Raw genomic sequence first — 72,089 nt, forward strand, 5'->3', positions numbered from 1 at the left:
GGTTCATTCCAAATTACGCCGAACTTGCTAAAGGTTATATACGTCTTTTGAAAAAGGAAGTACCCTTCGTCTGGGATCAGGTTGTGCAAGCTTCCTTTGATGCTTTAAAACAATCCCTAATGAAAGCATCATTAATGTACGCTCCAGATTATCAAAAAAGACTTTAACCTGTATCTGGCTACAGTGGATACAACCATCGCAATGGTTTTAGTTCAAGAAGACAACGGAATTGAACATCCTATATATTATTTAAGTAAGAACTTAAATGATACAGAAAGCAAATATTCTTATGTTGAAAAGCTAGCGCTCGCAGCTGTTCAAGCAATACAGAGATTTCGACACTATGTCCTCTTTCGAAAAGCTACCATTCTGTCAGATTGCAACCCCATGACTTATATATTGTTGCGACAATTGTTGGGGGGAAATATTAAAAATGGATAGCAATTCTACAAGAGTTTGATCTGGAATTTATAAAATCCAAGTCAAAGAAAGCTCTGGTTTTCGCAGAATTATTATGCGATCTCCCATCGTCGTCCAACGATGAAACATCCGAAGAAATGATCGTGGACGAAAATTTGTTTTTGATATCTTCAAGCAATCTGTGGTATGGGGATATAATCATTTATCTCCAAACCCAAAAATATACGCCAAATACCTCTCGCTCCGAACAAAAACGTATTCGATACCAAGCAAAAGACTACATGATCGTCGGTGATACACTTTACTGTCGTGGTGTCGATACAGTTTTGAGAAGGTGCCTCACCCATGAGGAGGCTGAAAAAGTCTTGAATGATTGCCATTCAGGCGCATGTGGGGGACATCAATCTGGTTATGCTACAACGCAAATTTTTTTACGAGCAGGATACTTCTGGCCAACAATGTTCAAAGATTGCATAACCGCAGTCAGAAGTTGCCATGCTTGTCAAATTTTCGATAGCAAAACCAGAAGACCACCCGCACCTCTGCAGCCAATAGTTGCTGTTGGGCCATTCGCCAAATGGGGCATCGATTTCATGACATGTAACCCCACCTCGACCGGGGGGCATGGGTATATCATAGTCGCAGTTGACTATTTTACCAAATGGGCCAAGGCGATGCCTACATTAGATAATACTGGTGAAACAGCTGCCCTTTTCTTTTTCAATCATGTAGTCGCTAGATTCAGAATCCCACAAGATATAGTCACAGATCATGGATCGCATTTCCTCAATCACATGATGGTCGAATTAGCTGCCAAATTAGGGTTGTCTCATGACAGCTCTACTCCATATTAACCGCAAGCCAATGGACAAGTTGAAGCAATCAAGAAAGTCCTGAAGCGCATGCTGCAAAGGATGATTGGAGTTCACAAAAGGAGTTGGCACCTAATCATGTACTCAACCTTGTGGGCTTACCGAACATCGGTAAGGAATGCAACCGGGTTTACACCTTTCCAACTGGTATATGGCCTGGAAGTAGTCTTATCAATCCAGTGTGAAATCTCATCCCTCAAACTCGCAATTGACCTTATCCCCGGGACTTCATAAGAGGAGGCTTGTTTCTTGGAACTAATCCAATTGGATGAAACCCATCGTGAGGCCTCTTTGGCTAACGAAGCCCATAAGAAACGAGTCAAGTCGCAGTTCGACAAGAATGTCAAACCCCGTGTTTTCTCAGAAGGTGACTTGGTCTTGCTTTATGACCAAGAATCCGATAAATTGGGGGCAGGTAAATTCAAGTCTTTATGGATGGGCCCCTATGTTGTTAAGCGAGTGTTAGCAAAAGGAGCCTATGAGTTAATGGATTATGATGGGATTCCACTGGCACAACCTCGTAATGGGTTGTACCTCAAGCATTACTATGTGTGATTCAGTATAGTAACCTATATGCTTTTGTTATGTTTTTGTTTTCGCTAAAGTATTTGTTTTGGTCAAGTAATCCACTTTTTACATTTATTGCAGATGTCAAACCTATTGGATTCATGTGTTGGATATGCCGATGAAGCAAGTCGTAGCTCACGGAACCTATCTTCCGTGGCCTGGGCCATTTTTTATCCAAGCGGCAAGTTAGTAAGTTTCAGAGGGGTATGTATTGGTCGATCAACGAATAACATCGCTGAATATAGCGCATTGATACAACTTCTCTCTGATGCCATCACACATGGTATACGCTGACTGATTGTCAGGCTAGACTCACAACTCGTCATACTACAACTCACTGGTATCTATTCTGTCCGAAATCCAGCTATTTATCGCATGTTCCTAAGGGTTAAGATTTTGGAAAGGAAATTTGATTTATTCAATATCAGCATATTTCCATAAACTTAAACACATTAACTGACTCATTGGCAAATTATGTGTTAGATAGACATTTACAACATTTATCAAAAGAAGCATTCCATCAATATTTGCGTTTGGATCATGTAACTTAACCAAAATAAACTCCAAAAATAAAAAATATATATAACTGTTTATGGTTTACACATAATGTTCTGTAACCAAGATAAAATTGGTCAAATGACCCAAAACTCAAAACGCTAGGGGGCACCCTAGTCTAATGATGCTCGTGATAGCAATTCACAACCTGTGCGATCATGCGTAAGAGCCTAGTCCATCGCCTTGGCACACCAGTAGTATGCCGCTGCAACCTCAAGGGCAGCTCGTTAGTCCTCACCTCTGGAATACTGAGAGTGAGGCCCTCGACCGAGTCCTGTAATGCTGTGAGAGTCTCGGCCACATCGAGGTCGCGAAGGATAGCCCTTCCAACAGCCTCTCCTACTGGGGCGGCAGCTGGCACTCTCAGGTGTACTACTAGCTGAACGGGACCGACATCTGCATGAACACATGAGTTTGATTAGTCTTGATAGAATAAAGCACAAGAACATTATAAAACAAAAACGATAAATAGGAATATGGTCAAAGAATTTACCAATGGCACCCCACTGTTCACCAGCTAGCAGTACTAAATCTGGGTCACCCCGAAAGTCCATACCAGCATATGGATACTCGGAATAAACCATCTCCTGGCGATCGAACCACCCAAAGAAGGTATCAGAGAAGGAAATCTGAGACTGACCAGCATGCCTAGACATATGGTCGACCCACCTCTGCATACGTGGTTCAGTCAGTGAAGGTAAATCGAGTGCAATATACTGCAACTGCACCAGTGGTATCTTTTCCAAGGCAAAGGTGGTCAAAATAGAACCATACCCAAATTTCTTCAACCTCCCACTCTTCACCTTGGTCAACTGTTCTTTCATCACAAGAAGTACTGCATCGCACCAGTTGAACACCTTCGGTTGGAGACATTCCAAGGCATACTGCATATAAGATCAGTTGGCTACATGAAGAGCTGCACCACCAGCCATCCTACCAAAAGTGAACAGAATAGTCCTGAGGGACCTGTCAGTGACATCACGGATGATGATCTTTCCGTCTTTACTTGGCTGAGATCCCTCTCTGCAATACCGGCGAACATAATCTCTCACAGATTCACCTCCTCGGGCCGAACCTGATAAAGAGATGGGGGCACCCCGCCTCGACAAGCTAGTCAAGAAATATATGTCCACTATAGTCAAGGGGATGGATTTTCCCCTAATCTGGAACACCTGAATGGTAGGATCCCAAGCATCGAGCAAATACTGCAGCAAGTTGATTTGTTGTCTCATGCTAGAATGCAGAAAAACTTCAGCAAGCCACAGTTCTGCAATGCGTTTACTATAACCGGATCATGTAAAGCAAGCATGTCCTCTTCTTCATGCTCACATTCTCGCCATGTAATAGTCATCTTGCTCCAAAAATCTCTGAAAACAAACAAGAGAAGAGTTAGATCCTGATTTTGGTAAGAGACAGGCAAAATTTCCATCAAAAATTGTGCATAAACTTCCTTCCTTGCGCCCATCGCACCTACAATAGTGTTCGGGGTGCGTTGCATGTTAGTTAGCTAGTAGACATGCTAACATCCAACGCACCTTTCGATGCACAAGGGGTACGCTGAAGCCAAGGTGAGTTTTTCAAACCCCAGAGGCTCAGAAAAACCAGGAATCATGCTCAGAATGCAAAATGGAAAGCATGAAATGAAAGAGCTCAAGTTTAGCTCCTACCTAATCCAGACGGCGTCGAGAATCGTCCACAAAATCTCCCAGAATTAGCTGATGAGAATCAAGGGGGAAAAGCACCTCCAAAGCTCCAACAAACCAAAGTTCAAATGAAATGGTAAAGTGAGAGGTAAAAGCACTTTTACATTACTTTTTACATAATTCGAGTAAAATATTAGTGTTCTAACTCATTTTTCAAACATATATTGTTCATTTCTAACTAGTTCGATGAAGCAATTGAAAATGCAGTACAATCTTTGAAAGAACAAAGCTATTTATGGTAAAGTCAGGAAATGACCGTTGATCAAGCAGTTTTAGCACATAGTTCAAGCTCGTTAAAAAATAAACATAAGTCATGAGCAAATGTTTCCCCCCACGTTTAAGCTCATTAAAAAATGAACTATTTCCCGGTAAATAACCATCGTGAATGTAGTACTTCAGCCTTTAAAGCCTTGGTCGTGTTCTCATCATCACCTCCACTCTGTATTGGCCAATCATTCACCTCCATTTGATTGTTTACCCCTTTTTAGGAACATCTACGAAGAGTGATCCCACTAGCCATCCTTGTAACACTGCCGTGATTGGAAAATTCCAAACCTTACCTGGAATCAGCTGCTACCCAATTTTATGACTCGATCCTCAAAAGACGAGTCTCCTTTAAGCTCTTTTCAACTGACTCATAAAATATGAAAAGATTGCTGAGCCATTGGCCCCTCCAGCTCGTTAAAGGGACCGGAAGTGCTATCCCTCCTTTAGATTTTAATCTTTTTGGACCTGAGGGATTATTACACAAAAAGATCGAGCGCTTGTTTTGTTCGGCTCGTTAAAAGTATCGAAAATTCATCCCTTCTGTATTGTTTTATACTTTTTCGGACTTAAGGGATTAGATGATGAAAAAGGAATTTTGGAGTTTCCTTTACATTCCTTTTCAGACTCTCTAAAATTGAAAAGGACCGAGTTATCTTTGTCGTTAAACTCGTTAAAACTTAATAGCGACAAACTTGTCCATAGCAGACAAGAACGAGTTTCACTATCGCTAGGCTCGTTAAAACATAGCGATGGGTTTCCTCGAAGGGAAAATTATAGAACAAGCATATGTTATCCTCCTCAAGCTTGACAAAAATAAAGAGGTACTGGTCAGCAATGACTGGGGAAAAATTGGGAAGAAAACTTGAAGAAACTTTGTTGGTAGCAAGTTGCTCTTGAACATGACACTTTCACTCCGCATCCAAGTCGGGTTGGGTTGTTTCATTCACCGGTCACATCACCATGGTCCCATCACACCATCTACATTTGGGGTTAATGCTACCAATCCATCACGTCAGTGTCGCCGATATGTTCAAGAGAAGTCATTCAGATAATTCACTTGTGTCTCACCCTCTACAATACATTTACACTCCATTCTTTCATGACCACCACCCTAAACCTTATGTCATCAGATCATTTTCACCTCCATTAAAATCATTTGCTCCGTTCCATGTCATTGATTTGGGATTCATTAAGGCCCTCCTGTGACGGTTCGCTTCTTGTCGACATCAGCTCATTATCTGAGAAGTCGATCTAGGAACACCCCGTTCAGTACTTTGAAGTTTGCATGCCTCAATGGCAAGTTTCTCACTTCCGGCGACAGGTTTACATAAATGGCCTTTGACCGAAAGATTTTGCATGGTGTTCGACGCCAAGTCCTTTATTCACACCACGTGAATTGTACTGCAGTACCTTGAGGGTCATTATCATTATCAGTGATCCCTCTCGCGCCTGTTAACAGGTTACATCATTGGCTGGTAATCATGCAATGTCTTTCCATGTTCGACTTCAGAACATCTCTCACATGGATAGACTTGCACATCGAGTGAAGATCAAATGAGATTGAAGACCCCGAATCTAGTTTGATCCATCCAGGCTGCGATATATATTCAGGGAAATAAAGACATCAAATGTACATTATTGCTGCACAGATAATCATCCAATCAAAGGGATGATGACTCTACCAGAATCATCAGTCTACACTCAGACAATTGTTTGTCCTATGTACATGAAAATGAATTTATAAAGCTGAGCATGGGAATGCCCGCCTCAGCTAGATCATGAAAATATTATGAAGATAATGTATTGTATTGTATCTTATTACAGGTCTCCTCCCAGCTTGAAAGAACTTCGGATCCTCATAATAAATCATTTCACTCGACATCAAAAGAAAATATTAACGACCTCATGCTTTAGGGGGCAACTGTTATAGACATTTTTGGGCACTGCAACCCCAAGCATGAAATTTCCATAAACCAAGGGCTCCTAAGTCCCTAAAAGTGTTGTTCTAACCCCTAAAGGAACAAGGTCAACTGATTACAACTTCTCCCAGAAGTTCTCCATGAAAAACTGCTCAAAACTGGTCAAAACAGTATCATTTCAGCTACTCCATAGGCAAAGTGTGTTGCATCTCACCTAAGTACACTCTGTGGGTGCATTGCATTTCAGAAAGCCCTTCTATGGGGTGCGATGGGCGAGAAGTGACAAATGGCAGTGTCATTCGACGAGGTGGAGAGGCATGGAATCTTCCAGAAACTTCTCCTATGACACTTGCCTCTCTGAATTCGAACAAGGATGAGTAAGATATCATCAATATCCAAGTGGAAGCAAGAACTATCAGAGGGAAGACACTAATCAAATCACAAGATGACTCATCTCCCTTACAGATATCTATATATGGATCCCTCATCCCAGAGATCCAGAGGCTGGAATTTTGCATCTTGTAAGGAATTGTTGTTGGTTTCTTGAGACAACGTCATAGTGTTGCGTGATCTAAGCTTTATATGAGGTGAAGAAGGGCTTACTTGCTGAGAGGATGATGCTGGGTCAGAACAACTGGTTGTAACTCCCTTGGCTCTTTCTTGTTTATCAATAAAATCTATTCAAGTTTTCCTCCATACTCTTGTGTCATTTATGTTTTATGCATTTGTATGGTCCATTTACATCTGATCCTAGATTGTTTATGATTATAGATCCATGTTCTTGTATAGTGTTATGCTACTGTGATCCTACAGGTAGTCTGTGAAGCTAGGCGTACAAGGGAGCAAGTAGCGAAAGACTATCAAGAGAGAGAGGAATCGAACTAGGAGATTAGCGCAAGACAGAGGTTGGTCTTCTTTGTTCTTCTCTCATCTATATTTCATAAAGGAAAAATGAAAGTAGCTTTACTTTGTTTGTTTCTAAGGTAGCTACCACACCTTAGTGGGATAAGCAGTTCTGTGTAGACACTTTTCCCTATAACACTGGGTGAATGCAGAGAGGCAAGTGTCATAGGAGAAGTTTCTGGAAGATTCCATGATCCTCCACCTTGCGGATTGACCCTACCATTTGTCCACTCTCACCCATCGCACTCCATAGAAGGGCTTTTCAACATGCATCGCACCTACTGTGTGTATTTAGGTGGGATGCAACGCACTTTGACCATGGAGCAGGTGAAATGGTCTAGTTTTGACCAATTCTGAGTAGTTTTTCATGGAGAACTTCTAGGAGATGCTGTAATCAGTTGACCTGGTTCTTTTCGGAGTTGGAACAACACTTTTAGGGACTTAGGAGCCCTTTGTTTATGGACATTTATGATTGGGGTTGCAGTGCCCAAAAATGTCTATAACACCCCCGACTCTAACTAGGGTGATGACGAATGACTTGAGGGTCCTTGCAGTCTGCCTATTATATTGTTCCCAACATTATACATATGGTTTTCTGAATAATAGTTTCCTCGAGGAAGAGTCATATAGTGTGGTTATCCATATGGACTTTTAGGCTGGGAGATATAAGCTTGATTTCCCCTAGGATAATAATTCCCCCCTTGACTCAATTGATTTTGAGAATGGAGTGCCCAAATGGATTGAGCGAGATCGGGTTGAGGGATCCCTCCCGCCATGTAGTTGGCTATCAGAACTTGATTGACATATGGAGGATTGATGTCAATCAATGACTGTCCATCTTGTCCTATAAGCAGAGGAGGAACTGTAATGCCCCCTATCGGTATGTGCATGTTGGAAATAATGCTCCCTGGAATTTAAACCTAGGGGTTTGAACTAAACAAAGGATTCCAACCCAAGGGATCACTAAAGGGATTCATGCTAACAATGCTATTTGGAGCACTAACCGAAGGTCTAGGAGTAGAAACAAAAGGGGAAGAAATTGGTATGTACTAGGCTCCGCTCATGTTAGGTGTAACTAAGTTGCTCAAACTTGGCACAATTTGGATAAAGAGGTTTCTGATCAGTGGTGTATTAATGAATGTCGATTGGGGAAGTGAGGGTGGAACAAAGTTGTCCACAAAATCCCACGGCCCATTAGTCACCGACAGAATGGTGGATGTAGGTACAGTGGAAGACATGGTAGGTATAGGTGCAACTTCAATCAATAGCGGTCCCAAAGGATCAGTTGTAGGAGGATTATAAGGAGGTACAAAAGCTTCAGTGAAAAACTCTTCCAGCAGTATTGAGTCTTGGGATGTATTGATTGATTCGATGTTAGATACTGGAGACTAATTACCTAAAGATGGGTAATCTAGTTCACTGAGGCTCGGCGGATCCTCCACAATCAGTGGAGGAAGACCTTTCTGTTGTCGATATTGATGAAGAGGAATGTATGTAGCCACGGTGACCGATATATTTTATCAAAAAAATTATAGTGATATTGATTATAGTCTCAGTGATAACAAACTAGCACCTAAAAAGTAAAAAATACAATAGAGTAGACAACACAAATGCATGTCTATATTATTAATAGGAAAGGATGATTACAACCATCTCGTGAATCAAGCTTCCTTAATCCTCCAACTCCTCTCTCTCTCTCTTTTTACCCTCTTGGTAAAACACTATGTTTCATACAAGGTTTTGACAATAATTTGGCAATCCTTCAACCTTCTGACCTCTTTCACAATCCCCCAAGCCTCCAATATATAGAATGAGAGGTTAATCCTTGCCAACTCTCTAATGAGTTCCCTTTTGCAAAAGCTAGGATGTTTCTTTGCTTTATTTCTCTTTCCCTTTCTATTAGACTCCGTTTTAAATAGAAATATCCTCAACGGGTCGAAGATGGATGTTTCCTACTTTTCAAGCTAACATATGAGTAAAAAGTGGGATATTATTCAGTCAACCTACTCCTTTGACCTCTGGAACCTCACAAAATTTGACTAACGTTACCCTTAAGGAAACCCGAAGAGTTACCCTAGGGACTAATTCCCATAGCTCATGCATGGGGAGCATTACCCTATAAAATAAGACTGTGAACTTGGTTGAAATTTCAGTCAAACTATCTTCCTCCCCTGAGCTGATGAGGAGGTCATTTTCTTGTATAACAAAGAGTATGGCTCAGTGTTGTCAATCAGGGGTGCCCCTTATTAGGAGGGGTCACATCCATTAGTCCATGCTTCTCTCTGAAGAGCAATATCTTCCCTTTTGGAAAATTCCTGGTGAAAATATCTGCAATTTGGTCATCTATCAATATGTGATGGAGTCAAACGACTCCTCTCTATTCCATATCATGAATGAAGTGGTCTAAAATATCTATGTTCTTGGAATTGTCGTGGAATATGGGATTCTTTGCGAGATGTATTCCACTATTGTTGTCAAAATATATCACTGTAGTGTCTAGGACCTTCTCAAATAGCTCTCCAAAGAGCTTCCTCAACCAAACTGCTTCACAACTAGCCATGCTAGCAACAATATACTCTACCTTGGCCATACTGAATGCTAGATAATTTTTCTTCCAACTAATCCAAGATATCGTGGCATATCCAAGACTAAAATAACATCCTCATGTACTCTTCCTGTCGATAACATTTCCCGCCCAGTCAGCATCGGTGTATTCATGAAGTTGAATATCTCTAGTAGAGTATCTCATACCAAGTGTAATTGTCCCCTGCAAATGTCTCAAAACTTGTTTGGCAGTGGTTCAATGTGCATGGATAGGATTAGACATGAATTTCTCAATGTGTTCACTACATCACATATGGATGGGTGTTCACAAGGAACGTTAGAGCCCCAATCAAATATGTATATTCGAATGGATTTTCCAAATCGGGTCTTGCAGCTTCTCCACATAAATTCTTGAATTTCATTTCCATCGGTGAGGGTAGGGACTTGCATTCTATCATTCCAAATCTTTCCAACAGCTTCACAACATATTTTCCTTGTGAAAGGAAAATCTCACCAAGGCTTTGCCACACCTCAAGGCCTAGAAAATAGTGCATGATTTCAAGGTCCTTCATCTTGAATGCAGAGGATATGTCCCTCTTACACTCAATCATCAGAGGCTCACTACCTATCAAGAATATATTGTCAACATATAAAACCAAAAATTAGTGGCATAGCTTGCACTACCTTGAAGTAGAGGTTGAGATCGAAATTTCTTCTGGTTAATCCTAACATCACCAAATAACTATCTATGCAAGCATGCCATGATCTTGAGGCTTGCTTCAAACCATATAATGGCTTATTCAATCTACAAACGTGTGTTTTTTGATCCTTTACTTCAAATCCTTGAGGTTGTTCAATATATACTTCTTCTTGTAGCATGCCATGGAGGAATCAGTCTTTACGTCCATTTGATGAAGGGTCCATCCTTGACTTTGGAAAGGGAAACTATCAAACGAATGGTTGTATATCGAGCCACGTGTGTAAATATATCATCATAATCTTCTCCCTCTTTCTGGTAGGATCCTCGAGCCTTGAACCTCGCCTTGTATTTTTCAATGCTTCAATCAATTCCATGCTTGATCTTGAATATCCTCTTTGAATTTACCATGGATTTCCCCTTTGGTCTTGGCACAACATCCCATACATCATTCTTCATAATAGATTCATATTCCTCAGCCATAACATCTTTCCAAACTTGTTATTTTATGGCTTCTTCGAATGTGGAAGGCTTAGCTTGAATCATAAAGCTCATGGATTCAACATATCCTTGGTACCTACATGGATTCTTCCTTTCTCTAAATGATCTTTGGATGAGCACATCACTATTAACATCCTAAAGAGTGTTACAGAGCCAAAGTGGTCTCTTCCTAGTAGGAGGATTACTAGGAGGAGAATCTCGGGGATCCATGAGCTCCATGGGATCATCAACAATATCAGTCTCAGATTAGGGCATGGATGGGCCATCGAATATATTCATATCACCATTATTCTTGGGAGGAGGATAAGGAGGAAGCTCTCTTGGTTTTCCAGGAGAGACATCTACATCGAATGTAACATCCCTGCTAATTTCAACCTTCCTTTGACAAGGAATATAAATTCTAAATTCTTTAGAATTTTCACAATACCCAACAAACATACATTTTCCTCTTGTAGCTTCCAATTTATTCCTATTGTCCTTTGGAAAATGGAAATATATAGGACCTCCAAATATGTGAATATGACTAATGTCAGGCTTCACACCTGTAAATACTTTTTCAAGAGTCTTGTTTTCCAAATCTTGATGAGGCACCCTATTTTGAACATATACGGTAGCATGTGAAGCTTCGACCCAAAGAAAATTTAGGAAACTTTTGAGCATGAAGCATCGCTTGAGCGGCATCTACTATAGACCTATTATTCCTTTCAACTAGACCATTTTTTCGAGAGTATATGGAAAAACTACTTCCTTCTTGACACCTTCCTTTTTGCAAAAGTCAATGAATTCATTTTACATGTATTCTCCACCATTATCAGACCTGAATATTTTAATATTCTTCCCTCTTTGATTTTCAAGCAATGCTTTGAACTCCTTAAATGTTTTGAAGGCTTCATACTTATGGTTCAAATAGTATATCCATTTCTTCCTTGAAAATTCATCACTGAATGTGATGTATAAGAGATATCCACTAATAGGGTGCACATGCATCGGTCCACATATGTCAAAATGAATGATATGGAGGATGTCAGTGGTCTTGTTTTCACTAGACGGGAATGGTCCCCTAGTCATTTTTCCATTAGCACATCTTGAACATACTCCATTATGTTGAGCTTGAACCTTTTGAATCCCTGAGACATAATTCTCCAATTTTAGAAGAGGATCATAATGAATATGAGCCAACCTTTGGTGCCATAATTTGCTTAGATGATTTGTATTATGAACCAATGCTAGTAATTGTATTCCAGTGACCCTATAGAGTCTTTCATATCTTGTTCCCAAAGTGAATACATCTCTCATAAGTGATCCAATAGGCCAAGTAAGAACCTTTCCTTTGATGAAAGCAACCCTCATCCCTTTGTCTTCCAAAGTGGATATTGATACCAAATTCTTATTTAACCCAACAACATACATTACATCATGTAGTACAATAGATTCCCTAGAATTCAAATGAAATTTAATGAATCCAAAACCTTTAATGGGATGAGTGGAGTTGTCTCCAAGAATGATTTTCAAATTTGACTCCCTCTCTACCAAATTAGAGAGAACTTCCTTATAACTAGAGAAGTGATGACTAGCCCCACTATCAGCCAACGAGTTATCCCACGAATCCAGAGGAGATGAACTAGTAAGAGCGGAAATAAGAATGTATTCAAATTGATTCACAACATTACTTTCATACCTGGAGAATTTTGACTTCTTTTGTGGACGACAATCTTCCTCATGGTCACTTGGAGCATATTTTCTTCTTCTATCATTTATTCCATTGTGGTCATTCCTTTGATCATCTCTCCTTATTTAATCATTGAACCTGTTGTTGTTGCCTCTAGTATTATAACTTGGCCCCTTTTTCTTCTTGGGGCAATCTCGATCATAGTGCCATTTCTTATGACAATTGCAGCATTCAATGTTCACATATTCCTTTCTTCCACCATAATTGCAAGGAGGAATATTTCTTGAATTTGATGGACCTCTTTTCCCTTCTTCTTATTGTCATGAGCGATGTATGCAACGGGTTCTCCTTCTTCATTCTTTTGAATCCTTCCTCTTCCTATCATCCTTGAATCTTCTTAAGTGAGATTTCCAAAAATTTCATCAAACGAAGGGAGGACATTCGTGTTTCTTATAGTAATGATGATTTTTTCCCAATAGGAGGGAGACCTCTTAGATTCATGACCACCAGTTCCCTGTTAGGCACAACTTCTCTAACCCTTAGCAATCGGTCTCTAATATGAGAGATCCTAATTATGTAGGATTGTATGGACTCTTATTTGTTCATCTTGGTGTCTTTAAGTTGATATTTCAAGGTGAGGATTGCATTCAAATTGTTCACCTCATACATTTTGGCTACCTTATTATATATGTCTTTAGAACTTCTCAAGTTTCCAACATATGCAAGTAGATTATCTTGTAAACCATGAGCTATAATTTGTTTTTATTTCAACTTTCCTTTCCTGTGCTTGTTCTTGGAAGAAACAGATGCATTCTTTGGAGGTTCAAGTACCTTTCCTTGAATGTAGTCCAAAAAATCATTGTTATCAGCTATGATCTCCAACCTAGCTTTCCATGCAACAAAATTAGATGAGTCACCCAGCTTCTCATCACTCTTGAGTAAGGAATTCATCTTGAAGTTGACTAGATTGGTTATTTCAACTTTCCAAAGATGAGTGCTTCAATTCTTGTCTCCTTTTGAGCTTGTCATTCGACTTAGCTATGATCCCATGTCAATTTTCATATTTTTCTATATTGTATCAATTACTTTATCCCAATTGCAAAATTCAATTAGCAATATTTCAAATTAAAATTAGTATTTACATTCACCAATAGTAATTGAAAATAGAAAAATATATGTAATGACAAAGAAGAAAATCAATGCATCAACGAGAGACACCATATTTGGTCAAAGACCAGGAGAAAACCCCACTCGGGGGAAAGCCATTTGAAATTCTTCTTATATTAGATTGATCCAAATGGATCCAAGAATGCCCTCTAAGTCTTCATGAAACTTTTAAAAATCGTGCCCAAGGCCAATTTCCTTTGAAGGATCGAAAATATAGAAAGATGGACACCCTTATCCAGGTGGAGCAACACTATCGAGAGGCCCAAAACCTGTGAAAACAGAGTAATAGGAGCTATCAAAGGTGGAACAGTGGGACACACAGTAGCCGTCAGATCTGGTCGTTCAATGGTCCAGATCGGATTGGCAGATCGCTATCGGTAGTGGCCATCAACGCTATAGGCAGAGCTCACATAAGAGTTGCGACTGCGATCAGCGGGGAACTTATAAAGCGATGCGATAGTGATTGGAGGGGTCAACAAGGACCGTCAATCAAGCACGCAGATCGACGACCCACGTTGCATCGCCATATCATAATTGGTAGATCCACAAGATCATGGGTATGACTATGTACATATATGCGACCCGATGGATGGACCCGATGAGATTATGAGCTAGATTGAAGGGATTTTGAAGTCCACCAAACACCATGTTTTAATGTATTTTCGTAGTTTCGTTTGTTAAACGAAATGCCAAGGGGAGAGCATCGATGCAATACGCCAGACCCAAAAGGGTACCTTAAGGCTATTACATATGATTTCAAGTCCGGAGGAAGAGCCTTTTCCAATGCATTTTCACGATTTTAAATGTATTTACGAAACATAGGGACAAAGCCATTGCGATAAACAACATCGACTGATAGGCAGACCCAATAGGGGAATGAAGTGTATTGAAAGAATTTTGAAGTCTGAAATATCATGTTTTTGGCAAATTTATCTGTTGAAATGTATTTTCACTGTAAAAATAGAGCGCAGTCATTTCAGGCATTTTAGAGACCTGAGGCACTCTAGCGCTGTGGAATGGGTGGCCACCTCCTCTCCATGCGTTAAGCAATGATTGTATAATGCTGGAGAGGGATTCAAAGTGTTAAGAGGCCGGGGAGACTAAGAGCCAAGGACATGAAACGAACAAGCAGCACAGTTGGCTTTAAAAGCCACAGACAGAGAAGCAAACAGGGAGGCAGTATTGCAAGCAAATGCGAGACAGAGTTAGCACAGAGATTGAGAGCTGTGAGGGAGTCTGTGTACTCATAGAGAACTTGAGGGATTCAAGTGAAGCTCTTGTAATTGAATCTGTTGTGTGTGAGGCTCAAATTGAGCTCACTATTGTAAAAACTCTGCTTGAAGACTTAATAGAGAGGCCACCACTGAAGGCTGGACTAGGAGATGTAGCCCAGGAGTATTGGGTGAAATCCTTATCAAATCTATTGCGTTTTTATGTGTTTTGTCAATTATAGTCTTTAACTGCTTCAAAGACTATGTATTTCACAATCTGATCGATCCATTGCACAAAATAACATAGGCACATCCATGCACATGAATCTGAACTTATTAATTATCTTAGATCTCATTATCAAATCAAGTGGTATCAGAGCTTTAGGTTGCTAAGATTAGACAAGCTTGTGCTGGAGTATTTGTGAATACTAACTAGGTCAAAGCTTAAATTAGGAGAAGGAGAACTGGTTGAAACTAACCCATAAATTTGTAAAGTCTATCCTAAGAGGAAAATGACAAAACAAATTCTCTTGGAATCAGATTCTCAGTTCATGGATAGTTTCATGACCATGAGAGCCATGGTAGAAGAAATATATAGAGAATTTAAGAAAGATCGAAGTGAATATTCTTCAACTTCTAAACAAGACAAAGGAACAGAAGAATCTCTTATAGATGGCCATTCTGAAGGCAAAGGGAAAGGAAAAAAGGCTCCTTTATCCACACCTCTTGATAGCCCTGAAAGAACAAAGAAGAAGACATCTTTGATTAAATTAGATGTTAAATTTGATTTTCCAAAAGATGATGGAGAGTTAAATGCAGAGAAGCTAGATAACTAGATTAGACAGATTGATGTGTATTGCAGTGTGCAGAGCATTGATTCAGACATAAGTAAAATTCAGCTGGCCAGCCTACGCCTTGGAGGAACTACCTTGGTATGGTGGGAAGGCAGGACACAAGCTGACTTGAAGAAGCATGGTAAAATTCTTTCTGTCTGGAGTGAATTTGTTTTTGTAATTAAAAAACAATTCTATCCACTAGCTTATATGCAGTAAGCTATGATGAGTTGGCAAACTCTTCGCCAATTAAAAGGGCAAAGTGTACAAAGCTACACTCAAGAATTTAGAAAAAGAGCTTTGATTCTAGGCATTTATTTAGACTCACCTGAAACTTTGCTGAAGTATATAGGTGGTCTACATAATTATTTGAACCACACCATTCTCATGTTTAACTCTACTAGAATTGATGAGGTATCTATTCAGGCTACCCATCTAGAGGCTAGAGGCAAAAAGTGAACCCAAAGATTGGGGGATCATCAAAACCCACTGCAAGCAAGAACAAGGAAAAGAGGAAGCAAAAATAGAAAGAGAGGAAGGCAAATGCTGTATAAAAGGCCAACCTTCATGCACTCACTGCAAGAAGGATGGACATGATGATGAACATTGCTGGTCTTTGCATCCAGAGCTAAAACTCAAGATGTTCGATGGCAAGAAGAAGAAGGTTGTTGCTGCTATTCAGAGAGATTTGGGGTCAGAGTCAGGGGATGAAACAACCATCATAGCCACAGGTATACAAGGTAAAAATTCTTAAGCATCTACTAGTAATTCTGCCCAAACTATTAATATTGAAGAAAATGAGAGAAGAAGGCATGAGCTTTTTCATATTAGGGTTATTTCCAAGCATCAAAATATTAATACTTTGTTTGATAGTGGCTCACAAGTAAAATTAATTTTTGAAGCAATTGTAAAGAAACTGGGATTACTAACCACACCTCATAAGAAGCCATATCCATTGGGTTGGTTATGTGATAAAGCAAAGCTACAAGTGACTAGACAATGTAAACTTAGGTTTTCCATTGGTTCAACATTTGTAGATGAGGTTGAGTTGGATGTAATTCCCTTGGATATATGTGGAATTGTTTTAGGAAGTCCTTACTTGTATGATAGAAAAGCCATCTTCTATAGAGCTGAAAATAAGTATCAACTTGCTAAAGATGGAATAGAATATATTGTAAGAGCTCACAAACTAAAAAATAATTATACTGTCATAAACTCCAGGCAAATGAAAAGAATTGTAAATTCATGCAAGCAATTTTTACTGATGGTTGTAAAGGAAAAGAAACCTGAAAAGACCAATGTATTTGAGGGCTGTGATTCTAAACAGCAAGCTGATTTAGAAAAAGTTGTTTCAGAATATGATATATTATTTTAAGAACCTAAAGGTCTGCCACCAAAAAGGGAAATTGTACATGATATTAATTTGCAACAAGATGCTCCATTGCCTAACATCAGAATGTACAGGTTATCCGCTTTAGAGAATGCAGAAATCAAGAAGCAGGTACAGGAGCTACTCGAGAAAGGGTTCATAAGACCAAGCACATCACCATGCAGATCCCCAATAGTGTTGGTGAGAAAGAAGGATGGTTCATGGAGGATGTGCATTGATTACCGAGCACTAAATAAAATAACGATCAAGAATTTTTATCCCCTTCCTCACATTGATGATTTATTGGATCAGCTAAAAGAGGTTGTTTACTTTTCCAAGTTGGACCTACGTAGTGGTTACCATCAGGTCAGAGTAGCAGAGCAAGATGCATGGAAGACTGCTTTCAAAACGAAGCAAGGGCTATATGAATGGCTAGTTATTCCTTTTGGCTTAACTAATTCTCCTGCCACTTTCATGAGAGTAATGAATGATGTACTCAGGAATTTTAATGATGATTTTGTAATTGTATATTTGGATGACATTATTGTATTCAGTAAAACATTGGAAGAAAATTTAATGCATGTAAAGCAGACTCTAGATGTTTTGAAGCAAGAAAATATCTATGTTAAATTATCAAAATGTGAATTTGGTAAAACATCTTTGAATTAGCTGGGTCATATTGTAGGGGGTGGTGAACTGAAGATAGATCCCTCCAAGGTTGCAATCATTGTAAATTGGCCTAAACCCAAGTTTGCTACAGAAGTTAGAAGCTTCCTAGGGGCAGCACAATATTGGAGAAAATTTATTGCTAACTTTTCCTTAATTGCAGCTCCCTTACATGCTTTGACACAATTGAACAAGGTGTTTTAGTGGGGAGGCAAACAGCAGAAAGCCTTCGAAACCTTGAAAGAAAAAAATATTACAACACCAGTACTAGCATTTCCAAATCTTCAACAACCATTTGAGATCAAAACAGATTCCAATGATTATGCCATGGGAGCAATGTTGATTCAACATGGTAAACCCATATGCTACCATTCTGAGACTTTTAATTCTACGGTAGTTAATTATCCTACATATGATAAAGAATTGTATGCATTATTTTAGAGTGTGAAGAAGTGGAAACATTATTAATGGGAAAAGAAACAATAATACATACTAATCATCAGCCACTTCAGTGCTTGCACTCACAAACTAAATTGTAGCAATCAAGACACTATAGGTGGATGGGCTTCCTACAGCAGTTTCATTTAGTCATCAGGTATAAAAGGGGCATACACAATAAAGTTGTAGATATGTTGTCCAAACCAATCATAAATGCATCTACTATACTTAAGCATAACTCAGTAATGCATGAAAGCTACATTGAACAATATGCTCAAGATATAGACTTTAAAGATGTATATGCAACTTTAAGTAATGGAAAAAAGGTATAAGAATTAGATTACTACGTTAAGGACCAACTCTTGTATCATTTGGGAAAGCTATGCATTCCATAAATAGAGAGAATTAACATAATTAGGGAATCACATACTTCTCTAATATCCGGTCATTTTGGGGTAAGTAAAACAGTTGCACAGCTGCAAAGATACTCTTTTTAATTATCTATTGAGAAATAGGACCTATAACAACTAATCATTTGTGTTCATCATGGTTCTAAGCAGGCCAATATTGTGATCAATCGTACATAAATGTAACTCAGTATTCAAACGACTATTCAAAGTTCCTATAGCTCTTCGTAAAGCTTGGCGAGAAACTTGTTGTCGGATCTGGTCAAATGAAATAGTTTCTAGATATGTAAGAGGGTGTACCATTTGTGCTAAAAGCAAGCCCAACAATAGAAAAATAGGCTTGTACACTCCACTGCTAGTTCCTTCCCATCCTTGGGAAAGTGTTTCTATGGACTTTGTTGGGGGATTACCTAAATCTAGGAAGGGACATGACTATTTATATGTTATTGTGGACAAGTTCAACAAAATGTGTATTTTAATACCTTGTAATAAGCAGATTACAACTGAACAAATAGCAAAATTGTTCTTTCAGCATGTCTGGGTGCATTTTGGGTTACCCACTTCCATAGTATCTGATCGAGACTCCCAATTTGTTGGGAAGTTTTGGTCAAGTCTGTGGGAATTAATAGATACCAAACTGAAGAAAAGCACAACCTTTCATCCACAGATAGATGGCCAAACAGAGGTAGTCAACTGGACAGTGATCTAGTTGCTCAGGGGTTATTGCAGCAAGCATCCCAAGCTTTGGGATGAACACTTATGTTATGTGAAACATGCTTACAACCATGCTAAACATTCTTCTACACAGAGATCTCCTTTTGAAACCTGTTTTGGTTTCATACCAAGGTCTCCCTTGGATTTTGTCTTTGAAAAAGACATAGAATTTACTTGACACAGTGATGTGGACAAAGCAACCAGATTCATTGAACAGATCCAAGAAATTCACCAGGCAATGCATGAACAGCTGGAAAAGAGCCAAGCCAAATACAAGGCAAGGCATGATAAACACCAGGTGGAGCACAGCTTCCAAGTTGGTGATCAAGTCTGGCTGTATATCAGCAAGGACATAATGCAAGGTGAAGGAAAGAAGCTGAAGCCAATAAGGTATGGGAATTTTAAGGTACTTGAGAAAATTGGTGAGAATGCTTTTCACCTTGATCTGCCAGCATACATGCACATATATTCAGTAGTAAATGCAAAAAATTTAAGACTGTTTGAACCTTCATTAATTGAAGATCCTGAAGAGCAAAGTCAATTGCCTTCCATTGATGATCTATTTCCTGAATACCTCAATGAGCTGCAGGAAGATACAGTTCTAGATAGGAAGGAGAGGGCAATGTGCAGAGGATATGTTGAGTACCTAAGGATTGGACTCGAATGTTCAAAACCCAGCAGTGCAAAATGGATAGAGATTGGACAAGTGAGGCAGCTGTATCCTCACTTGGTTGATGCTAGAAAACCAGATTTTGGTGGTCCAAAAGCCTTTTTCATTGGGAAGGCATGATCCAAATGGATCCAAGAATGCCCACTAAGTCTTCATGAAAATTTTAAAAATCATGCCCAAGGCCAAAATCCTTTAGAGGATCGAAAATATCGAAAGAGGTACACCCTTAACTGGGTGGGGAAACACTATCGGGAGGCCCAAAACCTGTGAAAACAGAGTAAAATGAGCTATCATAGGCGGAACAGTGGGATACACAGTAGCCGTCGGATCTGGCTGATCAATGGTCCATATCCGATCGGTGTATCACTATCAACGGTGGCTATCGGTGCTATTGGTAGAGCCCACATAAGAGTTGTGACTGCGATCAACGGGGAACTTATAAAGTGATGCGATAGCGATTGGCGGGATCAACAAGGATTGCCGATCAAGCGCGCAGATTGACGGCCCACGTTGCATCGCTAGATCACAATTGGCAGATCCATAGGAGCGAGGCTATTTGTATATACATATATGCGACCCGATGGATGGACTTGATGAGATTATGAGCCAGATTGTAGGGATTTTGAAGTCCGCCAAACACCATGTTTTAATGTATTTTCATAGTTTCATTTGTTAAAAGAAATGTGAAGGGGAGAGAGTCGATGCCATAAGCCAAACTTGAAAGGGTACCTTAAGGCTATTACATATGATTTCAAGTCTGGGGGAAGAGCCTTTTCCAATGCATTTTCGCGATTTTAAATGTATTTACGAAATAGAGGGACAAAGCCATTGCGATAAGAAACAACAATCGATAGGTGGACCCAATAGGGGAATGAAGTGTATTGAAGTACTTTTGAAGTTCGACATATCATGTTTTTAGCGAAATTTTCTGTTAAAATGTATTTTCACTGTAAAAACAGAGCGTGGTCGTTTCAGGCGTTTTAGAGACACGAGGCACTCTAGCGCTACAGAATGGGTGGCCACCTCCTCTCCATGCATTAAGTAATGATTGTATAACGCTGGAGAGGGATTCAAAGTGTTAAGATGCCAGGGAGACTAAGAGTCGAGGACATGAAACGAACTGGCAGTGCGATTGGCTTTAAAAGCCACAAACAGAGAAGCAAACGGGTGGGCAGTATTGCATACAAATGTGAGACAGAGTTAGCACAGAGATTGAGAGCTGTGAGGGAGTCTGTGTACTCATAGAGCACTTGGTGGATTCAAGTGAAGCTCTTGTAATTGAATCTGTCGTGTGTGAGGCTTAAATAGAGCTCACTATTGTAAAAAATCTGCTTGAAGACTTAATAGAGAGGCCACCATTGAAGGCTGGACTAGGAGGTGTAACCCAACAGTATTGGGTGAACTCCTTATTAAATATGCTATGTTTTTATGTGTTTTTTCTATTATAGTCTTTAACTACTTCAAAGTCTATGTATTTTGCAATCTGATCAATCCATTGCACAAAATAACATAGGCACATCCATGCACATGAGTTTGTAATACCTTATTAATTATCTTAGATCGTATTATCAGATCATAGATTGTCATAAAATGTTTAGGAGAGAGTACAATGATCCCAATACAACATGATAAAAAATACAACCCTACAACTTCAAAAACCAGTTTACAATGGCAGAATATATAAGAGACAACTTGATTTAGGCTTTAGACAGCTTCAAAAAACTTTGGATGATGGTCAACTATAGTCAAACCCTTGGATGCTCCCTTCAAGTTAGCATGTGCACGTCTGTAGCTTCCTAGACGTTGTATTGACCATTCATGCATGCATTCAAGGATTAAATTTTTCCAGTTATAAACCAACATCCAAAATAGAAACCCTAATTTTATGCGAGCTTCGGATCTGAGACTTCGGACCTCTGTACGAACTTTTCCTTCACCAATGTACCGAAACAAATCAAATAGAAGAGAATAAGATGCATGGTGTTGTGATGATGTACAAATGAGCTTCTAGTCCACTTATATTTATAGGATTGTAGGGGTGTCCAGCAATTTCCATTTGATGTTGAGGTCGACCTATCCAAGTGTGCATGAGAGTGAAGCTGACCTGATCCAACATCCATGAGTGGGTGCACAAAAACAAAAACCAACTTTTGCTTGTCCGAACGAGGTAATATTTAGGTCGATTTTTGTCCTCTCAAAAATATGAACTCAATTCCATCATCATCTCCATTAAATTAGTAGTCGAAAGTGGAATTTGACCACAGTTGCATATTTTTAACAATTTGGTCGCCAAAATTTGATGTTCTTTCACTTGTCGTAATCATGTGTTCTATTTCCTTTGAATGTTTCATGAAGTTTCTTCCTTTGATAGATATTCCCATTACCTCTTTTCATTTTTTTATTATAACACCTGCAAGTAGGGTCACTCATGGAAAGAAAAAATCAGCCCAAAAAATCCCCTAATGTATTATGTTTCATGCAAATTTTCAAATTGTGAGTCAACAGTGCACTCACGAAAGGAAGGGAATGATTTTGGGCATAGGGTGCACTACCAAGAGACAAGGGCTGAGCGTTGAGCACTAAGGGTGCAATATGCACTTCACTAGGAAGAGGAGGCTTGATGAAGGGCACAAGGCATAATCTCAATAGGAGAGGAGGCTAAATGATGCTTTTTTATGTGCCATGCGCTCAATTGAGGAGGATTAGTTCACAAAGAGAGTGCAGGGCACAATGTCAAGGCTCAAGGGAGGATTTATTTTCATTGTTGGTACGTTATGCGCTCAACTTGGTGAGAGGCTTCAAGAAGGGAACAATTCAGGAGAATAAGGAGAGCTTGAGGCCTTAGAGTGCATTGTGTTCCCAAGAGAGAGGGAAGGCTTAGTCTGGGTTCAAGGGGCATCTTCAAAAAAAAATGGAGGTCCCATTGAGGCTAGGTAGTGCGCTATGCTCTCTTCATTTTCTAGTGGGGAGGCTTGTAGAAACCAAAATTTGTCTAAGTGTGGGAGATGAAGCATGGGAAACACAATGCCTTAGGAGTAAAACTAAGTGTGACACATACCAACTCATTATTAAAACTTATATTGTATCCAATAATAAGAAATATACATGAAAACACCATATTAGAAACACTCTCCAAGTATAACAGACCAAGTTTATGCAGTTGTGACCAAAAGTGTCATTTTGTGACTAAAAGTGTACTAAGATTGTGAAGTGCATTGCAGATGTTCTAAATGGTGCGACGACACTTAGGAATGAACAAGGACATTTGGAACACATAAAATGACGTGAAACGACACTTAGTGACCAAAGGATACATATGATAAGAAAAACAATAGGCTCCAAAATTTGAATGTAGAGAAATTTTAGAGGGTGTTGTAGTAGCGACAACAAAATGGAAGAAAGATGAGAATATATGCAAGATCATTCCATAACTATAGGAGGATACCAATTTAGCAGAAAAAATTATATGGAAACATTATTTGTTGTGGTATCAATATCAATTATAATTATATAAGAATTCTCAACTCAAAAAGAAGGTCCTTTTGGAATTGCACACTTCTCTTGTAAGAGTACATTCAAGATTCTTGAAAACATACCATTGGATCCAAAAATATTTTTTTGGGGAAAGTCTTGAAGTAGATGTGATAAAAAGTGTCTAAATGTGTGGTATGCTAAAAGAATAAGGGAGATACAACGAGGAACCTAGGGCTTTGAAAATTGTTATTCATACATAATGAGCATTAGGAGGAAATCTCAATGGAGTTTATCATAGGTTTATGTAGATCTCAAGGAAGGGGAGTCATTATGGTAGTAGTCGATTGAATAAAAAGTTATACCCAAATTTTCTCTCGTTACCATCTATTTAAAGTAGTTATAGTGATAGAAGCATTGATGAAAACATTGAAAAAGATACATGGAATATTAAAAAGTAGTGTAAGTGACAAAGATCCAATTTTCATTAGAAATTTTTGGATGGGATTATTTTCTTGTTTGGGTACTCAATTGTCTCACAACTCATATTATCATCCTCAATCCAATGGGAGAACTGATATTATGAATAAATATTTAGAAGAATACCTATGTTTCTTTTCTTCTCATAAATAGACACAATATGTCAAGTGGTTTCCCTTGGAAGAATGGTGGTACAACACATCATTCCATACTTCATAAAAAATGTTCTAATTTATGGATTTATGCACATCATCCTCCTTCGACCACATCACCTTTGAAATGGTAGGTAAAGGCTCAAATAATTAAGGACCACATATAACTCCAACAATAGGTTCACAAACTATTGAAGGAAAACTTGGTTACAGTACAAAACAGGATGAAACAACAAGCAAATTTACACCATAGTTAAAGATAATTTGAAATGGTGAATTGGATACTTGTGAGACTACAACCATATAAATAGATGTCCTTCAAGTAAAAAATAAGTACAACGAATTAGTATCGAGCTATTATCATTCTTATAAGGTGTTGCAAAGGATTGGAAGTATGGCATACAAATTTAAGTTGTCTCCACCTTCATGAATACATTTGGTCTTCCATGTTTCTTTCTTAAAGAAAGTAATCGATGAAAAGATCCCATTCCAAACTATTTTACCATAGATTAATGAAAAATGAAAATAGTATTAGAAACAAAAATAATCCTAGAAACAAGGATTAACTGAGAAATTGAGCAATTTCTGAGTACGGCATGAAATTGAAGAACCTACCTGCAGATGAGGTGACACAAGAAAATTATTTGTTCATGCAAAAACATTCACATTTAGTCTATTGTTGAGGAAAATACTTGTATGAAGGAGAGGGGCATGTTAATTGATATATAATCTCCATCTTAATCCTAAAACCTCTTATTAAACCATATATTTCAAGTTATTACCTTTATATTGTTATGTTGGCTAGAAACTTTCATTATACCATTTCATTATAAGTGTACGCTAAGTACCCATATATATACTAAGGATAGGTAACCTAAAGAAAATTAAATCAAGAAAATTCCCCTTGAAGTGCATTCTAATTATTAGTTACTTATCATTTAGTATAAGGATTTTAACATAGCTTGTGATGTATAACAACATCAATGACCTCAGGAAAAGCTACATAATACTTTGAAGTATGTCAACACTAATGAAAATTAATAATTGTGGTATTAAATACTATAATGCATGCAATGAGACAAACGTACGTGAAATAAACTTGCAAGGAAAATTAATTTAATAATGCAATAATAAAAAACTATCGTATTAGTTTAGACATCAAAAGAAATTACACATATATCCAATCCAAGTAATTTCAATCTACAACACAATCATGGATACCGTAATTTTTTTTAATAAAGCTTAGTTATGGTTCCAATAACTACTCATATACTACATACTTTTTGTAATATACCTCTGTGAATACAATTTTTTTTAACAAAAAAAACACATAACTACATAGATAAGCACATAGAAACATTTGTCCCTTCCTAAGTTCCCTTCCTTTAAATAATTCTTTATTTTTCATGTGAGTATCCTCCTTTTATTTCGATAGAAATTCTTGTGATGTTGACTTCACTCCTATTTATATTATTTTCTATCTATAACTCCTACTCCAATACTTTGTTCTAATTGTCACCATTATTGTATTTAATTTCCTTACATTCTTACTCATTAATATACTTGTATATTAATGTTTTTCCTCTTCATAGGATTTATATGGATTCTTGACATATCTGCAGATTCGTCAAGAATTTCTTTTTTCACCAATACAACTATTTCTATATTCACATTGTGTTTGGTCTATTAATTCCAAACACATTTATCACTTCCCTAATAAGCCTATTGATAACGTATTTATAGTTCATTGGGTCTATCTAAAAATCGTTTTCTTTTTTTTTTAAATAGCATATACGAGTTTTACACAATACCTTTATTAACACCTTCCTCAACATCACTTATAACTTAATCCAAGGTCTTTGTAACCTAATCTTTTAAAAGTATATCATGGAACTTACCATATACATGTTGGTTTGGTCAAAGTGGATAGTATTTATCTAGACATGCACATGTGTTACTCCTCTTTGATTCCATGCATGGTCCATTTGACCTACCAAATCAACATATATGACTTCATCTATATGATTCAACGATGTTTCTCTGGCAATGATTATCTCCCCATGAGTATATATCCATTCATTTTCCTTTTTCATTTTTAAGTTCACTTCTCTACAATTGAATTTCGAAAGTCTTAAATTCTTCCTCATTGTTATGGAAGATTGAGTGTTTTGACCTTGTAATTTCTTAGTTCTTTCAAATAGGTCGTTATGCTCTCATGTTGCACCAGGGTTTAGTCAGGTTAAATTTTCTGAGATTTAATCATTTATGTATTAATTTCATCATCATTTTTTTTATGAAGTCTCTCATCAAATTTATAATGATTTTTTGTCGAGGGATTTATACAGAGTTTTGTCCATTGGACTTAAAAATTTTCTGGAGGTAGAATTTATAAGGAAAAACTCTTTCGTTTTTCTCTAAAAATATACAATGTTTCTCATGTAAAATTTCAAGACATTATTCTTGTTTTCTTTTAGAATTCTTTAATATAGGATTTTGCTTTATACATTTATGTTTTGAAATTCAGTGACGACCTTCTTCTCAATAAAACACTTTTCATTGGAGCAATTTATTGAAGTTCCAAGGTTTAATACTCTTCTCCTTCGATTCGACAACTTCCACAACTCCCAAGAATATATATATATAAAGTTAGTTTCCCTTTATTATATATTTTCTCTATTATTTGGTCACTTTCTCAGAATTTCATTTAGGGTTTGTACATGTTTCGTCTATGTATTTATATAGGCTTTGGGGTAAAAAATTATGGATTCTATGAATTTATATAGTCTTTGGGGTCCAAAGGGAAAGAAACTACAAGATCTATGCAGTATAATCTAAGTACTTCATTCAATAGATTAACATGGTATTGAAATAAGTGAAATAATGACATCAAATATAGGAAAAAAATGAATTCTTTGAATTAATATAATGGAAGGAGATTACAACCATAAGTAGCAGTTGATCTTGTAGAAGATCTCCTCCAAGTTGTTGACTTGTCCTTTCCTTGTCGCAATAAGCACATCCAATCACCCTAAATGCATGAGATGACGACCACTCACTACAGCAACATAAGGAAAAATCACTCGCCAAAATCCAACCCCCAACCACATAGAAGGATGGAAATATATAGAGAAGTAAGGTAAGTTGGGGGTTCTTATCCAATTAGCAATCTAGGATAAGCGATCCACCTTTGATGGAGGGATATGATCAAAGGATAAGTGGTGAAAACTCCAATGTAGGGAAGGATATGATCCAAATGCTTAATCTAAGGTAAGTAGTTGAAACAACTTCTGGAAACTCCTAGAAGGGGAAGCTTCAGGAATCTCGATCATTCTCCCATAATTCTAGAACCAACACAGGTGCAAATGGGAGCAATGTGCTGGTGACCAAAGCAAGCCACAGTGGAGCAACTTGCTGGTGAACACACCCGAGTAGGCCTAAAGGGAGCATTGGTCCTCAAACTGGCTCAGATGAAGAAGTTTAGGGGTCAAACATTGGGAAATGAAAGGTACATGCTTAGGGGTTTGTGTAAGATGGTGACAAGGGGGAATAGGATGTTTATTGATCCCATTAGGAGGCTCACTAATTGGATGTGAAAAAATGGCCTACAACAAAATGCCCCCTAAAGCGCAAAGTCAGAGATGATGACTGATGACTAAAGTGATTTACCTTGTGACAAGTCGAGATCAAGGACAACCAACGAGCTTCATTTGTTACAACAAATTTACAACATGACATCTTTTCTGGTTAAGGGAGGCATACCCATAATCAGATAATAAGCTAACATAACATGTACAATGATCAAAAGACATGTCCACAGATGCAACTAGTGGACCCATGACTAGATGACTATCTATTTGATCATGGCCATCATACATTTTGATCTTTGTATAATTCTTGAAATTGCAGCCTAGATGGAGGAAACTTGATCCGAGTTCTTCTATCTCATTCACATGACCAACCAATGTACGAGCCTAACATTGTGAATCAATGAGATGGAGTCGAACATGTTAGACATCATATGATTACCAACCAATAATGTTAAGTCGATAACAAATGCGAGAGAAACCACCGATGATGTTAATGGCTCTCAAGGTACTACAGTACAATCTGTATGGTGTGAATGAATGATTTGATGTTGAACACCACACAGAATGTTTTGTTCGAAAGCCATTGACGTAAAATTTTCATCGAGAGTGAGGAAAATTTTCATTGATGTATGTAAGCACCAAGGTACCAAAGGATGATGTGTTTATATCGACACGAAGAAACCCATCGCAGGAGGGCCTTGATGTATCCCCGATCAATGACACGAAATGGGTATGATGATTGAGATAGAATGATTAGAATGATTTTGACATGGAACTAGATCAATAAAGGAAAACATGTAATGGAGACTTAAGAGTATTGTAGCAGAGATCAACTAAATGACTCCTCTTGAACACACTAGTGACACTGAATCAAGTTGGAAGCATTGACCCAAAATTGAAATGGAGGCTATGATAACCAAAGTACAATAAGATTACCCAACCCAACAACCACATAGATGAAGTGGAAGAGCGTCATGGTCAATAATGACTAGTTGCTATTAGAAAATGGAATCCCTTGCGTTCCCAATTTCCCCAACCATACTAGTCAATACCTATTTAGTTTTAACAAGATTGAGGAGGATACCATATGCTTGATATGTAAGTTAATTCTTTGGATGAATCCCTCTGAGTATATTTAACAAACCCTAAGAAGGAGTGGTTCAACCTTGTCATGATCGACAAGTCCATCACTATTTGATGTTTTAACGAGTCCAGTGAAGGTACAACTTGACATGTTTTTCATGTTTAGAGAGTTTGAAAAAGAGGCGAAAAAGAAAACTCCAGATGTCCCTTTTCGTAGGTAGTCCCATAGGTATGAAAATGTAGAAAAAAATACCCAAGAAAACCTCATAGCCATGTTCGACTAAAGTTTTCCTTTTTCGTGGCTATTCTATCTCATTCCGGAAAAGGGTTAAACTTATATGAGGATATGTCTTTTCATTTACTTTTATGAGTTCGAAAAGACAAGTGCTCGACAATATTTTCATATATTGGGAGTATGAAAAGAGCTGAAAGAGGAATCCATGGGGTTCCTTTTTCATAGGTTTAAAGAGCTTGAAAAAGAAATAAAAGTATACTTTGTGGTCAAATTAACCTATTCAAAACATAATGAAAACCTGCTAACAGTTGTCATCCTACTCAAAACACCACAAGAAGGATTAAACATTCATGTTTCATAGTAAAAATGAAGCATATCTAGGTCAAAACATTAAAAATGAATAAAGTAATGAGAAAATGGCCATAAATATTCAAAAATGACTTGTCATTTTTACCATTTCACAATTTACCTTCAACAATGAGTATTTGTAGCCCTTTTTCCCTCAATCTTCTGTAGTTGAATGTGGCCAATCCAAGGAACCATTTCAAGTGTCATCTCTTCCAAGTGGGAACTGAAACCTTTCTCTATCTTTCTACGGTTTACTTTTGTGATTTCATGAAAAAATGTTAGGGTTTTGAGGCCCCCAGGGTTCATAAAATTTCCCTGGGACCAGCGCATCCCCCCTGTGTCAAAAACTATGTTGAACCTAGGCAGGGAAACACTGCCGGCAAAGGTGCAACACCCTGGTAGACATTGTTGGGGTTTGTTAGGTGCATCTTCCTAAGTTGTTTCTCAGTTTTTCCTCAAATTTTGTTAAGTTTTTTGCATGAGAAAGAGCCTAATGGATCCATTGTTGATGTTTAAGGTACCCATCAATACAAAATGGCATTCATCTGGCAAGAAGGAGAACATGAGGAACAAGATTTGAATGCGGTATGACCCTGCTACCATCCAGGTGCTCAAACATTGTGGGTTATTGAAATTCTTCTGGCTACCTAGTATGAGGAAAAAATGGAGTTGTTAAATACCTCGTCCATTCATGGGATATTTAGGCACATGCATTCAGGTTTGGGGAGAATCTTCTCAAGATACAGGTAAAGGATATTTACTTTCTAGAAGGATTGTCAAAGTGAGGTGTCCCAACTCTCTTCTAGGTGGAAGAAGTGGCAACGCGATGGTGAAAGACTATATTGCTACCTATTGCAGACCTTGAGCCCTTCTTACTAGGGATGGAAATATCAGCATAAAGGATGTAACCTAATTATCTCTAAGAGCGATCTTATTCATTATCACAGGATTGGCAAGCAACTCAACACTACATGTAGCGAGAAAATCATACATGCAGTATGGGATAGAATTTATAAAGCCGATGGTATTCAAATGGAGTGAGGGTGTCTTGGTCAACTTGAAGAAAAAACTTAGTAAAGAAAAGGAGGAGAAGTTGAAGAACTTCAGCCATGGAGAAATCTTAGTCTTTTTTTCTCTAGAGCAGGTACCACTACTGCTACCTTAGTAGATTGTACCTAATCCCATCAATCCGAGGACCCCACAAATGAGGAGGTGGATAGACCATATGAGCCGACATGCAGGCCCATTAGTGATCAACTTTTCACTAGCCTTCTTCGGGTGGCTACTCAAGCAGCTCATCATCATTGATGATTATCCTTACGTAGGGATAGGTTTCCATGATTATCCAAAGCTCGAGTTGCCTGAGGGTGACAAATGGGATGCTTCAGGTAATATACTTCGACCATTAAGTTTTTTAGAGTCTTAAGATTTTTTTTTGTGTTTTTTTATGTTCCCGAGACTAAACTATTTGATGTTTTCATGCAAACATCAGCATGTTTGACCAATAGGTGCTACATAACTCCGCCACCTAGAGAGATAGCCAAAGGAGGAGGCAGAGAGACTAGTACAGGTCATTGCAGTAGGACAAGATGCACTACGAGATCTAGATGTAGAAGAGATATATTGGAGGTAGAGAGCCACATGGAGGGAATGACACATGGGATTGATGAGATCATGATTGATCAACTTCCATTGCAACTTCAACGACACACAATTGGAGCACCTAGTCGTATTGGTCGATTACTATGCAAGATAGATCATGTAATGTCGCTTTATCATGAGAATTACTGATTTGTCTACGTAGATGTTTTGCATGTATTTTTTATATGGACAATCCAACCATATTTGTCTCGAGGCACACATCTTGTAAACAAACTTAATATATACATATATATTTTCAGTGTTTCCTAGTTCCTATTCTACTTTTAATATGATGTGATATGAATTGAAACTTATTTACATGATTTGCAGATGTCAATATAAAAAAAAAATTATCTAGGGAATCTACTATTGTGTTCATATTTCTAGAAATATGTTCATATTGTATGAAATCGAAATATCTTTCTAGAAGATGCACTCTAAAAACCATGTGAAGCATGGCATCATTTCTCACTCAATAGATGTTCACCAGTTGTAGTACTACAAGCTGTCAATCAAGAATGATGACTATTGTTATAGACATTTTTGTGCCTTACAGCATGAAGCATGAAATGTCAATAATCTAAGGGATCCAAAGTCCCTAAACATGTTGTTCCTACCCCTAGAGGAACAAGGTCAGCAAACCACAGCACTAAATATCAGTTCTCCACCTGAAAACACTCAAAAACAAGCTAATTTTGGATCATGTCAACTGCTCCACTGAGCATCTGCGCTGAATGTCAACTGCTCCACTCTGTACCTGCGCTGAATGTCAACTGCAAAGAAGGCTACCTGCGCTGGGCGAGTTTGGCCAAGTGGCACAGTCATTCCTCAAGGTGTCAATGCCCAGGAAGCTTCCAAAATGACACTTGGATCAGGGAATTCGCCTTGTGATGAGTAAGAGGATCTAGATCTCCAAGTGGAAGCAAGAAACTCCAAGTGGACTCAAGAACTGAAGAATAATTGAAGTGGGAGAGGACACTAGTCAGCTCCATGCCAAGCTCAAGCTGACTCATCCTTTCTCCAAATCTCCTATATATAGAGCTCTCTCATGAGGTCTAGGGAGGTTGGAATCCTGTGAATGTAAGGAAGTGCTGTTGGTTTGAGGATAGAACTATTGGGTGATTTGCTTGAAGGAGGTGAAGAGGAGATTTCTTTCTGCTGGGAGGTGATGCTGGATTGGGCCTTTTATGGTTGTATCACTTCCTGAACTTTACTTCTTCCATTAATAAAGCATTTGAAGTTCTTCTATATGCATGTGTCTCAATGGCGTATTGATACTTGTATATTTGATTTATTCTAATCCTTGAATCAATTATGAATGTTTGCTTCTTGTAGTTTCATCTTCTTGTTATTTCGCAGGATCTTGGTGTAGCTGGGCCAGTGAAAGAGCAAGGAGCTGGGAGCAAGCAGCAAAGAGAGAAGATTGGATCAATCATTAGCGGAAGACATCGGTTAGTGGATCTCTTTCTCCCCTCTCTTACATCTCATAAAGAAGTAATCTTGAATAGCTTTGCTTTGATTGTTGCTGAGGTACTATCACCCTTAGAGTGGGATAGGGTCATTCCGTATTGGATACTTTTCCCAACAACAAATTGGCGACTCCGCTGGGGATCGTATCTTGTTGGTTGTTTGTGTTTTTTTCTATTCATTTCATAAACAAAGGGAGTACCGAATCGAACTGCATTTGGATCTTTCAAATGCAAAGTAGAGGGCAGCTACTCTAGCTCAGTTTCTGGGCAAATTTATGATTTGAAGAGCTGATCCACAAGGACTCTCAATAGCTCTTAGTGATATCTTTTCATCCTCCTTTTCATCCCTTAGTGTGTACTTGACTGATAGCTTCTGATTTGGTCAAAAATTGTGAATTTTTGAGCAATCTGTAACCCGGAAACTGAGAAAAACGAAAGTTTATCTCTTCAGTGCAGGCACTGTGAAGGTAGTCTGCATTTCAGCGCAGTTCCCGAAGGGGCTACCTGCGCTGAAGGTCAAACTGCCAGTGTACTACCTACGCTGAACCAGTTTTTCCTAGTGCTACTGGGGTTCCCTCCTGTTTATTGCCCTGTTTTCATCCTTGTTTTTGCAGCCAGTTACCAGTCAATGTACCTACCTGAAACCAACTTTCCTTGCCACTATTCCGCCTCGGTTGTATAAAGAAACTGTGTTTGTTCTTTATGTATTTCTTATATCATTTACAGTTTCCCATAACGAAAGTGAACTAGTCTTGCTGTGGCCTCTTAGATCTAGACCTGTGATAAGTGTCGTTTTGATCTCAAGAGTTAGTTTATTTGCTGTTCATAGCTGATTGAGCTTTTGCTTTCGTCATATGGTTTGAATTTATATATTTCTAGTGTCGAAACAAGTAAATCTTAAGGTGTCTTTTGATTTTGGACAAGCTTGTTTGCTTTCACTTGAAATTGAATTCAAAGTTATACAACAGCTTTCTTTTTGTATCGCTCAACATTAAGGAAGAGAAAAGAAATACCTGCATTTTGCATTTTGCATTTGACAGTTTGTATGTTGATTTAGGGAAAAAGTGCATTAGTGTGTGCTCTTTGATCTGTGTGAAAATATTTTGTCTCTCTTTTCCCTCAGTAGTTAAGATTTTCAGAAGTCGAAAAGATTGAAAAAGCTTGCTTCTCATCTTAGACTGCATTTAGGAATTTGTATCAAAACATCTCGTGGTGAACCCTGAAAGGAAAACTTTAAAAATCTCAACTTAAAATATATTGAATGAACCTAACAACGCTTTGAAACATAATTCAAACACATAGAGGTCTAAGCTAGAGACGTGTTCCGGCGTCGTTAAACGTAGTGACTGTCGATCTCGACGAAGGTGGGTGATTCCTCCTGAGAGTCGGTGGCACTAATATGGACTTGTGCTCCCACGTACCGTCGCGTATATATTGGGAGACCCCTATAGGAATATATCTTTTATCCATAGGAAGCCGTGTCGGCCGCCCTACTGATCGCAATGCAGTGAACACAGCATTCACGAAGATCGACCACTCGTACCGTAAAACGTATTCTGTGGTTTTGCGAAAGGTTTGGCACACCCTCTGCCTAGATCTCCAGAGCAGTTTCTTTTGGCCTTTTTCAAACTCTATAACTGAAAAAGTCCAACCGAGCATTTGTCACTTCGGGCTCGTTAATACATCGAAGGAGACTAGAGTCATCTTTAGCTTTTTCTCGACTCTTTAAAAGTGAAAAAGCAAGTTGTGTCTAAAAGCGTCTAATAAAATTCATTCAATTCGGAAACACAAATTTCCCCTTTTAATATTTTGGTTGATCGAGTAATCCGCAATCGTGGAAGAAAGTCAATTGAAACACCGTCGTTCGCGGAGGCTTACGAGTCAACCGTCTTTGTCTCCGGAATCGAAAACAGTACGCACAAAGCGAACTCGTTTAACCGGTTCAAAATCTCCTATAAAAGTTAGAACAAGTGTTCCAACTACATCTGAGGTTCCGGTTACTCCTAACATTTCTGGAAACCCTGCCTCTATAGAAGAAGTTCAACAACCACAGAAGGACAGTAATACTGATCCTAGTCTGGGGGCAAATACTTGTATAACAGAACCAGTTCCATCTGTAACCGGTCCAGAGAGTTTTGTTCCTCAAACAACTGTCGCTGTCAAAGCAACCACTTCTTCGGCACCAGAAATATTTTACAGACCTGACGGTCTTCCTCTTCCACCGAGTTTGATTGCGATAGAGGAAATTGCAGAGGATCCGCAAGCAAGTACTCCAACTCATTTTGGAGTTGGGGTCACTCTATTTCCTTCATCAGAAGTTAATCCACCACAAGTGGAAGTTCCTGTAGAATCGCTAGGAAATCTATTGGATAGACTTAAGATGTCTAAACAACCGTCATCATCTAGGACTATGTCAAATGACACAGCGACAGCAGAAGTCCCTGCCGTCACTCCGACGATGTTTGCCGGCATACCAGCTGTCCCGACTAGCTCTCAACCGCTAGAAGGAGTCCCCCAAGGGACTATTTCGACAGTATGGTCTGTTCCAGTTTGTTCATCCGGAGTAATACCCGGCAACTCTTATGTTGAAACTCGACAGATTGATCCTCATGGAGGTCAATTTGGGCCATCCAGTCCTCAAGGACTAACAATCCCTATGAGTTCCGGATTGCTACCGTATGGGGGGCAGTATGCCCTTTCATTACCCCCTCCGGGAGGGTACCCATACGTGAGTTCGCAACAGTATTCAGGTTATACTGGAATTGCATCAAGTAGTTGGGTACCTATGCTACCTCAACAACCAAGGGTTGTATATTCTATGCAACAGTGTGTACCCGTGACGAACATCCCAACCACACTGGCTATTGTAACCGTGTCACAAGTTCAAGCGATACCTGTTACATGTCAACCTCAGATTTCTCAGGTTGTAATGCAACAACATCTTGAACATGGGTCACAACCACAATCGCCAACTGGTGGGGTGACACAGGTCCAAACGGGTACAATTACCCCACAACTCGGTCCAACGGTTAGCATAGCACAACAAAACATGGCGTCACAACCTTGGCTTGTGCAATACCAACAACCGCAATTCCAGCAGGTGTACCAAGGTTCTGAGCAGCAGATCTTTGCGAATAGTGGACAACCGTATATCCAAAACGGTCAAAACCAACCACTTTACAGTGGTCAAGTCCACCAACCGTATCAGTCATACCAACATCAATTACATTATGCTGGTATGCAAAGGCCCACTGCTCAAGCGATTCCATCGTACCCTGGTTACGCTTCGCCTAACCTGAATCAACAGTTACCATTCGTGGCAACTTTAGAGTTACCGGATTTACACCGGTTAACAAACGATCCGATTGCTTATGCCCCTTGGTGGCCAGCGATTCCTCATAAACTTCCATCTGACATTCCTAAATTCAATGGAAATCCAGGTGAAGACCCATCGAATCACGTGATGACTTTTCATCTGTGGTGTTCGTCGAACACCCTAAACGACGATTCGATAAGGCTTCGCCTTTTTCAGAGGACATTGACAGGTCCAGCGGCTAAATGGTATATTGAATTGCCAAGAGCCTCTTTCGACAATTTTAGTTCCCTAGCCACGACTTTCTTAACACATTTTCAATTACCGATAAGGTATGAAACGGGAACAGAAATATTAACCAACTTCAAGCAGAAAACTGCCACCCATATATCTGATCATATACATGAGTGGCGTCGTCGTCGTAGGATGGTGAAAACATACGTTCCCAATCAGCGATTAGCTGAATGGTTTATAAAGTCGTTACTTCCGGCTATTACGGAAGATGTGGCCAAGGGGGGAGTCGTAACAGAGGAGCAAGTTATTGCTCGTGCACAGTATTTGGACTTAGTTTATACTCAGTCCGGCACACTCTACGACAAAATACCTGACGCCCCTAGACCGGAATTTTCAATTCCTCCTCCTCCTAAATCAAATAGTGACTCTCATGCTGGAGATGGTGTGATAGGCACATCAAACGCGAAATCGATAAAGGCTTCGTCAAAGAAAGCCCGTAAGAATTCAGATCAAAATGCAAAAGAAGAAATTCTTGCTTCGGAAGTAAATGCCGTATCGGAAGATAAAGGCAAAGAAACCAATCAACCAGGAAGCAAGAAGAAGCAAAACAAAGGGAAGAAGAAGAAACAGGGTGAGTCATCCCTTGGAAAAAATTCTTCAAACCCTCCTGGCAAAGGGAAACAAAATTATCCATGTCTAATATGTGATGATAAGGATCATGGCACAAAGAATTGCCCATTCAAAGCTGAGTTAAAGAGGTTCTTTAAAAGTTCCCAAACCTCAGCTGTGTTAACTGATCCATTTCCCAACCCAGGTCAAAATCTGGTTGATAGTGGAAATGCTTCCCCGTCGCAAGTCCTTATGTTGTCGGTTTCAAAACAGCAGAATGATGCTTTGATTTCGACAAGGAACAAAGATTATGGGAATCCTCAACTGTCGAACGAAAAAGGTAAAGATCAACCGAGTAGTTCGACAACAACTTCGACAGAAGTTGTAACGCCCACCATCCCTGAATTAACAATAAAACCGCCAAAGGGTGTAGTACACAAGTCGACATTTAATCCTCGTGCCAGAGCGGCGCAACATTATAATATAGTGGAAGATTTGGCCCAATCGCCATCCGCTATGTCGACTCTTGAAGTGCTACAAAATTGTCCAACCCAAAGGCAGGCGTTGTTATCGGCAATTGGTGGGGTTGATCCCAAGGATTCCAATCTTGTATCCTTTGATCACAAGGGATATGATCCTCAATTACCAGCTCAGCTAGCTTTCCTTATTCAAGTGAAAGCCCTCAACAAAACTGCTCACAGAACAATAATTGATGAGGGAGCCTCGACATGTATTATGTCGATGAGTTGCTGGAAAACTTTAGGATCTCCAACCTTGTCGCGATCTTCGACGACATTAAAAGCTTTCGACGGAAGGACTTATACCCCTTACGGTATCCTTAATAACTTGAAGGTTGAACTAGGAGGAAAGACGGTAGAAATTGATGTTGAGGTCATTGATGGAAATCTTGACTATAACATCCTACTGGGTAGACCATGGATTTATGCCATGGCAGCTGTTGTGTCGACTTATTTTAGGAAGATCGCATTCCCGTTTGAAGGAGGGATTACGATCGTCGACCAACAGAATTTCCTCCCTAATGGTTCACAAGTTACAGGAAGCATTCCCATGATCCATGAGAGCAACCATTCAATTCAAGATATCGGAGTAGGATTATTGAAAGACCCCACATTGATGGGAACTTTCGCGCTACCACCTCCTATTTATATAGGAAATGTACCGTTTGTAGCAACCTGCAACATGATATCTTCCACGAAGGTCAACATGGATCGTGCAATGGTTTTGCCCCCAAGCCCTTTAGAAATATTGTAGCAATCAATGTTTCAAGCATGGGAGGCAAGCCCAAATCAACGCTCGTCAAGCGTTTGGGTAGATAGGTCTAGAGAATATGGAACCCCATTAGATCCTTGGTCGAAAGTACATGGGACTGACGAAGGAATCTTACAATCAATGATGATTGAGGGGGCACCATGGAATGATCACCACCATCGTTCCCTTCTTCCGGAATATGAAGAAGATACTCAAAGTGACCTTTATCACCCTTCAGTTTTTGAATTCCTAAAAAATACTGTAAACACGGTGGATTCCGAGCGAAACCTATCCAATATTGAAGAGACTATAGCCATAAATATCTCGACTAAAACAGATGTTGTAGAGAATATTTATGTCGGCAAAGGTTGTTCCCCTTCAGAACTGGAAATATATAACGCTCTTTTTCGCGAATTCAGAGATGTCTTTGCTTGGTCATATAATGAAATGCCAGGCATTGACTCGAGTATCGTTGAACATGAAATTAAAATGTATCCTGATGTCAAACCAGTAAGACAATGGCTTCGACAGGTACACCCCAAGAAAGCCGCTGCCATTAAGGCGGAAGTTGAAAAACTCCTCCATGCTGGATTCATCTACCCAGTTCCTCTAACCGATTGGGTATCGAATATTGTCCCTGTTATGAAGAAACAAGGGACGATTAGAGTGTGTGTCGATTATAGGGATGTAAACCAAGCTTGTCCGAAGGACAACTACCCTACACCCTTCATCGACCAGATAATTGATGAATGCGCCGGATGTGAAATCTTTTCATTTATGGATGGATTTTCCGGGTATAATCAAATAAATATCCGCCCACAGGACCAGTCAAAGACTGCATTTATTTGTCCGTGGGGCACATTCGCTTATCGAAAATTACCCTTTGGTTTAAAGAACGCAGGGGCGACGTTTCAGAGGGCGATGAATTATGCCTTCCATGACATCAAGAACATTGTTCAACCTTATCTCGACGATCTTCCGGCTCATTCGCGAAAGCGGACTGATCATCCGCAGCATTTAAGAGCGATATTTCTACGTTGCCGACACTACAAGATAAGACTCAATCCACACAAATGTGTGTTTTGCGTCAGTTCTGGTCGTTTACTTGGCTTTGTAGTCTCTAAGGATGGGATTCGTCTCGACCCCTGTAAGGTTCAGGCAATCATTAATTTGCCTCCACCTTCAAATTTGCTTCAGATTCAGAAACTCCAAGGGAAAGCAAACTTTCTGAGGAGGTTCATTCCAAATTACGCAGAACTTGCTAAGGGTTATACTCGTCTTTTGAAAAAGGATGTACCTTTTGTCTGGGACCAGGTGGCGCAAGCTTCCTTTGATGCTCTGAAAGATTGTCTAGTAAAAGCATCATTAATGTACGCCCCGGACTATCAAAGAGATTTTAACCTGTATCTGGCTGCAGCGGATACGACCATTGCAATGGTTTTAGTTCAAGAAGTCGATGGAATTGAACATCCTATCTATTATTTAAGTAAAAACTTAAACGATACAGAAAGTAAATATTCTTATGTTGAAAAACTAGCGCTTGCAGCTGTTCAAGCGATTCAAAGGTTTCGACATTATGTCCTCTTTCGGAAAACTACCATCTTGTCAGATTGCAACCCCATGACTTATATACTGTCGCGACAGTTGCTGGGGGGCAAATATTCAAAATGGATAGCGATCCTTCAAGAGTTTGATCTGGAATTTGTAAAATCCAAATCAAAGAAAGCTCTAGTTTTCGCAGAATTATTACGCGATCTCCCATCATCGTCCAACGATGAAACATCGGAAGAGTCAATCGTGGACGAAAGTTTGTTTCTGATATCTGTAAGCGATGAGTGGTATGGAGATATCATAGTTTATCTCCAAACCCAAAAGTTCAGGCCTAACACCTCTCGCTCCGAACAAAAACGTATACGATACCAAGCAAAAGACTACATGATCGTCGGTGATACACTTTACCGTCGTGGTATCGATACAGTTCTGAGGAGGTGCCTTACCCATGAGGAGGCCGAAAAAACCCTGAATGAGTGTCATTCAGGCGCGTGTGGGGGACATCAGTCTGGATATGCAACAGCACAAAAAATCTTACGAGCAGGATACTTCTGGCCAACCATGTTCAAAGATTGCATAACCGCAGTCAAAGTTGCCATGCTTGTCAAATTTTTGATAGCAAAACCAGACGACCACCCGCACCTTTACAGCCGATAGTTGTTGTTGGGCCCTTCGCCAAGTGGGGCATCGATTTCATGCAATGTAACCCCACCTCGACCGGGGGGCATGGGTATATTATAGTCGCTGTTGACTATTTTACCAAATGGGCCGAGGCGATGCCTACATTGGATAACACTGGTGAAACAGCTGCCCTTTTCTTTTTCAATCATGTAGTCGCCAGGTTTGGCGTACCACAGGCTATAGTTACAGATCATGGGTCGCATTTTCGCAATCACATGATGGTCGAATTAGCTGCCAAGCTAGGGCTATCTCACGACAGCTCTACCCCATATTATCCGCAAGCCAACGGACAAGTTGAAGCAATCAACAAGGTCCTGAAGCGTATGTTGCAAAGGATGATTGGGGTTCATAAAAGAAGGTGGCACCTAATCCTGTACTCAGCCTTGTGGGCTTACCGAACGTCGGTAAAGAACGCAACCGGGTTCACACCTTTTCAACTGGTGTATGGCCTGGAAGCAGTCTTACCAATCCAGTGCGAAATTTCGTCGCTTAAACTCGCAATCGATCTTCTCCCCGGAACTTCAGAAGAAGAGGCTCGTTTCTTGGAATTAATCCAGTTGGATGAAACCCGTCGTGATGCCGCTTTGGCTAACGAGGCCCATAAGAAACGAGTCAAGGCTCAGTTCGACAAAAATGTCAAACCCCGTGTCTTCTCAGAAGGTGATTTGGTCTTGCTTTATGACCAAGAATCCGATAAATTGGGAGCAGGTAAATTCAAGTCCTTATGGATGGGCCCCTATATTGTTAAAAGGGTGTTAGCAAAAGGAGCCTACGAGTTAATGGATTACGATGGAATTCCACTGGCGCAGCCCCGCAATGGGTTGTACCTCAAGCGTTACTATGCTTAAATAGTAACCTGCATGCTTTTGTTGTATTTTGTTTTCGCTAAAGTATTTTTTCTGGTCAAGTGATCCACCTTTTCATTTATTGCAGATGTCGAACCTTCTGGAGACATGTGTTGGATATGCCGACGGAGCGAGTCGTAGTTCGCGAAACCTATCCTCCGCAGCCTGGGCCATTTTTTATCCAAGCGGCGAGTTAGTAAGTTTCAGAGGTGTATGTATTGGGCAATCAACGAATAACATCGCTGAGTATAGCGCGTTGATAGAACTACTCTCTGATGCCATCACACGTGGCATACGCCGACTAATTGTCAGGCTAGACTCACAGCTCGTAATACTACAACTCAATGGTATATATTCCGTTCGCAATCCAGCTATTTATCGCATGTTCCTAAGGGTTAAGATCTTGGAAAGACGATTTGATTCAATTCAATATCAACATATTTCTAGAAACTTAAACACATTAACTGACTCATTAGCAAACTATGTGTTAGATAGACATTTGCAACATTTATAAAAAGGACACATCATCAAAGATTGTACATATGGATCATATAACTCAAACAGAATAAAACTCGAAAATCAAAATATATATAAGTTGTTTATAGTTCATACATAATGTTCTGTAACCAAGACAAAATTGGTCATATGACCTAAAACTCAAAAAGATGCTAGGGGGCACCCTAGCCTAGTGGTGCTCATGATAGCACGTCACGGCCTGTGCAATCATGCGCAAGAGACGAGTCCATCGTCTAGGTACACCAGTAGTGTGTCGCTGCAGCTGTAAAGGTAACTCATCAATCCTCACATCGGGAATGCCAAGAGTAAGGCTCTCAACCTGCTCCTGCACAGCTGTAAGGGTCTCAGTATCGTCAAGGTCGCGAACAACAGCTCTCCTAGCAGGCTCCACTGCCGGGGCAGCAACTGGCGGTCTCGGACGAACTGCTGGACGAACAGGACCAATATCTGCATGCACCCAAGAGTACAATTAAAAGTCTTGATAGAATAAAGCACAGCAACATTATAAATAAGAACAGTAAACAGTAATATGGTCAAAGAGTTTACCAATGGCGCCCCACTGTTCGCCATCCGGTAGCACCAAATCCGGATCACCTCGGAAATCCATACCCACATATGGATACTCAGAAAACGCCATCTCCTGGCGCTCGAACCACCTGAAGAAGGCCTCAGTAAAAGTAATCTGAGGTTGACCAGCATGCCTAGACATGTGGTCGACCCACCTCTGCATGCGTGGCTCGGTCGGAGAAGGCAAGTCGAGTATGATGTACTGAGGCTGCATCAGTGGGATTTTCTCCAAGGCAAAGGCAGTCAGAATAGAACCAAATCCAAAGTTCTTCAGCTTCCCGTCCTTTACCTTGGTCAATTGACTTTTCATCTGAACAAGTACTGCATCACACCAGTTGAATACTTTCGGTTGGAGACACTCCAAGGCGTGCTGCATATAAGATCTGTTGGCAACATGTAGAGCTGCGCTACCGGCCATCCTACCAATGGTATACAGAATGGACCTGAGAGACCTGTCAGTAATCTCACGGATAACAATCTTGCCATCTCTGCTCGGCTGAGAACCTTCCCTGCAATACTGGCGGACATAATCTCTGGTGGAATCAGTCCCCCGGGCCGTACCTGACAAGGAAATGAGGGCACCTCGTCTTGACAACCCAGTCAAGAAGTACATGTCCTCTATGGTCAAGGGGATGGATTTTCCCCTAATCTGGAATACTTGGTTAACAGGATCCCAAGCATCAAGCATATACTGCAGCAAAGAAATCTGTGCTCTCATGCTAGAGATACGGAAGAACTTCAGCAGGCCACAGTTCCGCAGCGCGTTCACCGTGACCGGGTCATGGAGGGCAATCATGTCCTCCTCTTCATGTTCTCGTTCTCGCCATGTAAGGGACATTTTGTTCAAAGTTCCCTGCAAAGCAAACAAAGAAGGAGTAAGTTCCTGATTTTGATGAAAAACTGGCGAAAAATCATCAAAAAATGACCTGAAAACTCAGTTTTCTGAGCCCAGCGCAGGCAGAGAGTGTCCCTCCTGCGCTGAAGGTCAGGCTGCCTTAAGGCAGCTTGACATTCAGCGCAGGTTTCGAAAGGGGAACCTGCGCTGAAGTTAGGGCGATTTTGCAAAACCCCTGGGGCTCAGAAACACTGAAAAACAGGCCTAAAACTGGAAAATGAAACCATGAAAAGAAAGAGCTAGGGTTTAGCTCCTACCTGGTCCAGACGGTGCCGAAAATCGTCCGCAGAATCTCCCAGAATCAGCTGGTGAAAATCAAGGAAGAAGAGGCACCTCCAGAGCTCCAACAAACCAAATGCAAATGAAATGGTAAATGAGAGGTAAAAACACCTTTTAATGGCTTTTTACGTAGTTCAAAGTGAAATATTAGGGTTATAATCTCATTTTCATGCAAATATTATTCATTTCTAACAAAGTTTGTTGCAGCAATTGAAAATGCAGTACTATACTTGAAAAGAGAAAAGCTAGTAATGGTAAAAATCAAAATTTGACCATAAAATCGAGCAGTTTTACCGCGGAATTTATGCTCGTTAAAAAATAGAAAAGCGAGATCCGAGCAGTTTTAGCACATAGTTCATGCTCGTTAAAAAATAAACATAAGGTTGAGCATTCAAGCTCATTAAAAAATGAACATACCCCGGTAAATAACAATTGTGATCGTAAATTTATTAGCCATAAAAAGCCTTGGTTGTGTTTGCACCCGCCACCTCCATTCCATTTGGCCAATCGTTCACCTCCATATGATTGTTTACCTATTTTGAGGAACAGCTGCGAAGAGTGATTTCACTTAGCCATCCTTGTGACACTGCCGTGATTGGAAAATTCCAACCTGTACCTGGAATCTGCTGCTATCCCTGTTTATCACTCGTTCCTCAAAAGACGAGTCTTCTTTGAGCTCTTTTCTCCTGACTCGTAAAATATGAAAAGTTTGCCGAGTTTTGGCCTTCCAGCTCGTTAAAAGGACCGGAAGAGCTATCCCTCCTCTAGATTTTAATCTTTTTGGACCTGAGGGATTATTGCACAAAAAGGTCGAGCGCTTGTTTTATTCGGCTCGTTAAAGTTATCGAAAACTCATCCCTTCTGTATTGTTTTATACTTTTTCGGACTTAAGGGATTAGATGACGAAAAAGGAATTTTGGAGTTAACTTTCTGTACCTTTTCAGACTCTCTAAAAATGAAAAGGACCGAGTTTTCCTTGTCGTTAGACTCGTTAAAATGATTAAATAGCGACAAACTTGTCTTTAGACGAGAACGAGTTTCCCTATCGCTAGGCTCGTTAAAACATAGCGATGGGCTTGCCCGAAGGGCAGGTTATAGAACAAGCATATGTTATCCTCCTCAAGCTTGACAAAAATAAAGAGGTACTGGTCAGAAATGACTGGGGAAAAATTGGAAGAACCTCAAAGCTTTAATGGTAGCAAGTCGCTCTTGAACATGACACTTTGTCCTCCGTATCACATCGGGTTGGGTTGTTTCATTCACCGGTCTCATCACCATGGTCTTCGCCAAACCATCCACATTTGGGGTAATGCTACCGATCCATCACATCAGTGTCGTTATATGTTCAAGAGATGTTGTTCAGAAAGAGTCAACCGTGTCCCATCCACTGCCATACATTATCCTTCATCCACCCATGATCGCCACCCTGAATCATATTTCACAGATTGTTTTCACCTCCACTAAAATCATTAGCTCCGTTCCGTGTCACTGATGTGGGATTCATTAAGGCCCTCCTTTGACGGATCGCTTCTTGTCGACTTCAGCTCATTATCCAAGAAGTTGATCTAGGAACACCCCCTTCAGTACTTTGAAGCTTGCATGCCTCAATGGCAAGTTTCTCACTTCCGACAACAGGTATACATCAATGACCTTCGACCAGAAGATTTTGAGTGGTGTTCGACGCCAAATCCTCTATTCACTACGTGAATTGTACTGCAGTACCTTGAGGGTCATTATCATTATCGGTGATTCCTCTCGCGCTTGTTAACGGTTTACATTATTGACCGGTAATCAAGCGATGTCTTTCCATGTTCGACTTCAGCACAATTCTCACATGGATCGACTTGTACTTAGAGTGAAGATCGAACGAGTTTGAAGACCCCGGATCTAGTTTCATCCATCCGGGCTGCGATATATATTCAGGATATAAAGACATTTGACATGTACATCATTGCAGCAGATGATCATCCCACTCAAAGGATGATAATTTCAGCAGAGAATTATCAGTCTACCATCAGACGATCGTCTGTTCTATGTACTAAAATGAATTTATAAAGCTGAGCATGGGAATGCCCGCCTCAGCTAGATCATGAAAGCAGAATGAAAAATAATGTATTGTATTGTATTTTATTACAGGTCACCTCTCAGCGATTGAATGAACTTCGGATCCTCCTGATAAAGCATTTCACCCGATAAACGACCTCATACTTTAGGGGGCAACTGTTATAGACATTTTTGTGCCTTACAGCATGAAGCATGAAATGTCAATAATCTAAGGGATCCAAAGTCCCTAAACATGTTGTTCCTACCCCTAGAGGAACAAGGTCAGCAAACCACAGCACTAAATATCAGTTCTCCACCTGAAAACACTCAAAAACAAGATAATTCTGGATCATGTCAACTGCTCCACTGAGCATCTGCGCTGAATGTCAACTGCTCCACTCTGTACCTGCGCTGAATGTCAACTGCAAATAAGGCTACCTGCGCTGGGCGAGTTTGGCCAAGTGGCACAGTCATTCCTCAAGGTGTCAATGCCCAGGAAGCTTCCAAAATGACACTTGGATCAGGGAATTCGCCTTGTGATGAGTAAGAGGATCTAGATCTCCAAGTGGACTCAAGAACTAAAGAATAACTGAAGTGGGAGAGGACACTAGTCAGCTCCATGCCAAGCTCAAGCTGACTCATCCTTTCTCCAAATCTCCTATATATAGAGCTCTCTCATGAGGTCTAGGGAGGCTGGAATCCTGTGAATGTAAGGAAGTGCAGTTGGTTTGAGGATAGAACTATTGGGTGATTTGCTTGAAGGAGGTGAAGAGGAGATTTCTTTCTGCTGGGAGGTGATGCTGGATTGGGCCTTTTATGGTTGTATCACTTCCTGAACTTTACTTCTTCCATTAATAAAGCATTTGAAGTTCTTCTATATGCATGTGTCTTAATGGCGTATTGATACTTGTATATTTGATTTATTCTAATCCTTGAATCAATTATGAATGTATGCTTCTTGTAGTTTCCTCTTCTTGTTATTTCGCAGGATCTTGGTGTAGCTGGGCCAGTGAAAGAGCAAGGAGCTGGGAGCAAGCAGCAAAGAGAGAAGATTGGATCAATCATTAGCGGAAGACATCGGTTAGTGGATCTCTTTCTCCCCTCTCTTACATCTCATAAAGAAGTAATCTTGAATAGCTTTGCTTTGATTGTTGCTGAGGTACTATCACCCTTAGAGTGGGATAGGGTCATTCCGTATTGGATACTTTTCCCAACAACAACTATACTGTGGATACCATGTGAAATATCATCAGAAAGTAGCTCAACTACTGTGTTATACTCATCAATGTTGTTAGTTGAGCAACCAATGCAAATCACTTTCATACTCACTAGCTCGGCATTCAGAGAAAAGATGGCCCATGCTATGGAGGATAGGTTCCGAGTACTACGGCTAGCACCATCGGCATAACCAATATGCAATTCGAGAGAGGTTGACATCTGCAATCCAAAAGTAAACATAATCAAAAGAAACAATGGGAAACTTTGAAAAACACGCTAAAAACACACTCAACACACCTATAGACAATATGTACACATTGTACCATGCATGGGATCAAGCATAGTTTTTTTTGAGGTACAACCCATTTCTAGGTTGTGTGAGTGGAACTCCATCAAGGTCTACTAACTCATAAGCCCCTTGGAAAGGACTCTCTTGACAATATATGGGCCCAACCACATAGGCTGGAAATTTCCTTCACCTAATTTGTCGGCCTCCTAGTCATATAAGAGAACCAATCTCCTTCCAAGAATATTCTAGGCTTGACATGTTTCTCATAATGCGCTTTGATGCAACTTTTATGGGCTTCATTGGCCAACGCAACATCACGCTGGGTTTCATCCAAATGAGTTAGATGTAAATGACGCTCTTCCTCTGTAGAAGTAGCTGGAAGAATTTTGATAGTTAGTTTCAGTGACGGAATTTTGCATTTGATGGGGAGGATTGCTTCTAGACTATACACCAACTGGAAGGGTTTAAATCTAGTAGCAGTCCTAACTAAGGTTCGATATGCCCACAAGGTAGCAAATAGAAGTAAATTCCAATCCAATTTGTGGACCCCTATCATACCTTGAAGAATAGTATTAAGAACTTTGTTAATCGCCTCAACCTGTCCGTTAGCCTAAGGGTAATAGGGAGTGGAATTTTCATGTGAAAGTCCCAATGTGGCAACTAATTCAGTCATCATATGATTCTAAAAGTGCTTCCTATGTTTTGTTACCATCGCTTGTGGAACATCGAACCTAGCAATTGCATGGTTGAAGAAAAAGTACCAGTCATTTCGTAGGTATTATTGAACGTAGGCATCACTTCGTCCCACTTAGTAAAGTAGTGAACAATGACAATGATGTAGTCATGCCCCCTAGTTGAGTGAGGGTTACATGTCATAAAATCAAAACCCCAGTTCGTAAAGGGACCAACAGCGACAATTGGATTCAAAGGAGTAGGCGAAGTGCATAATTTTTTATCATAGATCTAGAATGCATGACATATGTGGACTGCGAGGATACAGTCGTAGAAAATGGTGGCCTAAAAGTAACCGACACGTAATATTTTTTGTGCGGTAGCGTAACCAAATAATTGTCAACTGCATGCCCCTAAGAGGAATTAATTAAAGACTTTATTAGCCTCCTCAAGAGTGAGGCACCTCTGTAAATTTGCATCGATACCACAGCAGTAAAGAGTGTCATCGATTATCATGTAGTTTCAGGATTTGTACCGGATATGTCACTTCTCTAAGCGAGAGGTATGAGGATGAAAAGTATCGATCTGGAGATAGATGAGAAAATATCCATGCCATGGGTCAGATGACAAGATCAGGAACAATGACTCATTAGGGATGGAATGTTCAAATATATATTGAACATCAAAGGAAGGGAGATCACACATTAGCTCGAAAAAAACTAAGGATTTATTCTACTTGTATTTGATGAATTCCCAGTTGAACTCTTGGAGAATAATGATCCACTTAGAGTATTTTCCCCCAGCAATTGACGTGACAATATGTATGTCATAGGCTTTCAATCTGAAATGGCTAGAGTTTTTTGAAGCAAGATGTAATGGTGAAATCTTTGGATGGCTTGAATGGCCGCCAAAGCCAACTTTTCCACATTAGTATATCAGATCGCAGTGTCATTGAGGTTCCAACTTAGATAATAAATGGGATGTTCAATCTCCATATCGTATTATTGGACCAACACCATAGCTATAGTAGAGATGGTGATAACAAGCTATAGAAAATAATCACGCTAATAGTCAGGAGGATATAAGAGAGATTCCTGAATCAGTACATATTTCAAGGCATCAAACGCTTTCTGCACAATGTCATCCCAATGGAAGGAATCCCTTTTTTCAGTAAGTGATTAAATCCTTTCACCAGTTCAATGTAGTTATGGACGAACCTCCTCAGAAAGTTAGCTTTCCCTTGGAGTGTGTTTGTAATTGAACAAGCGTGGAAGGTGCATGCAAGTCAATAATTGCCTAGACTTTTAAAGGATCAATACGAATTCCTTGTTTTGAAACTACAAAACCAAGGAGTCAACCAGAACGGACACAAAACACACCTTTTTGCAGATTAAGCTGAATGTTATAATGTCTACAATGGAGGAATATGGCCCATAAATGCATGGGGTGATCAGCCTAGCACTTGGAGTGAGAAGGGAGATCATCCAAATAGGGTTTCACGATGTGCTTGATATCATGGAAAGCATATTCCATCACACGTTGAAATATGGTCCCTGCATTCTTTAAACTGAAAGGGAGCTTTCTATAAGAAAAATTACCCCAGGGAGAAATAATGCAGTTTTAGGTTGGTCCACCAGGATAATTTTGATTTAATTATAGCCAGAGAACCCATCCATAAATGAATAAACCTCACAACCAGTGCAATCATCAACAATCTAGTCAATAAACAGGGTTAGGTAGTTGTCCTTTGGACAAGATTGATTCATGTCCCGATAATTGACACATACTTGGATCATGCCCTGCTTCTTCATGATAGGTATAACATTTGATACTAAATCATTTAAAGGAACTAGATATATGAAACTAGCGCGAAGAAGATTTTCAATTTCAGCTCTTATTCCAGCACCCTTTTTGGGATGTACTGGATGAAGGCATCGTCGGATAGGTTTGGCATCAGGGTACATCTTTATTTCATGCACTATGATATTTTGGTCGATTCTTGGCATTTCCTCTTATGTCCACGCAAATACATCTCTAAACTCATGAAAAGGGGCTCGATAAATCTTGACTTTAGATGAAGTGCAAGATGCTCCAATGTATACATTTTGAAAATATCGAGTGGAATGATATCGTCGATATTTGAAAGGTTCTTGTTAGAGTCAATCTCCTAAATGGAAACAAAATTCATAAATAGTTCGAAAATATTAGGTAGGTACACACCACTGAGATTATCTTCAATGTTATCTAGGAAGGAGGAATGGTGATGATGTTCATCCCATGACGCCTTGTCTAAAATCATGATCTCCATGATTCTTTCATCAATAGAGAATTTATGCGAGAATGGATCAAAGTGTGTACCATAATCCAGTGATCGATCTAACCAACTAATCAAAGAAAAATTATGGGCCACCCAAGCTGAGTAGATAGTTTCATACTCTTTCTCAATGGGGCTAAGAGACATTTGGTTGGCAAAAATTTTGATGCTAGTTTCATCAGCAAAATCCATGGATCAGCGAGGACTGTAGATGATGATATCATTTTGATATAAGAAACTGAAGTGGAGGAGCTGGGAAGAAGAGGGGGAGGGAGAAAAAAAATTCCCATAAGTGATGAATCCTTCAATAAACCAACTCCAACATGTTGATAGGAATGTAGGGCTTCCCCTACAAGAGAGACACTTCTAGTAACATTGGAATCAAAGGAAAAAAATGTGAGTTGATCTATGGCCATGATTGTGCCTTTATGAGGTAATGTGATCATGCAAAAGTAAGTTGAAACAACGATAGCCTAGCATAAACCCATGTACGTCCCAGTAGAATATTATAATCCAAAGGTCTGTGAATAATTTCTACTTCAATGGAGACAACTTTGGCCCCTAATTCTACTCGGAGGGAATTCAAAATCCCACAAGGTTCGTATGTCCTTCCATAAAATGCTTTTAATGTAGTGGTTAGTTGACTTAGTTGGGGTGAACCATTCGGCTTCCAGTAAGACAAGGACATGATGCAGGTCAAGATTCCCTCGTCCACAATAGAACGATGAATGTTCTTTCCATGGAAAATGACCTAGAACATAAAAGCTAACTAAACCAGAAGTCAAGGGTATAGTTTTCATGAGAGAAAACCACTAGGTTGGAATCCAATGGATCGACACAATTGATAGCTGAAAATAAGGCCTTATTTTGGGTGGGGCAATTTTGCAACACCTCAAGAGTCAACATAGCTAAAGAAAATGAAGCCAAATATTCAACTATGTTGTAATTTTTAGTGGCTCTCAAATGAGGGTTGAAAGCAGACTTATGGATAACACCCTTCGGAGGCTTGATAATAAATTCTGCAAGAACCGGAGGTGGAACAGGATCATATGAAGGTGGTACCGAACTAGTAAGTTAATCAATGGCCTGACCGTTCAGTGGATTCACATTAGCACAATCCTTATTCTGAGTGGCCACCATGACATCAAATTTAAAATTTGAGGAGGAAAGCATAAAAATTGTGCTAGAGGAAGAGGCATCTCGAGCAACCATATGGGTCTCTTAATTGGGAAACAGGTTGGTCAACACAGTAGGAGAAGTGTATTATTTAAGGAATTGATTCACATCAGCGTGGTCTAGACAATCACGTGTAAAGTGATCTTCATTACAAATCAAAAATGGGTATCGAGGCTTTCGTTTCTCATTGGAAGATGAATTTTTTTACTTATCCTACGGTGAGGATTCTTTATTTTTCTTACATTTACCTTTCCTCTTGCTTCCGGGTTGCTGTTGAGACTTGCCTTTATCATATGAGATGATATTTAAATCAGAAGCAAAAGCTACGGGATGATGAGATGGAGGGTTTTCTGCAGGAGAGGCAAGAGAAATACCAGATGGTTTAATCGCTGACTATGAATTGGTAGAACATATAATTCGATCAGAAGAATGATATTCTTTACCATGTGGAGGAGAAAATTATTCAAAGCTCTTGGAGCATTTGGTATCTTATCATAGAGTGTGCCCGATTGGGTATAAGCTAGATCTAGCTATTGAGCATGAAAAATAACCTTCTCTTCAGTCACGACTCCACCTTTGGCCACATCTTTGGTTATGGGAGATAATAGAGACTTGACAAATCATTCCACTAACAATTGATCGGGAACATAAGTATTGTCCAACCAGTGAAGGCATATCCACTCATGAATGTGATCCAAAATGTGAGTAGAGTTTGATTTTTTAAATTTATTTAATAGTTTGGTTCTAGTTTTTTATATAATGGGTGTTAGGTCCCTTTAATACTAGTGATTACCCCATTACTATTGTCATTGTAGCCCATATTGTTATTATTGTGCCCTTATTGTTATTATTGTGCCCCATAGAAGTACATTATTTTTATTATTGTGCCCTTATATTATTATTGTTATGTTGGCTTTGATTATATTGTCACCCCTTAGACTCCTATATATAGAAAGGAGGTTTTTTCATTTGTATCATCCAGGAATTGTTCATTTGCATAATATAAAGGAGGTTTCTCCCTCAAAGAGGTTGATTTTGAAGTCATTGATCTATCTTTTCTTCTATTTCGTGAGTTGGTTACATAACATTTGGTATCAGAGCCTTTGGATTCTAGGGTTTCGCTGCTCCATACAGGTCATCATGGAATTTTATCTATAACGTTTGTTCTACGATGTTTCGGAAGTGGAAATTAAAACCCATTTGAGCCAAAATCTCGATGCACCTTAGATCCAAATTTCAAATCTCGTCTCGCTATATTTTCTGAGATAGGATCCAAGGAAGTTAGGGTTTTTGCAGGATCCCAAATTATATCTCAAACCGGTGACCTGGGGAAAATCTTCATAACTTTCTCCCCTTCATCATATTGAAATTTTGTAAAACATTACAGACATAGGATGACCTGTATATTTCTATGTATCTATTTCAGGTCCTAAGTTCGAAACAGTGACACACGGCACTCTGTACACATTCACTCTATTAAACCAGTCTATAATAAGGTCATTATGGGATATTTCGGATAACTGTCCCTTGGAGAATCCAATATTGACCAGACTTGTGGGGTTGAAAAGATTACTCAGAGGGCTACCGAAGGACAGAATTTTAGACTTTGAAGTTCCAAAATTTCAGAGACACAACAGATTCAATATCGATCTCCTACAAAGTGAAAAAAGGTGTGTAGTCTTTTTTTTTATTTTCATAAGTTTGGTTTGAAAATTTAGTTTGACGAAATTCAAAGGGCATAGTGAAGCATAATTATCATTAATTGATGCCTCAAAGAAAGAAAATGGAAACACATAGTAAGTAACCTGAAATCTCTAGCATGACTCATGAAGAAGAGGAAGAAATGAAACATGATATATCAAAATTATGAGACCAACTGCAACAAAATTCACTCTCACAAAAAGTAACAGAAGCTAAGATGGATGGTTTAAAGAAAGGCGTGGAAGCTAATATGGATGGCATGGAAGGTAAGATGGATGGTTTAAAGAAATGCCTGGAAGCTATGATGAATGACATGGAATCTAAGATGGATGGTATATAAGAAAAACTTAAAGGAAACATGGAAGATTTGAAGAAATATTTGACAAAGTTGCTACAAGAAATGCTTACTAATGGTGAAAGGGTAGTGAAGGAAACTCATGATGAGAAAAAATAAATGTTAATCATGATTTCATATACTCTAGCATTGGATTTAAGACCCACCATGTTCCAAAGATCGATATGAGGAAGTTTGATGGCAAGGATCCAGTAACATGGATACTACAGATGGAGTAATGTTTCGATCTCCATAATGTGTAAAACACACAAAAGGTACACATTGCAACTTTATATTTGGAACCAAATGAGTTTGTATGGAATCAATGGCTTTTCTCTCGTAAAAAAATTGTCACGTGGGCAACTTTTACGAAAGAAATGATAGCACATTATGAGGATACAAAAAGAAGAAAAAAAATTAGCCAATTGATAAATCTCAATCAAAAGGGTTCAATTATGGAACACATTGAGGACTTCCAAAAATTGAATAAGGGTAAAAGATATTCCAGAGGAGCATAGGATTGATGTGCTCATTGGGAATTTAAAGGATAAAATCCAACATGATGTTCACCTTTGGGAACCTGATTCATTAGATAAGGCATTCAGGTTGGCAAGAAAAATGGAAAATAAAATTATGGCAACAAGGAAGCCTACCAATCACAACTATAGAGATGGAAGTGTTGCTTCCCCTATCCTTCCACAACCTACAAGGTTGACACCACAAAAATTAGAAGAAAAAGGAGAAAAATGGCTTTGTTACAGTTGTGATAGCAAATACACTAAAGGTCATAAGTGTGTTGAGAAGAAATTATTTTACATAGATTGTGAAGAGGAGGAGGAAAAGGAGACAAAAATGTCAAAATAAGAGGATATACTCCAGGAACACACCCTAGAGAAAGAAGAAATGAATCCAACCATATCTTTAATGCATTGGCCGAAATTACAACTCCTCAAACTATCAAGATAGAAGGACATATCAAGAATAAAATGGTAATAGTGTTGATTGATTTGGGCAGTACCCATAATTTTATTCATTGTAAGGTAGCTAAGGAATTGAATTTCTTCCTATATCCAACACCAGAGTGTCAAGTGATGGCTGCAAGTGGAGGAAACATAAATTGCTATGCAAAGTGCCATAACATCAAGCTATCTATGGGAGAATATGTATCTAATAGCCCAATGCTTTCCATTCCAATGGGCAGTGTTGATATTGTACTAGGAGTCCAATGGCTACAATCCTTGGGTACAATAGCTTTTAATTTTCAATGAATTTTCATGAAATTCTTTTCGAAAGGAAAGGAAGTTGAATTAAGGGGTATCACAGGGAAATTGGGAAAGATAATCAACTCTGTCGAAATGAAAAAACTTCTAAAGAAAAAACAACGAGGCATAATTACACAATTATGTTTGCTAGAGGTTCCCACATAGAAATCATCTATTTCTCCAGATCTCCAAAAAGTCTTGGACAATCATTCCAAAGTATTTGAGACTCCCAAAGGCCTCCCACCTATTCATGTTCATGATCATGCTATTCATTTGATTCTAGGAAGTGTTCCTCCAAACATCAGGCCTTACAAATATCCCTATGCCCAAAAGAGTGAAATTGAACGTATGGTTGCAAAAATGCTAGAGTATAATTCAACCTAGTCAAAGTTCTTTCTCCGCTTCAGTAGTATTGGTGCACAAGAAGGATGGATCATGGTGCATGTGTCTAGAATAGAGGTAGCTCAACAAGCTCACTATTAAAGATAAATTTCCCATTCCTATCATTGATGAATTATTGGACGAATTGCATGGATCAATTTACTTCACCAAGTTGGATTTTCATTCAAGATATCATTAAATCAGAATGAAGACTGAAGACATTTCGAAAACAACGTTTGGAACTCATGAGGGTCATTATGAATTTTTGGCCTTACCAATGCACCTTCTACATTTCAAGGTTTGATGAATTCCATTTTCAAACCCTTCCTTAGAAAATTTGTGTTAGTATTTTTTGATGATATACTAATCTATGACAAGTCTTGGAAGGATCATGTTCAACATGTTGATAGGGTGGTCAAACTATTGGAGGAGAAACAATTATATGCAAAACCACCAAATGTTTCTTTGGAGTACAAGAGGTGGAATATCTAGGTCATATTGTATCTCATGAAGGGGTTAAGGTAGACCCTAGCAAAATTAAATCCATTAAGGAATGGAAAATCCCCACATCCATAAAGCATCTGCGAGGATTTCTCAGGTTTAAAGGGTATTATCCCATGTTTTTTAAGAATTATGGGAGAATAAAACAGCCTCTAACAATGAAGAAAGATGCATTTTCATGGACTCCACAAGCAACAAAGGCCTTTGAACATATTAAAGAGGAAATGTGCCAAGCATCGATCTTAGCTACACTGGACTTCACAAAAACCTTCATTGTGGAATGTGATGCCTCAGGAAATGGAATTAGTGTTGTTTTAATGCAAGAAGAAAGACCCATTGCTTTTGATAGTCATCCAATCAAAATAAAGTATTTACACAATACTATTTATGAGAAGGAAATGTTGGTAATACTACATGCACTTAAGAAATGGCGACCCTACCTAATGGGAAGACACTTCAAGGTAAAAATGGCTCATGATAGTCTTAAATACTTTTTAGAAAAAATATTATCTTCAGAAGAGAAGAAAAAAAGGGTCACAAAGAGCTTTGGAGGAAAAGTGGAGGGTAGGTTGTCTCAGCCCGAGGAGCATCGGAAGGGCTGGGAGCTCTCTGGATGAAGCTAAGTTGGAATTGGTCAATGGAAAGTAAAATACTCACTGGCAGCTTATGCAATTCATAAGTTGAGAAACAAGGGAGACCTTTAGCCTTTTTAATGTTTATGTGTCGGTAAATGCAGGGGAAAAGAAGTAGTGTTGGGACTCAATCAAACTCATGGCTGAGGAAGAAACTCTGGGAAATATTATCATTGCAGGGGATCTGAATATAACTTTAAGCTCTTCCGAGAAGAGAGGTGGTAGCATAGTAAGGGATCTAGTGAGGGAATGGGTGGAGGACATCATGCAAGATTGGGATCTACTCGACATCAAGCCCTTGAAAGGTAAGTATACTTGGTCAAATAAAAGAATAGGTCCTGGCCATATTGTTGCATGATTAGATAGATTTCTTATTCAAATTTCCTATATTCTCCTTGGTTTAGATGCTAGGATGCTCATTCTACCATTTAGCATTTAGGATCATAAACCCATAAGGTTATAGTTCTCAGCACACATAAATTTTGGGCCCATACCTTTTCGATTCAGTCCTTTTTGGATTAAGGACTCAAACTTTATGGATAAGGTTAAAGAAAGCTGGAATCGGCCTGTCACAGGGTCTCCTTTATCTGTTTGGGAGGAAAAATTAAGAAGAGTAAAGGTTGTTCTGAAGAGTTGTGCTAAATCTCTTCCCAATCTAGCTGATGAAAGGAAGACGACCCATGCCTCCCTTGAGAAGCACCAACTACAAATGGAAGAGGAGGACCCCTTGGAGGATTTTATAGCCAAATAAGGAAACTTGGAACAAAAATTCCACAAAGCTTGCTTGCAAGAGGAATAATATTGGAGACAAAAATCCCATAGTCTATGGTTGAAAGCAGGAGACAGGAATACCTCCTTCTTCCACAAGCAAGCCCAAGCTAGAAGGTCCTTTAACACAATATCTGAAATAAAGGAAAATCTCGTTACCCACAAGGATTTTACAAGTATCAAAGGGGTTTCCTTCTCCCATTTTGAGAAACTTTACAGGGAAGTCGAGGTTATGAGTCAGGACACAAGGTTCTTGGATGTTATCCCCTCCAAGATCTCTTTAAGTATGAATCATCAGTTGGAAGCTAAAGTTACCTGAAAATAAATAAAGGTTGTGCTCTATGAAATAGAGTTGGACAAAGCTTCGGGTCTGGATGGCTTCACAACCAAATTCATCCAAGTCTGTTGGAAAATAGTGAAGAAGGACCTACATAGAATGGTGTTAAAATCTCAAAACTGTAAGAAAATTGGAGGCAGCACGAATTCTGCCTTTCTCGCCCTCATCCCAAAGGAGAAGGGAGCCAACACTTTTAACAGGTTTCGTCCGATTTCACTATGCAACATTGGTTACAAGCTCATAACAAAGGTGATTTCCAATAGATTGAAGGTCCTCTTGCCCTCCATTATACCTGAAAATCAAGGGGGGTTCGTTCAGGGTAGGCAGATCATGGACAACATAATCCTCATGCAAGAGGCTAGTCATTCTAGTTTGCAGTGGAAAGAAAAAGGTATGATGATCTAGCTAGACCTAGCTAATGTGTTTGATCGAGTTCGTCACAATTTCCTCTTTGAGGTGATGCACAAGTTTGGGTTTGGTCATGAGTTTATTAGATGGGTCTGGGCTTGCATCTCTGAGCCCTAGATTGCCCTTTGGTGAATGGAAGAGAAACATAGTTCTTTAAAGCCTCTGGAGGGCTGCGCCAAGGCTACCCTCTTTCTCCTCTTCTTTTTGTTTTGCAAGCTTCAGTTCTGAGTTTTTATTTAGAAAAGTGTCAGGTGGATCAAGAGATTATGGGTCTTAGGATTGCTAGAGGTGTCAAGGATATTAATCATGCATTGTTCACTGATGATTCTCTTCTGTTGGGTGTTGCCTCCATATACTCTGCCTCCAGATTCAGGAAAGTGTTGGACAACTTCTGTGGTACTTCGGGCAGTAAACTAAATGTAGGGAAATGCCATTTATATGGATGGAATATCTCCAACAATGATCTCTCCTCAATATCTAGATGTTTGGGCTTCGTTGGCTCAGCTAGTTGGAATTCTTTCATCTATTTGGGCCTTCCTATATTCCAAAGGAGTCACTCTAGCAAAGATTGGCTCCCAATGGTTGAGAAATTCAAGAATAAAATTCAATCTTAGGTTTTTTCGTGGCTGAATCTTGCTGGGAAGACAGTGCTGATTAAGTTTGTTCTAACCAGCCTGCCTATCTTCCAATTCTCGGCCATGTTGGCTCCCACCAGCATTCTCAAGAAGATGGATGAGTGAATTTGAAGGTTTTTTTGGAAGGGCGGTAAGAAAAATGACAGGAAGATCCCCCTAGTCAGTTGGGACAAAGTTTCTAAGCCTCTGCTAGAAGGAGTTCTAAACTTCAAGGACCCGAGGACACAAAATATCGCTATGGGGGTTAAGATTCTGTGGAGACAAATAGCCCTGAAACCAAGCTAGGCTCAAAAGGTGCTATGGAAGAAATATTTCAAGGGTCAGAGGTTACAAAGCTTAGATGATCTCACCCCCACCATTAAAGGTTCTCAAATTCACAGGCTTTGCATGCAGGCCTTACCCCTAATACAAAAGCATTCCTTTTGGATCCCGGGTAATGGCAAGCTCATCAATATCTGGAAAGATAAAATTATGAATGAAGAACCATTAGGTGGTGTCCAAGAGCTCGCTGAGCTTCGAAGCTGGATGTTGAATAGTGACATCAAAACGTTGTGGGATATTTCTAATTGGAAGGACAATGCGTGGGCAGGCTGGAAGAAACCTCAAATGCTGATTGCGCTAGATCAGGAGTGGTCATTTCTGCTGACTAAGCTGAAAGGAATGAGCCCAATTAATATCAGAAAACATGATAAGAGAGGCTGGGGCTCTCAAACTGGTTCTTACACAGTTGCGCAAGGCTATGCATAGCTCAAAAAAATTCCCCATGTTCCTTGCTGCCCTGTGACTTGGAGAGGAATTTGGAGGCAGAAGTGTGTGCCAAAAATTGATTTCTTCAACTGGTTATTGTGCCACAACAGCATTTTAACAGATGACAGGCTTAAGAAGAAAGGCTTCCTAGGCCCTTCCAGATGTTCCCTTTGCTTGGAAAACGAGGAAAATACCTCTCATTTATTGATAGAATGCAGGTTCGCCAAAATTATTTGGGCAGAAGTGATTTCCCCATGGGGATTCATGGTTGCTCTGCCCAACTCTATTACTGGCTTCTTTTCCAATTGGGCTCACCTCTATCCCGAGAAGTTCCCCAAGAACAATTGATTCAAGGTAGCCTAGCTAGCCTATTTGAAATTCATTTTCTGGCACATCTGGATTGAGCGCAACCACATAATTTTTCAAGAGTAAGCGCAGAAGGAAAGGCTTATCTTGTCAAAAGCCAATGACCTGCTCAAGGAATCTCTTCTTGAGAAGTTTGAGAAGCTAGAGAATAAAAATCTAAGTCCTCAAGAATTGGTGTGGGGGAGCAAGCTTGGTCTCCAGTATTCTGATGATGAGAGACAGTACAACATTAGGAAAGATTGGCAGATTAGGCTTGGTGAGGGTGAATTCCACATGTGGCTCCAAAAGTGTGCTAGCTCCTCCTTGTTTTTTGATGGGGCTGCTAAAGGCAATCCAGGGATTGTTGGGGCTGGAGGTGTCATTAGGAAATGTAGATGGTAGCATAGAGAACATGTATGCTTGGTGTTTGGGTCATAGTACCAACATGAAAGCTGAGGCCATGGCCCTGATGCAGGGCCTAAAGAATTTACAGGATCTTGGTATTGAGAAAGCCATTATTCTTGGTGACTCCCAATCCTTGATTCGAATTATCGTGGATAACACATCCCCTTGTGACTTTCGGCTAGTAAGAGTGGTTACCAGAATAAGAAAGCTAGTTGGCTCCTTTCTTTAGGTGAACTTTTTCCACGTTCTTCGGAAAAATAATAAGGAAGCAGATGCGAAAGCTAACAAATTTTTCCTCCTTCTAGTTTGCATTAGGATAAGAGACGGGATTGAAGACTAGGATCCAATCCCTTAATTCTGTTTGTAATGTTCTACTATCTTTTACTTCAACAGTTTGTCTGTATCCACAAGCTTGGGGAAATTCAGGAAATCGATTGATCTAATGGAGTTAAGAAGATCCAGAACATTAGGGTCACAATATTAGTTTATCTATCTATTGAGGAAAACTGGTTCTTGGGCTCTCTGAATGTAACTGGCCAGTAAGCTTTGACTTTCTTTTAATACAAAGTATAACAGTTTTCATTAAAAGAAAAAAAAATGGGTCACAAAGATGTTGGGTTATGACTTTGAAAACATCTACAAAAAAGGGAAGCAAAATGTTGTGGTAGATGCACTCTCAAGAAAGGATGAGTATGTGGAAGCATTTCTTTCCGCCATTTCTATTATCCAACCAGATTGGATAAACAAAGCAAGGGATGAATGGAAGAATGATGAAGAAGTGTGGGCACTCATTCAAAAGTTACAACAAGATCCCAGTACATCTGATACATTTAGTTGGAAAAATGATTCTTTATGGTACAAAGATCGCTTATACCTATGTAAGAACTCCCATCTCAAACAAAATACTCTTATGGAATTGCACACCTCTCCCTTAGGAGGGCACTCAAGATTTTTAAAAACTTACCACAGGGTTAAGAAGGAATTTTTTTGGGATGGCCTTAAATTGGATATTCAAAAGTTTGTGGTAGAATGTTTGGTTTGCCAACAAAATAAAGTTGAAACAATTGAGACCCCAGGTCTATTACAACCTTTATCCATTCCAAGCCAACATTGGGAGGAGGTTTCAATGGATTTTATCACAGGTTTACCCAAGTCCGAAGGAAAGAGTGTCATCATGGTGGTAGTTGGTAGACTTAACAAGTATGCACACTTTTGTGCATTATCTCTTCCATTTAAATCCAGTGCAGTTTCTGCTACATTTATGGAAACAATTCAAAAGCTACATGGAAACCCAAAGATTACTGTAAGTGACAGAGATCCCATTTTCACTAGAAATATTTGGACAAAATTATTTTCTTGTCCTAGTACCTAGTTATCTCATAGCTCATCTTATCATCCTCAATCTGATGGGAAAACTAAGATAGTAAACGAACGTTTGGAAGGATATCTTCATTTCTTTGTATATGATAAACAGACACAATGGGTCAAATGTTTGCCTTTGGCTAAATGGTGGTATAACACTTCCTTCCATACTGCAGCAAAAATGACCCCATTTATGGCACTTTATGGATATCATCCACCGTCCATCACATCATATTTAAGAGAAAATTCTAAGGTTCAAGCAATGGAAGATCACATCAAGAATCAACAAGTTCTCCAACTCTTAAAGGATAACCTCACTTTGGCACAGAATAGAATGAAACATTAGGCATATCAACATCATAGTGAAAGAAGTTTTGATGTAGGTGACTAGGTATTCCTACAACTACAACCATATAAACAAAATCCTCTCAAGCAAGATAAGAAGGATAATAAATTATCACGCAACTATTATGGTCTGTACAAGGTGTTGAAAATTATTGGTACTGTGGCATACAAATTGGAGCTTCCTGCAGCTTCTCGAGTGAACCCAGTTTTCCATGTTTCATGCTTAAAGAAGGTTGCAGGTGACAAGCTCCCAGTTCAAACAATATTGCCAGAACTTGATGAGGAAGGAAAAATCATATTGGAAACTGAAGCAGTCACAGAAACAAGAACTCAACATCTACGAAATCAATCAATTTCGAAGTATCTCATCAAGTGGAAGAGTTTCCCGCTGAAGATTCCACATGGGAGGATAAGAATTTTATACAGAAGCATCCAAAACTACTCAAGCATTGAGGACAACACATTTTTGAAGGAGAGTGGCATGTTAGGTCCCTATAATACTAGGGATTCCCCCATTATTATTGTAATTGTAGTCCTTATTGTTATTATTGTGCCCCTATTGTCCCCATATTTTTATTAGCCCACTATTGTTAATGTTGTGCCCTTATATTATTATTGTTATGTCGGCTTTGATTATATTGTGACCCCTTAGACTCCTATATATGGAAATTAGGTTTTGTCATTTGTATCATCCAAGAATTGTTCATTTGTGTAATGTAAAGGAGGTTTCCCCCTCGAAGAGGCTGATTTGGAAGTCGTTGATCTATATTTTATTCTATTTTGTGAGATGGTTACATAACAATGGGAAACTAGAAATGTGTGAGGAAGGTTGTGGCTAAATTTTTGAAGTCACGAAACAACTCTCTAGGTAATTCAATATACCATTTAGTTGCGGTAACCATAAGTGTTTTTTGGAAAAGACAGAATCAAATAGAATCATCATTAAGTGAATTGGATGAACACCATAGTTGATACGTCATAACATGCGTCGATGTGTCTTACCTTGGATTCCCATTGAAATTTGGGATATTATAAGGAAACTTAGGGGGATTCATTGGCTACCATGGAGAATGAGCGATGGGGTCGTTAGTAAGTTGAGTTTAATCTAGTAATTCAAGAGTAGCCACAAAAATAAACTGTCTATTAAAGTCCAGAGGTGGATAGCCTAGATGTGAAGGGATAGCCTAGGAAATAGGAACTTGCAGTCCTAGATAAAGAGGGTTATGATAATAAGGAACTTGCTCACTAGCATAGAGAGGGTTTTGATAACCAACATACAAGTGGGTTTGCTTCCTAGTCTCGAGATGGTGATAAAGTTGTTGGAATGGTTGAGTTTGGATTTGTTGGTCTTGAAAAGGAACTTGATGTGATCCATATTGTTTCCCGATTGGGGTTTGCATTTCCCCCTGGTATGGGTTCGATTGGGACTGCACCAAACTTTGAATAACTTGACCTACCGAAACTTGAGGAGTACCTTATGCAAGAGATTGAGAAGGTCAAGACCCTTGTACAGGTTAACAAATCAGGATCTAGGGAGAACCAAACACCATTGGAATGGGTTGTAAAGGTTAGCTCACATGTATTTGAGCTTATTGAGGTGCTGATGGGTAGGTTGGAATCTTCGATGAAGATGGTATAGTTTCTGAATTAGGCAATCGATCCCAATAGGAACTAGGTTGCATGGGTATAGTAGGCTACCAAACACTAGAATCCATTCCAGGATGAGAAGGACTATAACTAGGCGGATTACCACATTGAGATATACCAACAACAGGTTACCCCCAGCCATGGGAGGAGGGGATGATGGAGGCCAATGCAATCCAGATGGAGGGTACCCAACACGAAGAGGGTTGGGCTGTTGAGGGTAGATTCTCCCATTGATATAAGGGCCAACCTGCTGCTCTATTGTAGGTGTAGATGGAGGAAGACTAGTAGACTATGCGGCATTCATAAGAGAAGTACCAGACATTATTCCAAAATTAGATGACATGGGGGAGGCCTACGGACTGGAAGCCACACCAGAAAAGGTACCAGATAACAACTGATATCCAGGCGGGACAGACAGACCACCATATAAATGATCTTTTGGTGATGTCACAAACATAGATGAGGATTCTACACTCAATGTCTCAACCATAGTGGTGGACACAGGCTGGGAGTTTGAATCAATTCCAGTCATGGTTGAAAATCCCAATTAAGATTACCGCAAGAAATCCAAGGGTAAGCCGAAAGGATCAGGTAAAGGAGATTATGTCAAAGGTAGAAGAGATGGAAGAGGAATTGTTTGATATAAATAAATTCCTTCCAAATGAATATGAGTAGAAGGAAGAGGCTCTTCTTGTGGGATCTCTTGAATACCTATAAGTCCGTATGGAAGAGGCTCACCATAATGCCCAAGATATATTTGTTTTGTGTGAGACAAAGGAAGAGAGGAGGAAAGTCCCAAAGACTCAGGTAAATATGGTTTAGGCTCCTTAGGTTCAATAACCTCAAGAAACAAAGTTTATGACTCTGGGAGATCAGATTCAATGACCCCAAGTAACAAAGTTTTAGGGACTTTTGTTTTGATTGTGTCAGTGTCACCATCAGGAACATATGTAATCTTGGGTTTGGAACTCAAAAGGACAGATGATTCTAGTTGATCAATATCAGGAAGAGGGCCAAAATTAGTTCTCAATGTTCCTGATTCGTTATTTTGTGTTTTCCTATGTCTAGGATGATGGTTATGAGTAGCCTCTTGAGGAAGAGAAGACTTATTTTGCATTTTGTTATTGTTGGTATCTTCATCCCTCCATCAGAGATCAAATCCTCTTGTTGCATTGCATATTAGGTGTCCCTCCCAGTCAGCTGCATTCCATTAAGCGCATGGATCATCTGACGGTGGTGGATTCTCCGACAGTTTCCCTCATGTCTTGTACCTGCTGGCTCATTTTTACTCATCAATATCATTTACTTTTTGTCTTTACAGTTTGCAAAAGTCTTTTCTAGGGTTTCATTGTCATTAGGTCTAGGGTTTCATTAGGGTTTCATCAAAAAAGGTTTCAAAATGTCCAATAATAGTTAGCAGGCACATGAGGAGGTTCCAGTATCAATAAAGTTCATAATCAAGTGCTCAGAAATGTATTTTTCCTCAAAACTCTGTTTTGAGGAAAAACAAAGTATTTTAGCTTTTATTGTACAAATTCATGTAATTTCATTTCCTTCATATGTAAAATAGTTTAATGGCAACCCTGGTCACTTTCCCTAGCCTCAGTAGCTCCAACCCCCTGCAAAGCAAACATACAACAATTCATTCAGTTCATCACAAGCTCAAATAAAGTGAAAAAGCTCAAAAAAAGAGTTAAAAAATAAGGTCATATTCCAAATTTTGTAAAAGTGGGTTTTTATGCATAAAAAATTAAAAGCTCCTTGTATATAATTGTTTTCCTCAAATCAAAGGCTCATTTTCATTCAAAATACAAAGTTTGAGCAAAGCAAAGTCGTGTGTGAGCAAAGAAGTGACATTGAAGAAAAATTTCCCAAAATCAAAGGCGCGGCGCACTAGGCAAGTGACGCGGTGCACATAGCAGGTGCGGCGCGTAGAACTGCAACTTCCAGTGTAAAACTGAACGGGCGCATCGCACATAAAGGGCACGACGCATTGGGTTTGAGGCGTAGCACATAGAGCTGCCAAGCCTGTTTTGCTCCAAAACTTCATCAAATCGCCCAAAACGCTCAACACTTCGACTGTGCAAGTAAGTTAAGCTCACATCGCTGTTAGTAAAGGAGTTTTCCATTCAATTTATGGTGGTTTTTTAATAGGAAGATCAAACCCTACCCTTTTGCCATTTCTCAAGACACTGTTGCCTAGGGTTTGTTGTGGTTATTTTGCTGCCAATTTCATTTTTCCATTTCCTCACCCTTTCACTCCTTCACTCATTTACTCACCTTATTCGCCCCATTCCCTAATTCCCATATTCCCAAAATCATCTTCCCCTTTTCCCAATTCCCATTTCCTAAATCCTAAATATAAATTCCCAAACCCTAGTTGTTATCCCTAAAACTCCCATATCACTTCCTAATCCCCTGTTTCCCTAACTAAACCATGTCCTAACAGTCCCAAAATCCTCATTGTTTCCTCCCCCCATAGTCCCTCACATATTTTTCCCTTTGTGGCAGAAAATCAAGAAACACCATAAATTTCCTATTCCTCATCAAGACAACTCACTTACTAGCAGAGATGGAATCTGATCCATCATATGATCATGAAGAAGAGACACGCAGTGACTCTCCCACAGAGGTACATGCACCCCGAAGACCTCATAGAGGTGGCAAACACATTTGAGAAGAACCTACCACTCTTGCTGAATTACAGGCCTGCCCTCTCGCCATCACTTGTTTTCAACACCAGTTCTGCTATGAATTTTGTGAGCTAGTTGCTAGAATTTAATATCACCATGAGTTGGCCCATTTGTTTGTGCTTCATTTACATGATGGTAAAGTCATTCTAGCTGGTGTAACATTCACTCTAACACTAGAATCTATTTCACTAACAACCGATATTCCTAATATTGGAGAGCAATGGAACAAGAGGCAGCAGATTGATAGGCAGCATTATGAACCATACATCAAGCCTAGTTATTTGAGACAACTCAGGAGAGTGTTTCCTTTTCGGTACCTCAAAGATTCATATGCTCCTTTAATGAAACTGATAATGAAGTATTTCAGCTGTGAGGGCTAGTTTTCCTGTTTATATGCCTATCATATCAAGCTGCTGATGCATTTTACCAGGGTGAGGATGATGAACCTCCCTTACTTCATGTGTCAAAATATTGAGAAAATGACCACCCTAGTGCAACACAAGACTCCTCAGCAGCAGTTCAACAATATTTACCATTTTTCTCTTATCAAAATTGTGGTCATTCATCAGCTTGGTTTGTAGGGCATCACTTGGGAGGACTTCATTTCTCGCGAGTTTTTCACAGCTCCTCAGGGACCTCTTGAGGTTTTTCATGAGACAGGTGAACCTTCATAGCAGCTTGAGGGTCATGGGACACAGACCACTAGTATGCCGGTGTTTATCACTTATCAGAAGGGCACTAGATGGTTGTTCACAACAGCAAAGCGAGTATTATCTTCACCCAGGGTGGAAGGGGTCTCACTTCCGTCATCAGCACAACAGGTTCAGGACAAAGGCAAAAGGCCACTACAGGATGAAGGACCATCAGGTGAGCAAGAGATTGATTTCATTCTCATTGAGGGTGATGATACTGATATGGGCCCGCAAAGCAAAAATCTCAAAGAAGTCATTCAAGAGCAGCAAGCGGACATCAATGCCTTGTCCCTCAACTTGGAGAGGGGTAAATGGAAAATAAAGTACCTGGAGAAAAGAAATAAGCAACTTGAAGATCAGCAAGCGATTATGGAGTTGCAAAACATTCGGGAGAATCACCAAGCTGCCCAAAGGAGGAGGGTGGAGCTCACTTTGCTTGAGCAAGAGATTAATTCCGATCGGGAGTCATGGCTTGAAAGAGCCAATATCCACTTAGAAAGGTTGTTGGAGAAGGCCAAAAAGGAGAAGACATTGTTGAGACATATGGCATATCATTACATGGAGAGAAACAAAGTTTGCAAGGCAAGAATTAGGAGCCTAAAGGGAAAATTGAAAAGGGCATCAAAGAGGTGAAAGGAGAATGATAGACTTTAGATATTGGCTGAGGCTTCTTTGGCCCAACATAATGCTTGATGGAGAAGACTCAGCCCAAATTTCAAAAAATTTGGGGCACTTTTTGCATTTTTGGAATTTTTGGCACAAAAAACAGGATTTTCTGCTCTATGCGCCGCGCCACCTAGCGCTCACCTTTGATAGGAGCCTCCAAATGACAAAAAATCGACATTTTTGGATTTGGCATGGGAAAATATGCTTGCCTACCAATGGCCAATAAATTTGGATGGGTTTTGAGCCCTCAAAAAGGTCAAAAACACTCAAAAAATGACCTTACTGCCCCTATTTTGACACACAGGAAGCAGTGTTGGGAGAACTGACTTTTGGAGGGGCAAATGGAGGCCAAATTCGAAAATTCCACTTGGGTTGGAATTGTAGACAGGTAGACCTTTCCATAAATAACACTTGGAGTGAATTCGTACACCGGGAAGGCCTTAAAAAGTGGCTCCAAACAGGCAATACACATAGAGAATCAGGCGCGGCGCATAGAGGAAATTTTGCTCAGTTTGACCAAGTATACTCTGTTTTTCGCCCAGCTTTTGCCAGTTTGACGTTTTCACCTTTTTAATGTCAAATTTTTGATGTAATTTAATGTACATTTGTGGATCATGATGTAAATATGTCAAACTTTCACTTATGGAGGTAGATTCATTTGTTAAAAAGTTGTTTGAAACTGAATCAATCAGTTCCCTTGTTTCTAGAGGCATGCTGTTCCACTGCCTAATTTCTAGTTCTCAGTTTAGAATTAGTTGGAACAGCTCCTAAACATGTGAGCTCGACCCCTAGAGGCTAGGATGAGCTATGGTTTGTCTATTTATGTGGTTTTTCATTCATTAGCATGGTTGGACTCTTGAGAAAGTAAGGAGCTTCATTGTATACTCATATGAGCATTTTGGCTAAGGAATTGAGACCAGGGTTTGTAGCACTCTTTGGGATCCATGTGGAATTTTGTTTTGGTACAGTGCTTTTCTTTTTAATTGTGAATTTACTTATGTGTTATGTATGGCATTATCTATCTTGTTTCTTCCTAACTAAATCAAACAAGAGTGAAAGTAGAACCCATTGAAATTATAGTGCTCTACTTGAGGTTTGCTTTAGTTTCTTGATGCTTTCAGCTGTTTGGAGAGGATCCATGGCCTCTCTTGCCCTCTTCCACTCCTCACCTATCTAATCTCTCCATCTCATTCAATTTGAAGTGCAAAAAGTAGTTTCCTACCTTGCCCCATTGAGATCTCTGCAAGACTGAGCCTCATTCCCTGCACCTAAGATCTGCCTTTTCATTAGAGCCAAGAAAACATCATTTTATTCAATCATGCCCTTTTGCACAAATACCTAGCCTAAAATCAGTCTTCATTCAAGTCATCTCAAGCCTCATTGATCATTTTTGCTGAGATTGATAGGAGAGAGCCCACTCTCGACCTGGTAAAGCTAGCTACCAGGTTAAGCTTGGTTTGATGTTACCCTAGATCCTACCTTTCTCAGCCCGAGGTAGATTTAGGCCCTAACACATTCTACGCAAATGACAGGAAGGGGTTTTTTTTTCTTCCATGTTGCATGATAAATTTTATTAACACAAAAATAAATAAATAAAAAAGAGCATAATCTAGGCATAAAGGATTACCAAGCAATTGTGAACAACAATATACACCTTGGCAAACCAAGGACTTAACATATCACAACCAATTTCCCTAAATGTTGTGTTCGGTGTATAACAACATAAAAGGTGGTAGACTCATTTACCTATGGATGGATTGATCTAGGTGCATATTGGTGGCCACCTTCCTATTCCACCTAGGCTCTCCAGTCAGTTTCATATGTTTCCTTGTTTATTTTAGCATTTACTATTTTTAGCAGTTTTTTGGGTCCTAAATTTCTAGAGTTGTTTGACCCCCCTAAACGACGTTTTTTTAGGTTTGTTGAAGGCTTGTAGCCATTGGAAGGGGCTTGTGGAAGAAACTATAGTACTCAGAGATATCTTTTCAAAAAGGTATTGTACGTGCCAAACAGAAATAATATGACCAAGTTATGACCCTAGGAAGTTGGCTGCCCAGCTAACACCAATGGGGCCCACAAAATCTTGGCGTTACATCTCCTGGGGTTAGGGTTTTGGTTGTTTAGTATTTTCTCATGTTTTTCAATAATCAATAGGACCTTGAGGTGCATTGTAATAGAGTTCAGTTTTCATGTAGCCACCACATCTCTTCCCAGAGATAAGCTACCATCACCCAAGCTATCTTATTTCCATTATATTTGTAAGCATAGTTTAGTAGCTTTCTATTAAAGAAATGAAGTTTTTGTTTTGATTCATCTCTATAATTATGATTATATATGTAATTTGTTGTTTTCCTATTTAAGTTCGGATTAGTGGTATCAGACCAGTTTTCTCTTTCTATTTTTTTCTTTGAATGTCCCCAACGAGGTCATGGTATAAGGAGTTAGGGCTCGATCTGGTTGAACTGTTGGAAGATCAGCCTCACAAACCCCAATGACCTCCCACAGTGGAATAAAATAAAGACAAGGGGGTAGGAGATCCTTTCAAAATGTTTCTTGAGGAAGCCCTTGGGAGACAGAGAAAGGTGATGATGGATAACTTTTCCCAGATCCTTTGACGACTACCCATAGGTGATGCATCTTCATCCAGCAGCCACTCTGGAAGTGCCACTCCTTTTAAGGTACAAGTTAACTTTGATATTCCCATATTTGAGGGCCTGATAGATGCAGATGTTTTGGATAAATGGTTAAATATATTGGAAGGATATTTTTCAGTTCATGACTTTTCCAATTGGAAAAATATTACTTTTTCACTTCTCAAAGCCGCCCCACATGTCAAGGATTGGTGGGAAACCTACTGTGAACAAAAGGATGAGAGTTAACCCTCATTGTTTTCAGCCACACCCACTAGGGATTATTTCTGAGACGCCATCAAGGGACAATATTACCATGTCGAGAGCTATGAAGACAAATACATAAAGTGGAACACTCTATGGCAGGGAAGGGACCAAGATGTGTCGGAGTTCACAAAAATTTTCCATACCCTTCACACAAAGCTAGGTATCAAGGATACTGAGTAGAATTTGGTACTCAAGTATCCCGGTTGTCTCCACAAGTACATATAGGATGAGATGGAGTTCCTGGACATTTCCTCGCTCGGCATGGCGTACCGATATGCTGTCAAGATTGAACAAAAGTTTAAATAGATGAAGCTGGAATTTGGATCTGGGAATCTAAAGCAAGGAAAATATGCCCACAAATCATAAAGAAAAGGACAAATCCAACGAAGGGCTACCCAAGACAGCCCGCCAAAGACACAAGCAAAGAACAACACCATGAAGACAAATAAGGACATGAGAAAATGGTGTGCGTTCCATAAGAGTTGCACTCACAACACGAGTGTTGCACCAAGAAGACACTGGTGGCCAAGTTGAAGGCTTCCGAATCAAATGCATGTTCCGACTCTGAATCAAAACCTGATAATGGGAATGAGAAAGGGAAGCAGATCATTGATGCAGAGCTTAGTGCCAATGTGGCCACCACCAAGATCCAAAAGATTGAGGCTTAAGATCCAGAGGAGGGGGAGCGCCTCTTCCACTCACAGATGTGAGTGAAGGGTTCTCCACTACAGTTCATTGTCAATAGAGGAAGCCAAAAGAACCTCATTTAAGTAGAGGTCATGAAGTGGATGGGCCTAAATACTACATCATATCCACAGTCATACACCATCGGGGGTAGCTTCATGGAGGATGACATCTCTGTGTTAGCTAGCAGTGCTGCCTTCCCTACAACATCAAGCCCTTCACAGATGAGGTATTGTGTGATGTTGCTCCTCTTGAAGTTTGTGATGTATTGTTAGGAAAACCATACTTGTGGAAGCGACATGTTGTATATGATTCTAGATCTTTCTCTGTGATTATTACTTTGGCCCATAAGTTGTACAGGATATCAAAGGTATCCCCGGCTACCATGACCCCTTTGATCACTGTAAAGCAATGCAGTAAGATCATTTTCCAAACCAGGAATTTTTTTTCCTTATGATTCGCCCTCAGGGCAAGAAGAAGGTTGTGGCCACGGCTTCCAAGTAGGGATCCCCTTCACAACAAAAACAGATGGATAAGTTCATGGAGGAGTACAGGGATATTTTTTCCTGACCTACAGGGGTACCTTTGCACTGTCAGGTCAAGCAATCCATCTATCTAACCCCATGCATGCCACTGCCCAATGGACTGATATATCAATGCTTTATTTTGTATAACGATGAGATCAAGAGGAATATTTAGGAACTATTGCAGAAAGGGAACATCAGGACAAGTTCATTACCCTGTGGGAGCCCGATTGTATTGGTGCAAAAGAAGGATGGGACCTAGAGACTCTGCATTTACTATCGGGTGTTGAACAAGATCACTGTCCTGAATAGTTACCCAATCCTGTGGATTGATGACCTTTTCGACCAACTCAAGGGGGCTAGTATTTAAGCAATATTGACTTGAAGTCATATTACCACCAGGTGCCTATCAAACCCTTTGATGTGTGGAAGACTGTCTTCAAATCCAAGGAGGGTCTTTTCGAATGGTTGGTCACACCGTTCAGATTGACGAATGCCCATGTAACCTTCATGAGACTGATGGATGACATCTTGAGACCCTTCACCAATGCATTCATGGTGGTGTATTTATATGACATCTTGATCTTCAGCTAGAGTTTGGAAGAGTAGCTCCACCATATTCAACAGGTCCTTCAAACCCTGTGACAACACAAGTTATGTGCTAACTTGGAGAAATTCACTTTTGACCTAACCGAGGTTCAATATATGGGGTACATCATTGATGAGAAGGGTGTACATGTGGACCCACCCAAGATACAAGTAATTTGGGATTGCCTAGCCCCAACCACTCTAACAGAGCTCCGCAACATTTTGGGTCTTGCCAATTTCTACCATAGCTTCATGTTGGGGTTCTCTCATATCACTTGGCCTCTAAGTCAAGTCACCAAGAGAAAAGCGAAATCAAAGTTTTTTGCTCTGAAACCCAACAATAGGCATTGTCCAAGTTGAAACACAACCTCTACTTTGGACCACTGCTCACATTACCAGACCTCCAACAACCATTTGAGATTGAGACAGATGCATTTGAATATGCTATTGGTGCAGTTCTTACTTAGCATGGGCATCCAGTGGCTTACCACAATGAGACACTTTTA

Source organism: Pinus tabuliformis, chromosome 1_1 (genome assembly GCF_031772625.1).
Source record: "Pinus tabuliformis cultivar Carrire ecotype Pingquan chromosome 1_1, CPIR1, whole genome shotgun sequence".
NCBI classification, from domain to species: Eukaryota; Viridiplantae; Streptophyta; class Pinopsida; order Pinales; family Pinaceae; genus Pinus; species Pinus tabuliformis.